At 42.1% G+C, this 72,089-nt stretch overlaps 3 protein-coding genes across 5 annotated transcripts in view; 1 reads left to right on the top strand and 2 right to left on the bottom strand.

Annotated features, from left to right (window-relative positions):
- Nucleotides 1-7,926, top strand: part of LOC115105317 (RCC1-like G exchanging factor-like protein) — a 68,245-nt gene extending 60,319 nt beyond the window's left edge. Inside the window, exons 3-6 of one of the 3 annotated variants that reach the window (XM_065007233.1) lie at nucleotides 399-486; nucleotides 851-1,023; nucleotides 1,327-1,434; nucleotides 1,636-7,926. In XM_065007233.1, the coding sequence (XP_064863305.1) occupies nucleotides 399-444 (46 nt within the window). In that variant the 3' untranslated portion in view covers nucleotides 445-486; nucleotides 851-1,023; nucleotides 1,327-1,434; nucleotides 1,636-7,926. Of the gene's footprint in view, nucleotides 1-398; nucleotides 1,024-1,326; nucleotides 1,435-1,635 lie in introns of all 3 variants that reach the window. The other 2 variants (XM_065007234.1, XM_065007232.1) reach the window with 2 other exon arrangements.
- A 4,714-nt stretch (nucleotides 7,927-12,640) lies between these two features.
- Nucleotides 12,641-35,830, bottom strand: LOC115105316 (cytosolic arginine sensor for mTORC1 subunit 2). Its single transcript, XM_029627238.2, has 9 exons — nucleotides 35,391-35,830; nucleotides 31,812-31,882; nucleotides 29,370-29,563; nucleotides 25,760-25,892; nucleotides 21,252-21,375; nucleotides 16,245-16,355; nucleotides 14,524-14,606; nucleotides 14,179-14,273; nucleotides 12,641-14,045 (listed from the first exon to the last, which is right to left on the bottom strand). Exons 1-9 carry the CDS (start codon nucleotides 35,501-35,503, stop codon nucleotides 13,980-13,982), a joined length of 990 nt encoding a protein of 329 aa, XP_029483098.1. The 5' UTR covers nucleotides 35,504-35,830; the 3' UTR covers nucleotides 12,641-13,979.
- A 24,359-nt stretch (nucleotides 35,831-60,189) lies between these two features.
- The window catches only part of LOC115105315 (double C2-like domain-containing protein beta), a 314,653-nt gene continuing 302,753 nt past the window's right edge, over nucleotides 60,190-72,089 (bottom strand). The window contains 2 exon segments of the mRNA XM_029627235.2: nucleotides 60,190-61,406; nucleotides 70,561-70,657. Coding sequence (XP_029483095.2) covers nucleotides 61,270-61,406; nucleotides 70,561-70,657 — 234 coding nt within the window. The 3' untranslated portion in view covers nucleotides 60,190-61,269.

Below are 72,089 nucleotides of genomic sequence, written 5' to 3'. Positions count from 1 at the left end.
GAACGGTTGACGGAAAAAAATAAGAAATCACTGAGAAAATATATTGACTGATATGTTGATTTATTTAGGGAGGCTAATGAATAGGCCTAGCGACATCCCTGTCACCCAATATGGATGAAATAACCTTCAAATTAAAGCTGACATTCTGGACTTTAACCTCATAGTCATTGTATCAGTACAGAGCCAAAACAACCAAAAATGTGTTGGGGTCCAAATACTCACTGTAGGCTCAAACAGTATCAATGAGGACGAATGCCAGACTGATATGTGAAGTGAGAAAATGCAGTGATCAGTCTGGTTCCACCAGGCTATACTATATGTACCATTAGGTGTTCTAATCATTTTTCTATGGGTGGTCTTTTGTCCATGTTCTTACTTCATGTTCCCTCTCTCCTCAGATTAACTCCCCTTGACTACTTCCTTTTGAAGTGGTGGGCAAGGTGACCCAGAGGGCCTGTGGAGGCACACAGGTGGCCATTCGGAATGGTGAGTACCATGCCCCGTTATATTTTGGCCCATAGCCACTTCCCTTTGCTCCTATCCCTTCCATATTTACCAATCTGAGAAGACTGGGTATGTGAAAGCAATATGGTGGAATCTCTAATTAGTCTATAGGAAGGCATGTTTGGCGTCACCATATTGCTAAAACTGATCGAGTCCTTTCAGATCTGTGAACATAAGGGGGGTATCAGCCAAAATGAAACTTGTCAGTGAAATAATAGATCACTTGCATCACCACCATCCAAGCACAAGTAATATTGCTGGGCTTTATAGCATAGCATCCCATTCAGTAGACTTTTTTTTCATATCCTTTGAATAAATAATATGTAGTGTCAGTTTGTCTCTGCAGAGAGAGGTGAGGTGTTTGTATGGGGCTACAGCGTTCTTGGAAAGGGCCCTATCTCTCTGAATCCCAAACCCCTGAGTTTGTCCCTCCAACACTGTTTGGTTGCGCCGAGTTTAACCCTGCGGTGACAATGAACCGCATCCACTGTGGACTGAACCCTTTCGCTGCTGTCACAGGTGGGTTACCTCATGATTTTCAGTATGTGAAATTGGTTATGTTGGACAAAAAACTACAATCCCTCTTTAGAGTCACAAGAACTCACAATAATGTTACAATTCAAGCTGAATATGTTGACATATGGGAAGTATGACTTCTCACCCAGGAACTAGTCGTGTGGTGCTGTACTGTTCAGTGGATGATGCAAGATATGAAACCTTTCATGTTCTTGTATGTTTTCATATTGTTTACAATTTATTTAGTTCAAGCCATTTGATGATATAATAAAATATGTTGAATGTCTGCCTATTGTAATGGTGCAGGCAGGCGGTGTTGATGGAGCTTGTGTTGATCCAGATCGGGGTGAGCTCTTCATTTGGGGAGGATGTCTTGGTATTGCAAAGAAGTTGGACCAGTTCTTCTCATGGCGGGTGAGACCAGATAAATATAGTTTACTTATCAACTTCTTTGTTGTTATTGATAATTGACATTGGTGTTTTATGCAAACAACTTAGTCCAACTTCTTTGTTGTTATTAATAGACACTACAACAGACCTCCTTGTATGTGTAATGCTACATAGGTGTGTCATACGGCAATATTTTTATGGCATACTGTATTCAATGTATTTTAGGTGACGTTGCCAAGTCGTGTGATAGATGCAGCATGCGGGGTGGACCACATGGTGGCGCTGGTCAAGTCTGTCATCTGAGTGTCCCCAGCTGGCATGGACAGAGCCAGTACGCTCTGCTCTTCCCCATGACCCTCCCACCTCCCCGTAACAAAGAAGGGGATCTATCCCTGTTTATTCACCCTGTTCACCTCATGTCCCCAGGCCGCCAATGAAGGCCTGAACCCCAGAGCCAGCTGTCCTCCATGGGTGGTAGAGAACCTCTGGATCAGGCGACTGTGTCCGCCATCAAAAGCTTCAGGCTGCTCCCCGTGTTTCTAGCTAGCACAGCTGGGATAACATGGAGGCTGAGTCTGAAGTATTTCACAAATCTCTATACAGTATTTATCTGACGTCAGTGTTGGATGATGTGGAGATCAGTGGAGCAGCACTAGCTGGCTCAAGTGTTGGATGATGTGGAGATCAGTGGAGCAGCACTAGCTGGCTCAAGTGTTGGATGATGTGGAGATCAGTGGAGCAGCACTAGCTGGCTCAAGGCTGACACGATTCTGCCTAAAATGGACTCCTTGGAGCCATGGATTTTTTTTTTCCTGCAAAGAAGTGCTGAAACGAGACTGGGTTGTCAGACCTCCCTCCAGAACCATGTGTAACAGTATAACTTTAGACCATCCCCTCGCCCATACCCGGGACCCTCTGTACACATCAACAAGTCACCCACGAAGCATTGTTACCCATCGCTCCACAAAAGCCGCGGCCCTTGCAGAGCAAGGGGAACCACTACTTCAAGGTCTGAGCAAGTGACGTCACCGATTGAAACTCTATTTTGCGCGCACCACCGCTAACTAGCTAGCCGTTTCACATCCGTTACACATGGACATTTGGCATTTTACCGTCACTGTTGATATTTTATACACACACACACACGTATGCTCGTCGAACACCTCATTCCATATTCATGGGCATTAACATGGAGTTGGTCCCTCCTTTGCCGCTATAAACAGCCTCCACTCTCCTGGGAAGGCTTTCCACTAGATGTTGAAACATTGCTGCGAAGACTTGCTTCCATTCACCCACAAGAGCATTAGTGATGTTGGGCGATTAGGCCTGGGACGCAGTCGGTGTTCCAATTGAGTTGGAACTTGAGGGGTTGAGGTCAGGGAAACAGGAAAAGGCCTTCCCCAAACTGTTGCCAAAGTTGGAAGCACAGAATCGTCTAGAATATAATTTTATGCTGTAGCGTTAAGATTTCCCTTCACTGGTACTAAAGGGCCTAGCCCGAACCATGAAAAACAGCCCCAGACCATTATTTCTCATCCACCAAACTTTACAGTTGGCACTATGCATTAATCCGAAAGGTCATTCAGCTGCCAATGTTTTCCTATGGAGATTGCCTGGCGGTGTGCTCTATTTTATACATTTTATGTCAGCAACGGGTGTGGCTGAAATAGCCGAATACACTAATTTGAAGGGGTGTCTACATCATTTTGTGTGTGTGTGTATATTTCAGGGTGTTGTATAGCCCTGGAAATAATCTCAATTCACGTAAACATAAATTCTGAAAAAATAGCTTGTCCAAAAAAATGGTGTCTTTGCACAATTTACAAATTGTGCCAATTCATAGGCAATTTCTCTGCATTTGAGGCTATTAAGCCCATGAAACTGGTCCGCGAAATTCTTGATATGTTTAGCAAGCTCCTTTGGCTATAATTTTGTCTGGCTTTAACCCAGCGCAATTGTCAAACACGCTCGTTTGTCATTTCGATCTGATAAAGCCGGCACTGTTCTATTTTCAAACCCGTCAGGATTGGTAATTTACCTGTTTCATTTGCTGGAGGTGGGAGGGGTGGTATTATGAGGCCCTTAAAATGTGCCCAAGTGCCAATTTCAGTATGCGCTGGTGAGGATATTTAAGACCAATCGAAAGCTGGTTTTACCGGTAACACATTTGTTTACGGCATAGAAGCGCAGCCTATCCAGCCATGACACACACTGCCAATATGCACATGGAATAAGATGTGTTTTTTGTGCCCTTAACACCCTTGTATTTAGAAACATTTTGTTTGATTTTTTTTTTTAAACCAGCATAGCCTCCTCAATGAAGGCTGTTTTTTTTTGTCATGCCCAATGCAATTCGCAAAGTAGTCAAGACTATCGATAACGAGTTTGGCTGAGACCCGTTTGAAATAAATCTTAAATCACCAAAGCTTTATGAAAAGATCAAGTTTGGCAGCAGCAAAAACAGTGAGCAGACATCCCCTTTTTTATACACTGCTCAAAAAAAATTAAGGGAACACCTAAACAACAATGTAACTCCAAGTCAATCACACTTCTGTGAAATCAAACTGTCCACTTTGGAAGCAACACTGATTGACAATAAATTTCACATGCTGTTGTGCAAATGGAATAGACAACAGGTGGAAATTATAGCAAGACACCCCCAATAAAGGAGTGGTTCTGCAGGTGGGGACCACAGACCACTTCTCAGTTCCTATGCTTCCTGGCCGATGTTTTGGTCACTTTTGAATGCTGGCGGTGCTTTCACTCTAGTGGTAGCATGAGACGGAGTCTACAACCCACACAAGTGGCTCAGGTAGTGCAGCTCATCCAGGATGGTACATCAATGCGAGCTGTGGCAAGAAGGTTTGCTGTGTCTGTCAGCGTAGTGTCCAGAGCATGGAGGCGCTACAAGGAGACAGGACAGTACATTAGGAGACGTGGAGGAGGCCGTAGGAGGGCAACAACCCAGCAGCAGGACCGCTACCTCCACCTTTGTGCAAGGAGGAGCATTGCCAGAGCCCTGCAAAATGACCTCCAGCAGGCCACAAATGTGCATGTGTCTGCTCAAACGGTCAGAAACAGACTTCATGAGGGTGGTATGAGGGCCCGACGTCCACAGGTGGGGGTTGTGCTTAAAGCCCAACACCGTGCAGGACGTTTGGCATTTGCCAGAGAACACCAAGATTGGAAAATTCGCCACTGGTACCCTGTGCTCTTCACAGATGAAAGCAGGTTCACACTGAGCACATGTGACAGACGTGACAGTCTGGAGACGCCGTGGAGAACGTTCTGCTGCCTGCAACATCCTCCAGCATGACCGGTTTGGCGGGTGGTTAGTCATGGTGTGCCGCACAGCCCTCCATGTGCTCGCCAGAGGTAGCCTGACACCTTGTGAGACCATATGCTGGTGCGGTTGGCCCTGGGTTCCTCCTAATGCAAGACAATTCTAGACCTCATGTGGCTGGAGTGTGTCAGCAGTTCCTGCAAGAGGAAGGCACAGACTGGCCCGCCCGTTCCCCAGACCTGAATCCAATTGAGCACATCTGGGACATCATGTCTCGCTCCATCCACCAACGCCACGTTGCACCACAGACTGTCCAGGATTTGGCGGATGCTTTAGTCCAGGTCTGGGAGGAGATCCCTCAGGAGACCATGCCCCACCTCATCAGGAGCATGCCCAGGCGTTGTAGGGAGGTCATACAGGCATGTGGAGGCCACACACACTACTGAGCCTCATTTTGACTTGTTTTAAGGACATTACATCAAAGTTGGATCAGCCTGTAGTGTGGTTTTCCACTTTAATTTTGAGTGTGACTCCAAATCCAGACCTCCATGGGTTGATAAGTTTGATTTCCATTGATAATTTGTGTGATTTTGTTATCAGCACATTAAACTATGTAAAGAAAAAAGTATTTAATAAGAATATTTCATTCAGATCTAGGATGTGTTATTTTAGTGTTCCCTTTATTTTTTGAAGGTCTTACATTATTTTAGCCAGCTATGTTGAAAGTCCATGAGATCTTCAGGCCATTTTACTGCCAATGTTCGTCTATGGAGATCGCATGGCAGTGTCCTCAATTTTATACATCTGTCAGTAACAGGTGTGGCTGAAATGGCCAAATCTACTCATTTGAAGGCGTGTCCACATACTTTTGGCCGTGTTGTCTACGTGTTCAGATAATACAGAGAGACCTGATACCATGCTTCTCATTGTTTTCATTAGGATGTTTTCTTAGCTGTCCTATTTGAAACAAACAATTAGGACTGGGCAAGGTCTACCCTACCGGTTTGACAACCCGTGAGGACAGCTATCAATTGTTGGCACAAGATGTCAATAATTGGATTAACTGACTTGGTCAAACAAAGGCATGGTTAAAACTGGGGTTAAAAGTGACAAACAAGAAAAGGTGCAACTGATAATATTTAGTAGCAACTTCAAGTATAGAATTACAAACTTTATTTTTAATTCCAATTTCAGAACACATGTTATTGCACTGGAGGATGCCTTCTCAACAAACATCAAATTAAAAGTGTTTGACCAGGATTCAAACAAACCACAGTCATCACACTTCACATGACTTCAAGGAAGGGACATTTCCATTAACCTCTATGGGACAATTGTTGCTCAATATGCAATAACGTGACTTGAATTCTGTAAACAGCAGCCAACTTTTCGGGACATAGACATGTCTTATATTGGCTTAAATTCTTGTTAATCCAACTGCAGTGCCCAATTTACAATGAGCTATTACAGCAACAAAAAAAACACCATGCTTTTGAGGATAGTGCACAACAACAAAAGACTTATCACGGCAACTGGTTTGATACATTCAGTAATCTTGCTCTTTGTCATCCTGAGGGTCCCAGAGATCAAATGCAGCATAGTTATGCTTGATTTAAAAAAATATATATATATTCAAATGTAGGAACTGGGTTCTACAGTTTGACCCTGCTGCTGTCTCTGGCTCCACACCCACCCCACCATCTAGTTGTGAAGGTGTACATTTTAATTTATCATTATCATCATCATAGCATTTTTGTATGCACTCTATAGTTATGTACTTGAAAATGTATAAATTGACCAATTCGGCACATTTGTGCAAACTCCTGGCAGATTTATTACAAAATTTTGTACAGTGATGTAATTCTTCACTGGATCAATCTGAAACTTTGCACACACACTGCTGCCATATTGTGGACAACATCTAATTACACCTAGAATCCTATCTCAATGTATGGCCTTTTTCCATTTCAAAGATGCAACAAAAATATAGAAAACGCATGTTCTTTTTGTTTGTATTATCTTTTATCAGATTAAATATTATATCCTTTTTTCATCTCACATTTCCACAATTTTTGTTTCCTTTCAAATGGTATCAGGAATATGCATATCCTTGCTCTAGGTCCTGAGCAGTTAGATTTGGATATGTCATTTTAAGGAGGAAATTGAAAGAAAAAAAAGCATTGGAACCTTTTAAAAGACAAGTGCCATGGGGGGCACGGTTGACTACCAAGTATACACTCCTGCAAAATACTATTCTCCCCCACCTTTTGCAAATTAGTATGATTGGCAAGAACATTTTAAAATGGCAGACAAATGTGATTGCTTCTGAGCTAACATCGATAGTTTTCTAAAAGGCTATGACCAGAGCTAAAGCTAACACGTGCATCAGCATGGAACGGCTAGACAAAGCCCTCACCAACTTCCAAAAGTCAAGAGCAGAGCGATGTCGGCACATTGTGGTTTGTTTGATTCCCGTCGGCTACTTTTATTTATTTAACTAGGCAAGTCAGTTAAGAACCGGCCAAATCCGACGATGCTGGGCCAATTGTGCGCCGCCGTATGGGACTCCCAAACACATCCGGTTGTGATACAGCCTGGATTTGAACCAGGGTGTCTGTAGTGACGCCTCAAACACTGAGATGCAGTGCCTTAGACTGCTGCACCACTCGGGACAAAGTAAAAATCCTGATGCATTTATCCTCCAGTGTTCTAAAGAATCACATTCGCCTTAGGCAATTTCTTTCTTAAATAGGATTGATACGGCCTCCCGGGTGTTGCAGCGAACTAAGGCACTGCATCGCAGTGCTAGCGGCGTTACTACAGACCCAGGTTCATTCTCGGGCCGTGGCCGGGAAGCCCATAAAACAGCATCGCAGTGCTAGCGGCGTTACTACAGACCCAGGTTCCTTCCCGGGCCGCGGCCGGGAGGCCCATAGGACAGCACACAATTGGCCCAGCGTCATCCGGGTTAGGGGAGGGTTTGGCCGGTGGGGCTTTACTTGGCTCATAGCGCTCTAGCGACTCTGTGGCGGGCCGGGTGCCTGACGCCGGTCTCTAGTTGAACGGTGCTTCCTCCGACACATTGGTGCGGCTGGCTTCTGGGTTAAGCTGGCAGGTGTTAAGGAGCACAGTTAGTCGGGCAATTTTTCGGAGGACGCATGACTCCACCTTCGCTCTCCCGAGCCAGTTGAGGAGTAGCAGCGATGAGACAAGATCGATAAAATAAAATGGATCGATACTTGAAAAAGAAAATACTGAACAGAAATATAAACGCAACATGTAAAGTCTTGGTTTAATGAGCTGAAATAAGACACGATTTTCCAGACAAAAAGCTTCTCTCAAATTGTGTGGACAAATTAGTTTACATCCCTGTTAGTGAGCATTTCTCCTTTGCCAAGACAATCTATCCACCTGACAGGTGTGGCATATCAAGAAGCTGTTAAATAGCATGTTCATTACACAGGTGCACCTTGTGCTGGGGACAATAAAAGGCCACTAAAATGTGCAGTTTGTCACAACACAATGCCACAGATGTCTCAAGTTGAGAGGGAGTGTGCACGTGGCATGCTAACTGCAGGAATGTCCACCAGAGCTGTTGGCAGAGAATTAAATTTTTCATTTCTTTACCAAGCTGCCTCCAACATTGTTCTAGGGAATTTGGCAGTGCGTCCAACCGGCCTCACAACCGCAGACTGCGTGTAACCACTCAAGTCCAGGACCTCCACATCCGGCTTCTTCACCTGAGCCCAGCCACCCGGACAGCTGATGAAACTGAATAGTATAGGTCTATAATAAATCCCATTTATGGGTATAAACTCAATGATTGGGTGAGCCTATGCCTTCCCATGGCTGTGCCCCTGCCCAGTCGTGAAATCCAAAGAATTAACAAATGTTATTTCAATTGACTGAAATCCCAATTTGAACTGTAACTAAGTAAAATAGTTAATTGTTGCAATTATATTTTTGTTCAGTGCATTTGGAAAGTATTCAGACCCCTCAACTTCTTCCCACATTGTTAGGTTGCAGCCTTATTCTAAAAAGGATTAAATTGTTTATTCCCCTCATCCACACAACACCACCACATAATGACAAACAAGACCCTTCACCATGAGACGACTCAAATTGTGCTCAGGTGCATTCGGTTTCCATTGATCATCCTTGAGATGTTTCTACAACTTGGGAGTCCATCGGTGGTAAATTCAATTGATTGGACAAGATTTGGAAAGGCACACACCTGTCTATATAAGGTCCCACAGTAGACTGTGCATGTTAGAGCAAAAACCAAGCCACTAGGTCGAAGGAATTGTCCGTAGAGCTCCCAGAGAGGATCGTGTCGAGGCACAGATCTGGGGAAGGGTACCAAAAAATGTCTGCAGCATTGAGGGTCTCTCAAAAAAACAGTGGCCTCCATTCTTAAATGGATGAAGTTTGGAACCACCAAGACTCTTCCTAGAGCTGGCCGCCCAGCAAAACTGAGCAATCAGGGGAGAAGACTGCAGCACTAAACCAATCAGGCCTCTACCATGAAGGTAGCCATCTCCACAGAGGAACTCTAGAGCTCTGTCAGAGTGACCATCGGACAGACAGAAGCCATTCCTCAGTAAAAAGGCACAAGACAGCCCGCTTGGAGTTTGCCAAAAGGCACCTGTCTAGTTTGAGAAAGACACCTCAAGTCCTCAACTGCCAGCTTCATTAAATAGTACCCGCAAACACCAGTCTCAACATCAACAGTGAAGAGGTGACTCCGGGATGCTGGCCTTCTAGGCAGAGTTCCTCTGTCCAGTGTCTGCATTCTTTCGCCCATCTTAAAAGAGTATTTTTATTGGCCAGTCTGAGATATTGCTTTTTCTTTGCAACTCTGCCTAGGACAGCATCCCAGAGTCACCTCTTCACTGTTGAGACTGGTGTTTTGCGGGTACTATTTAATAAAGCTGGCAGTTGAGGACTTGTGGGGCGTCTGTTTCTCAAAACTAGACACTACCGTACTTGTCCTCTTGCTCAGTTGTGCACCGGGGCTGCCCAATCCTCTTTAATTTCTGGTTAGGGCCAGTTTGCACTGTTCTGTGAAAGGAGTAGTACACAGCGTGGTACGAGACCTTCAGTTTCTTGGCAATTTCTGGCATGGAATAGCCTTCCTTTCTCAGAACAAGAAGGAAGGAAATTATTTGTTTCTGGCCATTTTGAGCCTGTAATCAAACCCACAAATGCTGATGCTCCAGATACTCAACTAGTCTCAGGTCAGTTTTATTGCTTCTTTAAATCAGAACAATAGCTGGCTAACAATTGCAAAAGGGTTTTCTAATGATCAATTAGCCTTTTAAAATGACAAACTTGGATTAGCTAACACAATGTGCCATTGGAACACAGGAGTGATGGTTGCTGATAATGGGTCTCTGTACACCTATGTAGATATTCCATAAAAAAATATATACAATAGGTATTTACAACATTAATGTCTAAACTGTATTTCTGTTCAATTTGATTATTTAAAATGGACAAAATAATGCTTTTCTTTTTTTTAAAGGAAATGTCTAAGTAACCCAAACTTTTGAACGGTAGTGTATGTAAATGGGATATTTAATTACAGTTGAAGTTAGGTTACATACACTTAGGTTGGAGTCATTAAAACTAGTTTTTCAACCACTCCACAAATTTAATGTTAACAAATAAATAATAAATAAATAATAAAGGTTTGGCAAGTCGGTTAGGACATCTACTTTGTGCATGACAAGTAATTTTTCCAACAATTGTTTACAGACAGATTATTTCACTTAATCACAATTCCAGTGGGTCAGACATTTACATACACTATGTTGACTGTCCCTTTAAACAACTTGAAAAGTTACAGAAAATGATGTCATGGCTTTAGAAGCTTCTGAAAGGCTAATTGACATCATTTGAATCAATTGGAGATGTACCTGTGGATGTATTTCAAGGCATACCTTCAAACTCAGTGCCTCTTTGCTTGACATCATGGGAAAAATCCAAAGAAATCAGCCAATACTTTTTTTTGTAGGCTGTTTCATCCTTGGGAGCAATTTCCAAACACCTGAAGGTACCGCGTTCATCTGTACAAACAATAGTACGCAAATAAACACCATGGCACCACGCAGCCGTCATACCGCTCAGGAAGGAGACACGTTCTGCCTCCTAGAGATGAACGTACTTTGGTGCGAAAAGTGCAAATCAATCCCGGACAGCAGCAAAGGACCTTGTGAAGATGCTGGAGGAAACAGGAACAAAATCATCTATATCCACAGTAAATCGAGAACCTGAAAGGCTGCTCAGCAAGGAAAAAGCCACTGCTCCAAAACCGGCATAAAAAAGCTAGACTACGGTTTGCAACTGCACATGGTGACAAAGATGATACGTTTTGGACAAATGTCCTCTGGTCTGATGAAACAAAAACATAACTTTTTGGCCATAATGACCATCGTTATGTTTGGAGGAAAAAGGGGGACGCTTGCAAGCTGAAGAACACCATCCCAACCGTGAAGCACGGGGGTGGCAGCATCATGTTGTGGGGGTGCTTTGCTGCAGGAGGGACTGGTACAATTCAAAATAGATGGCATCATGAGGAAGCAAAATTATGTGGATATATTGAAGCAAGATCTCAAGACATCAGTCAGGAAGTTAAAGCTTGGTTGCAAATGGGTCTTCCAAATGGACAATGACCCCAAGCATACTTCCAAAGTTGTGGAAAAATGGCTTAAGGACAAGAAAGTCAAGGAATTGAAGTGGCCATCACAAAGCCCTGACCTCAATCCCATAGAAAATTTGTCTGCAGAACTGAAAAAGCGTGTGCGAGCAAGGAGGCCTACAAACCTGACTCCGTTAATCCAGCTCTGTCAGGAGGAATGGGCCAAAATTCCCCCAACTTATTGTGGGAAGCTTGTGTAAGGCTACCCAAAACGTTTGACCCAAGTTAAACAATTTAAAAGCAATGCTACCAAATACTAATCGAGTGCATGTAAACTTCTGGCCCACTGAGAATGTGATGAAAGAAATAAAAGCTGAAATGAAATCACTACTATTATTCTGACATTTCATTCTTAAAATAAAGTGGTGATCCTAACTGACCTAAGACAGGGAAGTTTTACTTGGATTAAATGTCAGGAATTGTGAAAAACAGTTCAAATGTATTTGGCTAAGGTGTATGTAAATTTCCTACTTCAACTGAATTTTCAATGCATTTGCAAACATTTCTAAAAAAACGTTTTGCTTAAGTAGATTGAGAACATCTTTTTTTAAAGAATTTAAAATAAGGCTAACGTAAGAAAATGTGGAAAAAGTCAAGGGGTTTGAATAATTTCTGAATGCACATTGTAAGTAATAAGAACGATTCGATCTCAGTTTTTGACCACTTCAATCTATCGCTTTCGATTGTTATAAGCGGGGTGTATTGTAGTGGGGAAACCTAGCCCTGCCAAATAAAAGATTCTGGAGTAATAAGCCAATAGTAGTACAGCATTTAGCTCAATACAATGACTCCCAACAGCAGCTCCCAATGCATACAAGTTTACATTCCATCCCATCACATTAAATCAGAAGCCCCGTTTATACCTGTTGCTAAAATGGGTCCTTTGTGCTGATCTTGTCTACATTCTGATTGTGCCCACATTTCCAGAAATGCATCTACACATGCTATTAAAGTGTATGCAGACAAGATCAGGATAAAGGACCCATGTTAGCACCAGGTATAAGCGTAGGTGTTAACTCAACCAATGATGTAAATATGAAATTACATAATTGCTGAAAGCTGCACGTTCCTGTCAGAATCTATTCGTCTAAATTAGGATAACGGTCTTATAATTTCTGATATGGTTTGAATCAAAAGTGGTTTTGAATAGGTTACGGGTCTGGTGGACTAATGTTAGAAATGGAGACAAAACAAAAAACGGTACAGATTCAAGTTGAGGGACTTGCGAAACCAAACACACTACAAGCTGAAAACAAATAACTTTCTTTATCAGAAGAAATGTCACCCTTTATGTTAACACTGATAAATACATGGTTTCTGTATAACCGAAGAAAGCTTTTGCTTGACAGAGAATATAATACCCACCAATGGTTTAAGACCAACAAAAGTCTACATATCAAGAAATCCTTCAAGGATAAAATAAGCCTTCCTCTGTTTTCACATCAGTATAGCAGGTCAGAATGAGGGACCTGTATTAAAGTGCAGACTGGGGTGGGGGATGATTGCCTAAACTGACAACAGGGTTGCAGGGCTGGTTCAATGAGCCACGACCACAAAAAAACATTCACAACAGAATAAATGACAAGGCCCCTACCACTTCACCACGCTGGCTTTACTAGCGTTGAAGTTATTATTCTAGTTTGTGGTAAAGGACCGGTTTGGAGTCAGGCATGGTGTGGCACTCAACGCAAAAAGATAACCTAGTTCTCCCGAAACTACATGAAAATTGGCATATATATAGACTAGACTATTTATATGATATGTTCTATAGATCAGTGGCTCTGCGATTCATCAGTAAATGTCATTTCACGCTCATCACCAGAACAGAGCAACATTCACCAGTCTCATTTCCCCATCTGACAAAATCTGATCTGAAATTGCACACACGCTGAGCATTAGACAAGGCATCGGTCAAGGCCTTCAAAACCTCTTGGCACTGAGAAAAATAAATACAAAGAATAATGGAAATATTGATAATTGTTTGTAAAGTACATTCTCTTTCTTTCCATAAGAGGACTGGTAACTAATACAGTATGATGGTTATGGAAAGAGCAGCTTGCGAAAAACAATGTAAAGTTAGGAAGGAAAGTCTGGTATACTAAAGCAACACCTATCACTATAGGCAGTCATGGACCGCGTGGGTGACACATGAAGAGTAAAAGGAGGTGAGGGCCGCTTTGCAGTATCTCAGGGGCTGGTGTCGAAGAAATAGGCCCAAATTCGGTAGGTCATATTGCCATGGTGAAATGGTCTGAGGGGAAGGAAGAGGAGAAAGAAATAGAGCGAGAGAAAAGAAAAAACACTGCAGTCACTCTTGCTTTGGGTCCCCAAAGAGGTGGATGTTGTTTGGGGTAAGAGTGGATGCTCAAGGGAGTGGCGGGTGTGGTTTGGAGTGTAGTTGGAACCGTCCCAGAATAGGAGGGACACATTGCTGGTCGTTGTACAAAGCATGTCTACACACGCACGCACGCACACACAGTCGTCCGTCTACACGACTCAAGCTTTGCATTACCCTCTTGGCACTTTTTTTTTGTAAGAGTTTGACATGATAAATTGCTCGTTCCACGGTCTCTTTCCACCTCGCCTTCACTGTCCTGCGCTCTCATTGGTCCTCAAAGCTCCAATCACACTCTGGATGTTTTCTTCTGGGACCTATGAGACATAGGAGGGCGGGGTTAAATCATTATTCCAAAAGCTCCAGTTTAAACTGACCTCTACAATTTACCATACAAACGGAGAGAGAAAGAGATACAGAGAGGGTGGAGAGTTGTAAACCATCGCTCACCAGGGCATGGTCGAACTTGAAGGTACTGATGTAATAAGCTGGAATGTCAGCAGTCGCCAGGGGTTCCGATATTTGTGCCACGATACCACACTCGTCTGACAAGGCAATAAGAATAAAGAACACATCCATGAATATCAGATATTTCTTTCAGAAATGAGGGGTATCTGGGCATTTAATGCATTCCTCACATTGCCAAGTAATATTCTGATTGGCATCACAGTTAGAGGTTTTTCAGAATCTTCGCCAAATGACACACGCATCAAACAGTGTCTACTGGTGATGTGTACTCTGCACAGTGTTAGACCTGTGGAAACCAACCTGAGAAAAAAAAACTGTCCTACTTACCAAATCCTAAAGGCTGTCCTCCAATGCGAACCATTTTCCAAAGCTCCCCTGAAGCACTAGTGAAGAGGACATTGTTGGGAAACCTAGGAGGGAGAAAATGAATGCACATACTCATTCAATCTATAGCAATAACATAAAAAATAATGATTTGGTCAAATTCAGATTGTAGGTCAGTGGTTGCCCTACGTGCTATGGTGAAAAATACATCACTTCAGAAGTGCTAAAAGCCTGATCCACTTATCGTCCCTCTTCATAGCTTCGAGACACCACTGACCTATATAAGGGATACCTTGTCAATGTAGGACAAGCCCATGATAAAGTACATATGATCAAAAGTATGTGGACACCTGCTTGTCGAACATCTCATTCCAAAAACATGGGCATTAATTGAGTTGGTCCCCCTTTGCTGCTATAACAGCCTCCACTCTTCAGAAAGCTTTCCACTAGATGTTGGAACATTGCTGCAGGGACTTGCTTCCTTTCAGCCACAAGAGTATTACTGAGGTCGGGCACTGATGTTAGGCGATTAGGCCTGGCTCTCAGCCGGCGTTCCAATTCATCCCTAAGGTGTTCAATGGGGTTGAGGTCAGGGCTCTGTGCAGGCCAGTCAAGTTCTTCCACACCGATCTCAAAAAATCATTTCTGTATGGACATTGTTTTGTGCACGGGTGCATTGTCATGCTGAAACAGGAGAGGGCCTTCCCCAAACTGTTTCCACAAAGGTGGAAGAATAGAATCGTCTAGAATGTCATTGTATGCTATAGCATTTAGATTTCCCTTCACTGGAACCATGAATAAACAGCAGCAGACCCTTATTCCTCCTCGCCAAACTTTACAGTTGCCACTATTCATTGGGGCAGGCAGCGTTCTCCTTGCATTTGCCAAACCCAGATTTGTCCGTTGGACTGCCTTCACTCCAAAGAATGCGTTTCGACTGCTCCGGAGTAGGGGGCGAGCTTGGCGGAAGGCTTTACACCACTCCAGCCGACGCTTGGCATTGCGCATGGTGATCTTAGGCTTGTGTGTGACTGCTCGGCCACGGAAACCCATTTCACGAAGCTCCTGACGAACACTTACTCTGCTGAAGTTGCTTTTTTTTTTAAAAACACGCTTCAGCACTCCGCAGTCCCGTTCTGTGAGCTTGTGTGGCCTAGCACTTCACGGCTGAGCCGTTGTTGCTCCTATACATTTCCACTTCAAAATAACAGCAGGCACAGTTGACCAGGGCCCGCTCTAGCAGGGCATAAATTTGTTGGAAAGGTGGCATCCTATGACGGTGCCAAGTTGAAAGTCACGGCGCTCGTGAGTAAGGCCATTCTACTGCCAATGTTTGCCTATGGAAATAGCATGGCTGTGTGCTCGATTTTTTACACCTGTCAGCAAAGTGTGTGGCTGAAATAGCCAAATCCACTAATTAAAAGGGATGTCCACATAATTTTGTAAATATATTGTAGCTACTAATGTAGTGGTACTGTAATCCTTTCGTTCAATCCACATGTGATTAGTAATGCAGCTGTTCGGGTTACCTCTACATGACCTTCTTTATTTGTAAACCCTTTATGATTATCTATGTTTGTTTCCCAATAACCCAGCAGCAAACCCAGCAAATAAAAGTTGTCCACAGATGACTCTAAACTCCAAATTGACAGCAGTTGCCTTTGACGGTAAGACACCATAACCAGTTGAAAAAAAGAATGGCAGGACCAGAGGAAAGCACCCACCGCTGTGTCGTCTGCTCGTCCATGACGAGAGAGATGTAGCCCTCAATCAGAGAGAAAGAGAAGAAGCGGATGTGTCCAGTGTCCTCACTAGATGCTCCAGGCTCCTTTATCCTGTAATAGAAAGAGATACAAGTCAAATCGAACCATCTTTCAACTACATTCGGTCCTGACCAAAACCCCGTTCCAACATCATCATCATCATGTCAAGTGGTCTGCTTGTCAAACTTTTCACCACTTTTACAGTCTAATCCTAACAATAGGGACTAGGGTTGTACGCCTGGAACCCAATTACCGAGATTTACCACCCAAAATCCCTCCCTTTCCCGGGATAAATAACTGAGAAACTGGTAAATTATAATACATTTATATGAACAGCACGGCACAAAATTGTACTTTTAAAATGACATACGAGGTCTAAATCAGTCTTCTCTACGGCCACTGCAAGATGAATCATCAAAGCTCAGGGTGGGAACAAATAACCCATCTCAGTATGGAGCGCATTTCACAATGCATGTAGACCCATCATGGTAACCTTGTTTCTTGTGACAGGTAGACCTACATTGCTGCAGCATAGCCTGTGACATTAATGTAAAGATCAAATGCGAGTCTAATTTACTCATCTCACCTAATTTTTTTAATTGTAAAGATCTTTTTTTTATTATAAAAATAAATAATTAAAAGCCCATCACTCTAATATTGTTGCATTAAATCAGTGCACGTGCGAGCACTGTCAGTCTCTCTCCATCAACTCCATTATATACAGTGTCTTGCGAAAGTATTCGGCCCCCTTGAACTTTGCGACCTTTTGCCACATTTCAGGCTTCAAACAAAGATATACAACTGTATTTTTTTGTGAAGAATCAACAACAAGTGGGACACAATCATGAAGTGGAACGACATTTATTGGATATTTCAAACTTTTTTAACAAATCAAAAACTGAAAAATTGGGCGTGCAAAATTATTCAGCCCCCTTAAGTTAATACTTTGTAGCGCCACCTTTTGCTGCGATTACAGCTGTAAGTCGCTTGGGGTATGTCTATCAGTTTTGCACATCGAGAGACTGACATTTTTTCCCATTCCTCCTTGCAAAACAGCTCGAGCTCAGTGAGGTTGGATGGAGAGCATTTGTGAACAGCAGTTTTCAGTTCTTTCCACAGATTCTCGATTGGATTCAGGTCTGGACTTTGACTTGGCCATTCTAACACCTGGTTATGTTTATTTTTGAACCATTCCATTGTAGATTTTGCTTTATGTTTTGGATCATTGTCTTGTTGGAAGACAAATCTCCGTCCCAGTCTCAGGTCTTTTGCAGACTCCATCAGGTTTTCTTCCAGAATGGTCCTGTATTTGGCTCCATCAATCTTCCCATCAATTTTAACCATCTTCCCTGTCCCTGCTGAAGAAAAGCAGGCCCAAACCATGATGCTGCCACCACCATGTTTGACAGTGGGGATGGTGTGTTCAGGGTGATGAGCTGTGTTGCTTTTACGCCAAACATAACGTTTTGCATTGTTGCCAAAAAGTTCCATTTTGGTTTCATCTGACCAGAGCACCTTCTTCCACATGTTTGGTGTGTCTCCCAGGTGGCTTGTGGCAAACTTTAAACAACACTTTTTATGGATATCTTTAAGAAATGGCTTTCTTCTTGCCACTCTTCCATAAAGGCCAGATTTGTGCAATATACGACTGATTGTTGTCCTATGGACAGAGTCTCCCACCTCAGCTGTAGATCTCTGCAGTTCATCCAGAGTGATCATGGGCCTCTTGGCTGGATCTCTGATCAGTCTTCTCCTTGTATGAGCTGAAAGTTTAGAGGGACGGCCAGGTCTTGGTAGATTTGCAGTGGTCTGATACTCCTTCCATTTCAATATTATCGCTTGCACAGTGCTCTTTGGGATGTTTAAAGCTTGGGAAATATTTTTGTATCCAAATCCGGCTTTAAACTTCTTCACAACAGTATCTCGGACCTGCCTGGTGTGTTCCTTGTTCTTCATGATGCTCTCTGCGCTTTTAACGGACCTCTGAGACTATCACAGTGCAGGTGCATTTATACGGAGACTTGATTACACACAGGTGGATTGTATTTATCATCATTAGTCATTTAGGTCAACATTGGATCATTCAGAGATCCTCACTGAACTTCTGGAGAGAGTTTGCTGCACTGAAAGTAAAGGGGCTGAATAATTTTGCACGCCCAATTTTTCAGTTTTTGATTTGTTAAAAAAGTTTGAAATATCCAATAAATATCGTTCCACTTCATGATTGTGTCCCACTTGTTGATTCTTCACAAAAAAACAGTTTTATATCTTTATGTTTGAAGCCTGAAATGTGGCAAAAGGTCGCAAAGTTCAAGGGGGCCGAATACTTTCGCAAGGCACTGTATATATATTTAAACACTGTCACAGTCTCTCTCCATCAACTCCATTATATATATATATATATAAACACTCCTTCGCTCCGAGTCCCATGCAAGAAAAGCTAGACTAGAATAGCTTGTTGGGAAGAAAATGTTTTTTTGCATTTCTAACACCAATAGACAATTCGAAAAGGGACTATTTTAAGCTGGATGTTAAATACAGCAGCCAATAGAACTCATGGGTTGTTTGAAAGAAGAGCGAACATGCGATGGTGGTGCGGTAGGCTATTGCAGTTATTTATTCAGACCCATAACCATTCGATCTTTGCGAGAAGAAGTATAAGCCTTCTGCATCTAATTCTAGTCCTATATTATTCAAGGATGTCATTAGAATGATGAAGACAAGGACAACAAAACCTATATAAAATGTAACTTTTGAAAGCAAGGCAGGAAAGAAGCAACAATAAAATAAGAGTTAGGCTAATAACATTAGGGGAAATATTATTAAAAGGTAGGGAATACACACACACGTCAGCCTTCTAATTATACAAATATTGAAAATAAAATAAATATTGAAATAAAATTTGCGCCCAGTTCAATTGTGTTAAGGAGCATTTTAAAACTCTCCATGATTTAAGTAATAAGAAATAGCTGTAATTCTTGTAAAAAAAAGTGCTTCATTACCATCATCCTAAATCTAAACATAAAATGATTGACAGATAAGGAAATTAGCTTAATACAACCTCTTTGGGCTGAGATCCCGCTAACGGGATCGATATGACAGCCAGTGAAAATGCAGGGCGCCAAAATCAAAACAGAAATCCCATAATTAAAATTCCTCAAAACATACAAGTATTTTACAACATTTTAATGATACACTTCTTGTTAATCCCACCACAGTGTCCAATTTCAAAAAGGCTTTACAACGAAAGCAAACCAAATGATTGTTAAGTCAGAGCCAAGTCACAAAAAAACACAGCCTTTTTTCCAGCCAAAGAGAAGAATCACAAAAAGCACTAACCTTTGATGATCTTCATTAGATGACACTCATAGGACTTCATGTATATTATGTTCGATAAAGTTCATATTTATATCAAAAAATCTCAGTATACATTGGAGTGTTACGTTCAGTAGTTCCAAAACATCCGGTGATTTTGCAGAGAGCCACATCAATTTACAGAAATACTCATTACCATTGATAAAAGATACAACTATTATGCTTGGAATTACAGATGCACTTCTCCTTAATGCAACCGCTGTGTCAGATTTCAAAAAAGCTTTACCGAAAAAGCACACCATGCTATAATCGGAGTACAGCGCTCAGAGACCAAAACAGATATACGCCATATTGTGTAGTCAGAAGTCAGAAATGGCATTATATTCACTTACCTTGATGATCTTCATCATAATGCACTCCCAGGAATCCCAGTTCCACAAATGTTTGTTTTGTTCGATAATGTCCGTCATTTATGTCCAAATAACTCATATGGCAGGTTTTTACCCCACAGACATCATTCAAACAGTTTTAGGAACTTCAGAGTGTTTTCTATCCAAATCTAATAATATGCATATATTAGAAACTGGGCCTGAGTAGCAGACAGTTTACTCTGGGTACCTTATTCATCCAAGCTACATTAATACTGCCCCACAGAATGTGTTACTACATAAAACAGGCTAATCTTTTCAGCACACTTGTTACAGGAAATACATCCTTTCCCCCAACGATTGGTGATGATACTATGAAAGTTTATAGTCATCACAATTTCACAAAAATCGATTAATAAAAACAGATTAATATCTTTGGTTTAGTACTAGTATTTTCGTAAAATGCGCCTGTCAGTAGCAGCAGTCATTTAACAAAGGACGGTGGTGAGAGGATTTGAGTGTTCCTCCTACAAACGAAAGAGAAGTTGACAAATGGCTTTCATATATGCTTCTCATCTCAAGTTCTTTGAGGTTTGTCTGTTAGAAAAGCAAGCACTACATGTCGCCGCGGTTATTTTCCCAGTTAAAATGATTTCCATACAATATGGATGTGAGTGATCAATTTGCGCACACTATTGATTACAGTAGAACAAACTAATCAATTTCAGTCAAGAGTGACCGCTTGGAAAATATTGGTGCGTGAGCAGTTAAGGTACTATTTTAGCAAAACAAGTGAGACACGTGTGTTGGGAGTCATTTTTATGTCTCTTCAACATATCACACCTTATTTCAGCATATTGATTATGATTTTGAACATTTAAAACTGGTTTTGAGACACTTGGCTATTAATTTTAAAAATCCATGACAACAGGAAGCAGCAACAGTATCATTTTCAACAGGATTCTACTTAAATCAGGTAAAACCTACTGAATAAGCCCAAAAACATGCTATGGTGTTTTGATTTTAGTGAAATCATGAAAATTTGTTTGTCTTGCCTACTAACAGCAGCATAACCATCTTACGACAGCCCCTGCTCAAGTCTAACCATCTTCCTAGGTTTTAGACTTCCTTTTTTTTAAACAAATGGTCTGAACTTGAACAGCTAAGTGCTCCCGTGGCTGTGTGTGTGTGTGTGTGTATGATAGTCTCTTAAAAAGAGCCGGCAGATGGCCTCTGGTGACAGCCATATGTGAAACAGGAGGAGTGCTTAGGAGAGGGTCCTTACCCGCCTGAGTAGAACATGACGTCCATGAGCAGGGTGGCCACCGAGGGCAATGTGTCCGGGTCCAGGCTGGTCACACAGAACATGTTACTGGGGCTGGACAGAGGGTGGATGATGGGACGGGGCACTGTGAGCGAGTGAGAAAACATGTGCTTTTATTAATATGATACTGGGAGTTGTGAATATATATGCATTCAACTATTTTATGTCTCACTCAGTTTTGAAAGAGGACATTTCCAATGCTTTTACAAAAATGGCTGATCCCTACTACCCATCAAATGTCACCTAAGGAGAAATCTAGGCAACAAAATCCCTCAACCAGCAAGAGGTTGACTTGATGGATAAGGAACAGATGTTCTGCCTGCCATATCGGACTGTGTTCTCAGGGCCTCTGTTCTGAGGCAGAACCTTGACAGCAGGTGCTGGATTGACTTACTCTTAACAAACATGTCAGTCAGCCTTGAAACATGTCAAGATGAGAACGCATTATAACAGCCATGCTACATTCAGTTTGACAGGCTGCATCATAACAGCAAAATCCTATCAGGGAGTCTCAGCAATATTCTTATTCAGGGGATGAAATACAATTCAATTTGTATCAGAGAAATCCCAAAGCATAACCTGAAACCAAGTAGGCATTACTGTATCAGAGTCTAGTGGTGCTTTTCCACTGCAACTTACCCCCACATCAGTCACCAGTGGTTAATGTAAGCTCTAGTGATATTGGGTTTAATCTAACATCAGGAAAACATTTCAAAAACTTTCAAAAAACTTTTTTTTCACCTTCAGAATAAAATAAAAAATGAAATATCCTTGGAATGTTCTAACGATCACCAAAATGTTGTGCACACCATCGAACCACCACCACAACATTCCCGAAACTTTCTCATTAGGTTTTCAGGTAATGTACACAGAACAAACATTAAGTTAAAGTGTGGGACCAATGTTTCATGAGCTGAAATTTTAAAAAATCCCAGAAATGTTTAATACACACAAAAATCTTACTTCTCTCAAATGTTTTTGCACAATTCTGTTTACATCCCTGTTAGTCAGCATTTTCTCCTTTGCCAAGATAATCCATCCACCTGACAGATGTGGCATATCAAGAAGTTGATTAAACAGCATGATCATGACACTGGTGCACCTTGTGCTGGGGACAAAAGGCCACTAAAATGCCAGAGATGTCTCAAGTTGAGGGAGCCTGCAATTGGCATACTGACTGCAGGGATGTCCACCAGAGCTTTTGCCAGAGAAATACATGTTAATTTCTCTACCATAAGCCACCTTCAATGTCGTTTTAGAGAATTTGGCAGTACGTGCAACCGGCCTCACAACGGCAGACCATGTGTAACCATGCCAGCCAAGGACCTCCACATCAGGCCTCTTCACCTGCGGGAACATCCCAGACCAGCCACCTCGACAGCTGATGAAACTGGGTTTGCGCAACCGAAGAATTTCTGCACAAACTGTCAGAAACAGTCTCAGGGAAGCTCATCTGCATGCTCGTTGTCCTCACCAGGGTCTTGACCTGACTGCAGTTCGGCGTCGTAACCAACTTTAGTGGGCAAATGCTCAACTTCGACGGCCGCTGGCACGTAGTAGAAGTGTGTTGTTCACTGATGAATCCCGATTTCAACTGTACAGTGCAGATGGTGTTGTGAGGGTGGGCGGTTTGCTGATGTCGATGTTGTGAAAAGAGTGCCTCATGGTGGAGGAAGGGGTATGGGCAGGAATAAGCTAGACAACAAACACAAATGCATTTTATCAACGGAAATTTGAATGCACAGCGATACCGTGACGAGATCCTGAGGCCCATTGTCGTGCCATTCATCCACCGCCATAACTTCATGTTTCAGCATGATAATGCACGCCCCCATGTCTCAAATAACTGTACACAATTCCTGAAAGCTGAAAATGTCCCGGCTTGCATACTCACCAGACATGTCACCCATTGAGCATGTTCGGGATGCTCTGGATCGACGAGTATAACAGTTTTTCAGTTCCCACCAATATCCAGCAACTTCACACAGCCATTGAAGGTAAGTGGGACAACATTCCACAGGCCATAATCAATGGATTTATTTAAATTGACTGATTCTCTTATACGAACTGTAACTCAGTAGAATCTTTGAAATTGTTGCATGATGTTTATATTTTTTGTTCAGTGTAATAATGTACAAATATTTTTAGAACACACAAAAAGGTCAAATAAGGGGTTCTTATATATATTTGTCTTGTTTCACTGCATGTACAAATGGGTAAGCTGTATGAGTGTGAGGTGTGAAATGGAAATGTGTTTTTTGCATATCCCAACTATCATTGAGACAACCTCGGCCGTGCACAGACCTTTCAGGGGACAAGTGCTAAAAAGGAGAAAAAAAAAAGGGCACCCCAACGAGGAAAGCAAACTACTTTCCACTCATTAACGACTCTTGGAAGAGGAGTCCAAATTAGGACTAAAATCACAAATGGTAAGCAAGCCTCCTAAATACATAATTGACATCAGGAAAAGGTAGGCCATCTAATAGTTAGCTAGCTAAATAATTTTATTTTCAATGCTCTTAAATAATAACTTCATAATATTTCATAATCTACGGCTAGCTGGCTTGTGTGGATATTTTAGTATGTGATGGTTAACTAGTCTAGACTACTACCTGTGTTCAGTGCTTAGTTTGTTAAATCGTGAGTGACCCCAAACATATTATAATTATTTTTAAACAGTGCCAAGATGGAGGTTCAGTGTCGTCAAAACAGCGCCCTCTGTCAGTCAGCTGGTGTATAGATCATTGCTTCTGAACCATGACGCTGTAGTCTATTTCTGGACAGCTGAAACAAAAACCCAGTGGCGATTTGAACAAACATTCCAGGCCATTAAGGCTACAACCTTCTGTCTGTTGTAAGCCAATGTTTTCAATGATGATGAAAAAAACATTACATTAGACTGTGGGTCTGTGTCTTGCGTTTGTTTGATATGCTGCCTAGCTAGCTACATGCAACTCCTCACTTGAGTTTTGCATTGCGGCAAAAAAAACTATCTGCGAGTTTGTATGAACATGTTGATCAATTACTTTGTGTACAACATGTAAATAGCTGCATGTAGCATCCCCTCCTGAAAAAAAATAACATGAAATCGCACTTGTGCTTAATATGGCCTTCAGAGGCATGGAATGCAATAGTTCTAACATGTTGTTTATGCCAATTGCAAGCTCCCTCAAAACTTGAGACATCTGTGGTAGTGTGTTTTGTGACAAAACTGCACATTTTAGAGTGGCCTTTTATTGTCCCCGGCACAAGGTGCGCCTGTGTAATGATTGTGTTGTTTAATCAGCTTCTTGATATGCCACACCTGTCAGGTGGATGGATAATCTTGGCAACGGAGAAATGCTCACTAACAGAGATGTAAACAGATTTATGAACAACATTTGAGAGAAATAAGCCTTTTGTGCGTAGGGATATTTTATGTCAGCTCATGAAACATTGGACCAACACTTTACATGTTGCGTTTATATATTTTTGTTCATTATAATACATTTTTTCACATGCAAATAGCATTTTTCGGTTGGCCTTGTGCTCAAAGCATGCCATTCCATAGAGAAGCATTTATTTTTCAACTCAAAGCAATGAGTCCAATCAGTCCTCCATGACAACAAGATAAACAGAGAAAGCTAATAAGTCCTTCGTTTTTGGGTTATGCTCAGGTAAAACAAGTTGGCTACTCTATATTTCCGAGTCCTATTCTTGAAGATCAAGGGATATTATAGCCTTGTATTATTATTTGTACTAGAAAGTGATGGGTTAGAAGAAACCTACACAACCAACCCATAAAGTAAAATGCAACATCCATTTATGGTCAGCTATGTAAACTAACATTGATTTAACCTGCAATAAATGAATTGATTCAATTGGTAATATACATTGTCATCTAATGCCTCTTAAGGGGAAAGTAATCCAAAAGTAACGGAAAGTAATTAAATTATGTTACTTAGTTTGGGTAATTAAATTATGTTACTTAGTTTGGGTAATCCAAAAGTTACGCTACGGATTACAATTTTGGACAGGTAAGTAGTAAACGTTACAGATTACATTTAGAAAGTAACCTACCCAACGGGACAGAACAAATGTTCTGGGAACTTTCACAGAACCAATTTTGGTTCGCTGGGTAAAGACTTGTGGCGAGCAGAAAGACTGTTGCTTTGTGAGAAGGTGTTTAAAGTTCACAGGCATTATGTAAATGGGAGCTGAAAAGTACCCAGGGCCTTGTTTTGGCTGAAAGTCAGAGCAGGTCCGCCGGAAACAGAAAAGTTGGAGACTTTTGGCTAAACACTGGGCTAAATCCTCAGACTATTGAGCCAAGCCGTACTGTGCTGGCCTGGTTACTACGTCCCATAGTTGCTGGAACTGTACTGTAAAGGACAATGTCAAAAGTAAACATCTGAGCAAGCACAGTACAGTTTGTGTCACACGATAATGTGAAAAAGGGCTAAAATGTAAGTCTTGTATATTGTGCCTACCAAGTTTAGGCTTGACAAAGCCGTTGGTGACTCCTAGGCTGTTGGCGGCTACGGTCTCTCCGTTGACCACCCTCATCAAGGTGAACTCAGAAGACAGGGTGTGCATGACCATGGGCAGGTCCCGCTCTCGAACCTGACAAACACAACACCATCAACAAGTAGGCCTCAACCAAAACACAACACTTGTTACAACCGGCAAATCTAAAAGGTTAAGAGTTTTATAAAAACTCGGAATAGTATTTGAACGGTTGATTTAATTACATCAGAAAGTAACACATTTTCACTTCAAAAACCGCACTCATCAGGGAAAAGAAACCATGGAGTCCCAATAACAAACAATTCACTGAAATTTCCAAAGAACTCTGCATATTGCTTAGCTGAACACCTCAAGTGTAACTAAAAGAAAAGGGGCCCGTGGCTACAGCAAACATTAATAAAGCATTTTAGGTAGGCACTGCATGTCTGACTAGCAAAAGGTTTGGGCCATCAACCTCCCAAAGGAATGCAATGCTTAAAAAGGGTGGAGACTGTCTTCTGCTTCAAAATCTCATTTCAAAGTGAAATGAAATGCCCCAAATAGCTGTCCATTATATGGGCCTAATGCAAAGTTACTGTGTCAGTTCCATTTACATTTTTCATTTAGCAGACGCTGTTATCCAGAGCGGCTTACAGTGCTTCATTTGTAAAATCGGGAGGCACCGGAACAAGAACAAAAAATGAGCGCAAGAGGGGGAGGCCTGGGGTGTTCTGAGGTACCAGAATGGGATTAAAAATGTTTTTACATAAAATTTTTAAATAAAACCTTTATAATAAAGCATGGCGTGCATATCGTCGCATTTGAGTAGTGGAATAGAGCAGTAGAGGCACCTACAGAAGTCTCCACATGGGGAACATTTTTAGTAGCCTAAGGTCTGGAAATATGTGGCCTTTTATTAATGCATTTCATGCAATTCTATGTTGGTTATTTGAATCAGCAGTGTAGTGGTGGTGGTGGTGGGGGTCCTGCTCTAAATGACTGCATTCGGGTTGGGTCCTACCGTTTATGTAACGCAAATACTCATTCAAAATGGGTTTTTTTCTTTAAATAAAAAAAAGATGCCTCGGCCTGGCCGGTCTTCCTCGGAGCCTCAAATAAAATCAGACAGTGGGAGAGAGATACACAGAGACTGAGAAAGAAAGCATGCAAGATAGAAACAGAGAAAGAGTGAGTAAGACATCAAGACAAGTAGACAGATTGATGCAGAGGGCGCAAGCGAGAGAAATGGAGAGAAACGGATGAGACGCAGGTTGTTTCTTCCTTTTCTTTAGAGCCAGTGATTAGGCCGTGGCTGGGAGCAGCTGGCGGAGGGAAAACAGTGGCCATGAATGTTACCGGGAATTCCAGCAAGAGCCTGAGCCGGAGACTGATCCTCTTTAAATAACTACTGCCAGATTATCAACTATTTTTTATTTCCTTACAAAGGCTACAGTTATTCAGCAGACCTTGTGTTGTTTTCTTCTCTCCCCCTCTTAGCAGGTAATAAAAAGACTCCCTATGGCCAAAAAGGCCTGGCATGAGGAAGGACTGGTGTAATTAAGCAGCTCGTCAAAGAAAAAGTGCCGCCCAGGGAGGTACTGTAGATAAGCTGCTATTGTCTTTTCATATCGAGCAAAATGGAAAAACAGTTACAGGCCACAAAGTACAAGTAGGGGAATACTACACTAAAATGGCATGTTTCGTAGGCCATTTTCCATTATCTATGTATAACAGCAGACTACCTTCAATCCTCTCCACTGGTAACATAACAGGTAATGCAAATTACCATGTTCAGTAATACTTGCAGTAATAAGCAGCTAAATTGACAAATACAGCAAGTTATTTTGGTTCTGTACTCCAGCATTGGATTTGAAATTATACAATGAGGTTAAAGTAACGATTGTCAGCTTAAATTCCATTCATATCAGGTGAACACTTTTTGTACATAGTCCCCCACATTTTAGTGGGCCAAATTCACGGTATTAAAGTTTAGTTTTTGGTCCCATATTCTTAGCACACAATGATAGTCCTGAATTAATCATGAATAATGATGAGTGAGAAAGTTGATGAGTGAGAAAACACAAAAACACACAAATATTCGCACTCATCATTATTCACAATTTATTCAGGATTATCTGTAATCATTATATTCTTATTCACAATAAAAGTAACTTCAAATGTGCACAATACATTATTTACCATTCATTTCTATGGGGCAAAAAATAATCTGAAACAACCAAAACAACCCACAAATGCATCCAAAAAGATTGTAGAGTCACAAGCTTGATGTAATCATTGCGTACTAGGAATACCAAACTTAAGTGAATTTGGCCCAATACTTTTGGCCCCCTAAAATAGGGGGACCATGTAGAAAGTGCTGTAATTTCTAAACAGTTCACCCGATACCGATGAAAAGACACTCAAAAGCTGACAGTCTACACTTTAACCTCAGTTATTATATAATTTCAAATCCAAAAGGTGCTGGAGTACAGAGCCCAAACAACAAAAAATGAGGCACTGCCCCAATACATTGAGCTCAACGTATGTCCTCAAACTGAATGGGACTGAGGATCAATAAATGAGGGGAGAATGACACTCATGACAATTGCCAATAACCATGTCTTTGCAATTTGCTGGCTGATATCATGTGTTCCTTGCAGAGTTGAGGAAGGCATAAAACAGCAGTTCTAAAGCATCATTTGCACAGTAGGTATGCAATGCAAGAACGCAACATGCCAATCCTGTGTACTTGCATCAAATTTGCAACTGCGAAGCTGCCCACATCTGCATAGTTTTAGTACGCAGGATCACCATTTTGTGCGCCCATTTGTCGGTTTTGCGTTGTCGACTACGAAGGGCACGGATAAATTTCCAAAAATTGTGCTTCGGGGGGGGGGGGGGCTGACAGACGGACTCAGTTGTCTCTCAACTTACTGATGAGAGTTAGAATAGTAGAATACACCAGGTGCCCCATTTCGAAATTTGGTCGTGCATCAGCAGTTCCTCTTGTTTTGTCAGCCAACTCAATTAGCCATGTCAGCTAACATTTTTTAAATTTATTGGTAAGTTAGTCTAGCCAGCTATCATGGCCGACACAGGGCACATGACCAGAGGCCCTGACCTCCAGGGAGCCCCTATTGATTGTGTTAATCACTCGCACTCAGGTGTCATATTAACATGGCATAAGTCATGTCCAAATGTGTAGAATTGCAGGAAATTAGCTTTAAAACTAATAAAATGTCTCTACCCCATGGCAAAATGGATAGAATTGCATAAAATTAGCCGTAAGACTGAAAATAAATCCTCTCTGCCCAATGGAAAAATGTGTAGAATAGCAGGAAATGTACTTTAAAACTAAAAAATGTTCACTCAGGGGGCAGTAAAAATGTTTTGCAAGCAAGGTGGTGGGGCCCCCAACATTTAGTTTAACTGTACAAATGGATTGATTGCACAAATCAGTTGACTGCATGTGTTTGTATGGTTATGGGAATGCAGACCCACTGCAGCCACTTACATTCTATGACCCCATCAAAGTTGCCCCTGAGGTAAGGTATAAATTAGGCTAAGAGAGGTCTGTAGTGGAACTGCACTCACCAGGATGAAGTCCGTCTGATAGGTGGACAGCATAAACACAGAGATGTTGTGGTCTGCCAAGGGGGCGATGACAGACTTGGCTATTTTGGTGACTCCGATTGGCTGAGAGTTGGTGGTGCTCCCACCCCCCGACACCACATTGAGAGCCAACCACGTGGCTTCGGCGACACTAAGGTGCTCTGACTCGGGCAGTTCTGAAATCAGACAAGAAAATGCTGTTAAAGGTGTGGCCCCAGATGTATGCGTGTCTGTCAGTGGCCCCCTTGGTGATAAATGAGGCCGCTAACATTGTCGCCGGACTCTAAAATGTCCCTTATTTTACGGATTATTGTTTGAATTTCTCCTCCGCTGATGAGCAGGAGAAGGCATCGTCAAGCCTGGGTCCTATTAATATGAGAGGGGTCTGATTTGGAAAAAGACCTGACTCCATTGTTCAGAACAATAAGACATCACACATGACTGACCATGCTTACTTATTCCATCATAAAATCAATCATGTGTGGAGAAAAACCTTGAAAGAAACCTTTGTTAATAAATAAACTGCATTCATGAGTGTCATTGGAATAATAATTCAGAGCAAAGCAAAAAAAAAGCTAAGATTTATTGTCAAATTGATTTATTGTGAAACAAGTGGAAAGGGAAAAAGTCTTAAGAGATTCTCCAGTACTTTTGTATAATTTTTTTGCCAGTAGTTCTGAAAGTAGCGCTCACGAGCCAAAGGTGTTCCCCGGAAATCTGATTTGTGCACCATGTTATTGCTCTCTCTGCTGTGGGTGCGTCATGTGCCTCTTCTAGGCGTCACACAGATGGCGAGGGGCTGAAGCTCATTGGTTGAAGTTATTGCTCGCTCTGTTTTTACACTGCTGCTACTCGCTGTTTATTATCTATGCATAGTCACTTTACAAATTACCTTGACTAATCTGTGAACCGCGCACATTGACTCGGTACCAGTACCACCTGCAAATAGCCTAGTTATTGTTATGTCATCTTCTTGTGTTACTTTTGGATTACATTTTTTTAAACTTTAGTTTATTTAGTAAATATGTTCTTAACTATTTCTTGAACTGTACTGTTGGTTAAGGGCTTGTAAGTAAGCATTTCACAGTAAGGTTGCATTCGGCACATGTGACAAATACAATTTGATTTGATTCTCTGCTCTGCTGTGGGTGCATCATGTGCATCTTGCTAGCGGTAACACATATGGTGGAAACTTGTATTGCTATGGGCCTGGCCATGTGGGAAGAACTTGTACAGCTCCCAGAAAAAAAAGAGAGTCCCATTTCAAACTAGGGATATTGTGGCCAATTGAGGTAACACAGTAACACATTGACACAATCAGCCCAAAGCGGGAGGTTAAAAAAATACTTAGTCACTAAAGTTCCAGAGATTCTCTTGAAAAATGTACTAGAAATACATTAAAAACATTATGTTAACATAAACACCCCTGCCAACTAATATCAACATTTATATATAGTGTAGAATAATTATAATGCCCCCCCCCCTCACCCCATTTGGCCCAAACAGAGCACACTAGAGTTGAGAAGACTAATGTACTGAACCCTACTCTACTGTTCTGTACTGTACTCTGTTGTCCAAACTTCTATGATTGGTTCAGATTTGGTCAAATCCACACCAACCAAATTTGGTCTTGTTTGGTGGTGGATCTCATTAAAATAATGAAGAGAAAGAAACTCATACTCATAATTGTTGTGATGTACAAATTAGGGACCCATCATGAAATTACGTTGCCGCAATTCTGTTATCAGGTGTATATTCACTTCACTTACTGTAATTCAATAACCAAAATAGATTTTTTTCAAAGTCAAGGTGTGAAAACATTGGTCAAACTGAGGGAGATTCTGTTGTCAAAATTCTGTTGTCATCTGCACAGTTCTTCCTGTAAACGTACACTGAAAATATAACAAAAACACAATGTGGTTGAGTGAGTTGAATCCATGTCATTAGAGGTAGTCCTTGTGAATAGAGTTGTATGGTTTACTACACTTTTAAATCAATGTTTGTTTGGCATACATTTTAAGTGAAAAATCTGAGTCTCAGCGCAATTCCATTCCCATTAATTGTTCACATACAGGTAAGCACAATAGAAACTTCCAGCCAATCTACAGTAGAATACCTGCACCTGTTTCGCCACGCAGAGCTTCTAGTATCCATGGTGACCAACAAGGGTCACCCTGGAAACCAGTCTAATGACATGGATTCAACTCACTCAACCACAAAGCCAAGTCAGTGACAGCTTGGCCTCTGTTAACCCATAATGGCAAAGGGGGGAGAACTGATGGCGCAATATGTGATCAAACATCAGCAGCCAGTCAAGATACGAGCCATTTGAGAAAATCACAAGGCTACAATTTTTTTCCTGTGGTCTGATCATGGTTTCCACAGTAACCTTAAAGATCCAGAGATAGAGACTACAAAACCCACCTTTGAAGCCTTCCTCGTCGACGATAAGGGTATAGTCCTCCGGAGTTTCTGTCAAACTGAAAAATTTGCATCTGGAAACGAAAGAGGATGTTTTACAGTGAATAACGTGGTTCATTATGCAACTTGTAAATCACCAGTTATTTTCAACAGAACATATTCATCATCTAAGTTAAATTATAAAAAATGGGAAGGAGTTATTGTTAACTGTTTGTAGGCAATAAGGAACCTTTACCCTTTGCCCAGAAATTACCTCATTGAACAATGCAGAGGAGCAAAAGCATTTTGTTAGCCTAAAGTATTGTGGCTCCATGAGAAGAAAAATAAGATATAATATTAATAATATTATATCATATGCCTATCGCCCATGAGTATACTAACCATTCAGTCAACTACTCAAGCCAACATTGATGATGACCAATTAGCAATTAAACTTCCGTACAACCTCCAAGGAAGCTGAGGAAAAACAGCTTGCCCTGGTCAGACAGAAATACTCAGTCTGAATCTAAGGTAATCAGCCTCCAAACAATCTCTGACCCCCACATGGCCCCCAAAGTTCCATCTTGAAAGAAAGCAACACACCCATACATTCAATGCAGACCATTTGTGTGATCACAAGACGGAATATCTTCTTTTTCACCATATTTAATGACATATGGGCTATATTTGAGGGCCATCGGGTCAGAGACAACACAGAAATATGCCGTGGTGTTTCTCAGCTCGAAATAAATCCAGCTATTTCTTACATTTCATTCCTCAGTTATGAGTGATACGAGCTCCATGCAGTTGTGTAAACCTTGTTGCCAGAGGAATTGCAAAACCAGAGAGATGTTTTTAAAATATTTTTGCTCCCTGCATCTGTCTATGCAAACAAACCCAATTATATGCATCTCGAGTTGAGACTGCCAGCAGCTGCTGCAGACATTTATGCTGATCATAAAACCTGAACCAGCTCACAATTCTGGGAGAGAGGCGACACTGGTTGATGAGCTATGCTTGTTCAATTCACCCAAACCTCTCTTAAATCGAGGGGCACCATTGATACTTGTCGATTGTGGAAAGCAGCGAGTCTGGTGCCATGCGTCATTTCTTGAATGATGATGTGCATCATCGCCTAAATGCTGAAGTGGCCTACTTGTCCCAAACATCTCCTGTTGTCGTGTCATCTTATCTCGAGTGTCCTTGGGTTGGCATGATGGAGAGCTTTTCTAATACTTATGCATAGAGAAATGGTGTCTCACCACCATTACAAAAGAGGAGACTCAAGATTACATTCACCTTCAGTACGACGTGGCTCTTTTCCACTATTGGATGTGTTAATTTAAGGTTTTAAATTGATGAAAGGATGCTAATCTAGAGATAGTTTTGAGAGCCATTCTCTAAATGCTGTTCCTGAGAGCTACCATCCTGTAGTTTCACTCCAACCCTAATCCGGCACATGAGGATTATTACAACTGGGGTTGGAGCAAAAACCTACAGGAGGGCAGCTCTCCAAAGAACAGGGTTGAAGAGCCCTACGTTAGAGTGATGTTTTGAAGTTGAGGTCTGCCTCATTAATCCTGGTGCATATGTATTTGGAAACTGCTGTCAGAACATACTTGTTTCATTTGATCTCTAATTTGTACTTTTCTTATCTTGAAAAAGGTTAGATGAATCTGAGGTATTATGCAACATGGCCATGTCCTCATTAAAGTATCGTAGTACTAAGAAGTACTTTGTTTCTTGCATTGCTCATGAACAACTTGAAAAATATGTTAGATAGGGTAAAGGCGTCCACACAACACAACGCCACAGGTGTCTCATGTTGAAGGAGCGTGCAATTGGCATGCTGACTGCAGGAATGTCCACCAGAGCTTTTGCCAGAGAATTGAAAGTTCATATCTCTAACATTAGCCACATCCAATGTCATTTTAGAGAATTTGGCAGTATGTCCAACTGGCCTCAAAACCACAGTATGGCATGGTGCGGGAAAGCAGTTTGATGTTGTGAACAGAGTGCCCCATTGTGGCGGTGGGGTTATGGTATAGGCAACCAGCCTCAACTTCGCACAGCCATTAAAGATTAGTGGGACAACATTCCACAGGCCCCAATCAACAGCCTGATCAATTATATGCGAAGGAGATGTGTCAGGCTGCATGAGGCAAATGTTGGACACACCAGATTCTGACTGGTTTTCTGATCCATGCCTCTACCTTTTTTTAGGCATCTGTGACCATCAACAACATTCTAGGTGGTAAGTAGCTTGCAAGCCATCCCCTTGTGTTTGTGTGGCTCCACATTTTGTCAGCATCACTCACATTCTATATGAATGCAAGGCACTTCACATGGAGCTTCTAGGAGGAGTTTGTTTCAGGCTGTTAAACACCCCTGAACAATTAACACACCCTTACTTGACTCGAAATGTTAAGCTATTACAAAAAGTACTGTCAAATCTAAAAGTACTTTATAAATAAATATATTAGTGACTCACAAATGGTATTAATGCCATGAATTTAAAGCTGCAACAAAGCCAATATGAGGACAGTTATCTTCTAAATAAAAACACTCCATGATGAAAATGTATATTACATTCTCTGGACATCTGTTTTTCAAGTCTTTTTTTAGGGGTCAGCGGAGAACACCAAAAAAGGTCACTGAAAAGTGGGAGAGGAAGTTGCCCCGAGGACAGGTTGGTCAACATAGGCTAGCCAATGGCCTGTCCAACCCCATGTGCCCTTAATGTATGGATCCTCACAACAACAAAAAAATACTTGCCTTCAACGTGTGTCCTGGTGCAGTCATAACGCAAAGATCTTTGTTGGAATGCAAAACGCCTATTGAGAATATTCTCAGTGGCATTCCAATAATCGTATAACCATCGCAATAGGTTGAACATGAGAAAATATCCTGGCTATAACCTACCCTGTCCTCATCATGCCAGGTTAAAATAATATAAGGATCTTAATATTGTTATTGTGATACCTTAATAGCCTATTCAAATTAAAAACATAAAGCCTCCAGTCAAGAACACAACCACCGGTCAAGCGCAATCACTTCTTCGGCAGCAGATATAATGGCTTGAGGTGCTAACATATCATGATTGCAACATCGCAAATGATGTATTCGGTATCTTCGCGGACTACATAAATGCCGGCTGTAGGCCTATATACGAATGCCTCACGCAGCCGGTTCGATTTTGATTTCAAAGCAACCACCTCCCTCGGATAATTTTACAGCTACACACACACACGAAAAACAACACCGCAGAGTTCAAAACTAAGCACGTACACACCCCCTTCACGTCGGACTACAAAAGCGTTTACATGTTAATACATAACTAAATAGCCTACTGAATTTAAATAATATGCTACTGAGAACACATTGACACATGCAAAAACAACAGAGCAGGCATTTTCATTGAAAGCTAAAAAAGATAACTGTACTGAAAACAACTAAAATTGCACCGTTTTGCTACACGGATCGGCTACATAATCCAGTCCCACACGTAGTTTTCAATAACGTTACTGCCCAATACCACATTTATGACTCGTTTGTTATATTTTTACGGATTTGGTAAATGTTCATATCTATATAGCTACTTACCTTGTTTTAGAGGGCAAGAAGGCGAGTTTGATTAATCCATGAGTGCAAATCTGAATGCCCTCTTTTGCTATACTCGCTACTTTCAAACTGTGTTCTAAAATATGCAACTCCATCTTTTGCGTCTTCTCATTTGACGAACATCTAAATAAATAAAAATAAAATTATATCCTTTCTAATAAAAATAAATAAATATACCTATGCTATATAGCTAGAGCGTATAAAAACCGTGAAACTGAGCAGAAAACAAAGGAGGGAGAAGAAAAAGTTATCCACTTAGGAAAAGAGTAAAAGAGAGCAAAAGACAGAAGCAGGGTGAAATAAAAGAAAGCACAATGAGGTAAACAGGGAGGAAGAAAATTGAGAAGGACTGTCGGTCCGCGTGTTTTCTCTCCGACAGGGATTGGAATCGTCCAGCAGCTGGTAACAGTGAAACAAACAACTTGCCAATCAAAAGAAGGGGAGGAGCATAGAGGTAGAAAGAGGACTCATCTTTGTATCTCTATTAATAGAGTCTCAGACAGTATGGGCAACACCATTGGAGGCACTCTCCATGTTGACGTGGTAAATGTTCTTCTTCACGATTGACTGATCCCTACAGATGACCCGGTTCCACATGACTCCAACAGGGTCACCGGGAGGGCTCAGCCAACGAAGTTGGAAGTCCCACACAGGTGACGACGTTAAAATGGTGGAAGCACTAAATGGTGCTGGCCATGTTAATACGGCCTTTTAGACAAAGGCCTCTATCATTCTCTATGGGGAGGACCTTGCTCTGGCACACTGGCATGTCGGGACATGTAGTTCCACATTTCCTATGGCGCTATGGGCAATCGAGGCGAAAATACAGGGACAATGCAAAATGTAGTTAAGAAAAATGTATTTTGTCTCACGGTCATATACCAGTTTTTTATGCAATAATGGTCTGAGCCCAAAACTCAGACATCTTACAAATGAACCATACAAGATAGGCCTAATCCATCAGTGTCCATCATGTCCAAAAACACAAACAGTCATCTCTAGGACATTATAGCCAGTCCACTGTCCAAAGACCGGTTGGTTTTTCATTATCAAAACCAATGCATATGCAACTATGGGGCAATACAGATTGGGTTGGACTAGAATGTTGATATGTAGGGTACTATGGGGCGAGACGCCCCCTGGGGTAAGACAACCCCCACGGCTGCTACTAGTCTTGAACAACTACAAATATAATACAACATTTTTTAAGTAATTCCATCAAAACAATTTTGAGGTAAATTTCTGTACTTTTTTTTTGTGATTTAGAAAAAGTCGTAGATATAATCCAATGAAGATAGATCCTTTTTTTAATACCGTACCAGTCAAACGTTTGGACTCACCTACTCATTCAAAGGTTTTTCTTTATTTTTAAATTTTTTTACATTGTAGAATAATAATGAAGACATCAAAACGATGAAATAACATACGGAATTATGTAGAAACCAAAAAGGTTTATACAAATATATATAAATAAATTATATTTTAGATTCTTCAAAGTAGTCACCCTTTCCCTTGATGACAGCTTTACACACTCTTGGCATTCTCTCAACCAGCTTCATGAGGTAGTCGCCTGGAATGTGTTTCCAATAGTCTTGAAGGATTTCCCACATATGCTGAGCACTTGTTGGCACTCCATCACTCATTCTTGGTCAAATAGCCCTTACACAACTTGGAGGTATGTTTGGGGTAATTTTCCTGTTCAAAAACAAATGATAGTCCCACTAAGCGCAAACCAGATGGGATGGCGTATCACTGCAGAATGCTGTGGTAGCCATGCTGGTTGTGTGTGCCTTGAATTCTAAATAAATCACTGACAGGGTCACCAGCAAAGCACACCCACACAATCACATCTCCTCCTCCATGCTTCACAGTGGGAACAACACATGCAGAGATCATCCGTTCATCTACTTTGCGTCTCAGAAAGACATGCCGATTGGAACCAAAAATCTAAAATTTGGACTCATCAGACCAAAGGACAGATTCCAATCGGTCTAATGTCCATTGCTCATGTTTCCTGGCCCAAGCAAGTCTCTTCTTATTTGTGTGCTTTAGTAGTGGTTTCTTTGAAACAATTCGATCATGAAAGACTGATTCATGCAGTCCCCTCTGAACAGTTGATGTTGAGATGTGTCTGTTACTTGAAGTCTGTGAAGCATTTATCTGGACTGCAATTTCTGAGGCTGATAACTCTAATGAACTTATCCTCTGCAGCCGAGGTAACTCTGGGTCTTCCTTTCCTGTGGCGGTCCTCATGAGAGCCAGTTTCATCATAGCGCTTGATGTTTTTTTGCGACTGCACTCACTTGAAGAAACTTTCAAAGTTCTTGACATTTTCTGGATTGACTGATCTTTTTCTCTTAAATTAATGATGGACTGTCGTTTCTTATTGCTTATTTGAAATGTTCTTGCCACAATATGGACTTGGTCTTTAACGAAATAGGGCTATCTTCTGTATAAAAACCCTACCTTGTCACAACTGATTGGCTCAAACGCATTAAGAAGAAATTCCACAAATTAACTTTTAACAAGGCACCTGTTAATTGAAAAGTTATTTAATAGTCTTGATGCCTTCACTATTATTATACAATGTAGATAATAGTAAAAAATAAAGAAAAACCCTGGAATGAGTAGGTACTGTACATGCAGGGAAGCCTTAAGATAAATCATCTACTTGTTTAGAGAGAACAATGTTGATTGTTTTTGAGTAAAGTAGTAATATGTTAGGTTAGGATGTATGGTTAGTATGTGGTTAGTATGTTGGGGATGCCCCCCCCTACATGTCCCTATACGGTTGATCATTTGTTTCTAGCTGTAATTTAAGCTCTGGCTAGCCAAGTTAGCAAACTAGCAACCTAGCTAGAAGAGGTGAAATAAATGCTAGTCAGGAAAATATGTCCGCTAGCATAGCTAGCTAACCCCCAGTTAGCAAGGTTGGGATTGGGGTTAGGGGTCAGAGTTAGAATAAGGGCCATGGTTAGGATTAGAATAGAGTTTAGGGTCAAAATAGGAGTTAAGGTTAGATTAGGGGTCAATTCTCCACTGTTCCTAAGATACTTACATTTTTAGATGAGAGTTTACAAGAAAATATATGATTGTGGTGACTATGGCGAAGATGCTCTTCGTTGTGCCATGAATGCTATGGAAAATGGGAAGGGCATAAAGGAAGATGCCCATGCTTTTAATGTACCACCCAAAACCCTGAGGCACCACCGAGACAAGCAGTCATATTCAAAAAGTCATATGAGTCATATGCAAAAAATGGAAAGAGCCCTTTTCAGACTTACATCATGGGATGTCTGAAAACTTGCCTTTGACCTGGAGGAGAGGACAGGAATCCAAAACACATTCAATAAAGAAAGGCGGATAGCAGGCATGGTTTTAATGTCTTGTGAAGCGGCACCCAGGATTATCCATCAGTATCCCATCAGCAGCAGTCTGGCTCGAGCTGTTGGCTTCACCCCAGCCATGACCTCTACCCCTGCCACAACCTTCACCACAAACACCCTAAAAGAAGGGGATACAGAATGCTTATTCTGTAACGAGCTCTTCTCTGTTACCGGTGTGGACTGGATATGGTGTGATCAGTGTCAGAGGTGGGATCACAAGCTATGCTCAAATTTAACTGGGGTGGGATTAATTTGCAACCTCTGTGTCAATAAAAAAATTGTATCCCGGTAGCTGGGAAAAATGACCCTTTCCTAAAAAATACATTTGTTTAAATACTACAAATCTGTTAACTGTAGCCATTTATTTTCCTTTATAGTTTGTTACCCTAAGCATGGCCATCATCCACCTACAATCTTTATTTGCTATTTTTGTGTCAGCAATAAGGGAGGGGGGCATCTTACCCCATGTTACCCTAAACAATATTTTGTCTTCAATGTTTATTGAAAACATAAATACATTTGCACAATGAGCACTTGTTCTGTCAAGTACATCATTACAGTTGTTGGTTAGCTAGCTAGCATATTTGAGCCATATTAGCATTGACATGAAATCATTCAAAAATAAAACCTCATCGCAGTGCTAAAGGCTCTACTACAGATCCGGGTTCATTCCCGGGCGTTTTCCCTCCAGTGTTCGAAAGAATCACATCCGCCGTAGGCAATTTCATTCTTAAATAGGATTGATACGGCCTCCCGAGTGCTGCAGCGGACTAAGGCACTGGTTCATTCCCGGGCTGTGCCACAACCGGCCGTGGCCGTGAGTCCCATAGGACGATGCACAATTGGCCCAGCTTCGTCCGGGTTAGGGGAGAGGTTGGCCGGGCGGGCTTTACTTGGCTCATCGCGCCCTAGCGACTCCTTGTGGTGGGCCGGGTGCCTGCATGCTGACATCGGTTGCCAGTAGGCTGACACCTGTTGCCAGTTGAACAGTGTTTCCTTAGATACATTGGTGCGGCTGGCTTCCGTGTTAAGCTGGCAGGTGTTAAGGAGTGCGGTTAATCGGGTCATGTTTCGGAGGATGCATGACTCCACCTTCGCCTCTCCCGAGCCTGTTGGGGTGTTGCAGCAATGAGACAAGATCGAAAAAGGGGGGTAAAATAAAAAAATTATAAAAACAAGACATGGTATCAAGAACAAGATTCAACTAGCTCAATTGAACCACTTATGATTTCCCACATGGCAGTTTGTCATTGTTGCAAGCCATTTGGCCATCCAGAAGCACAACTCATGGAATTCTGCCCCACTGAAACATGCGCATTGTTTTCGTGATGTTGTCAGCTAACCCATCTCTATACACACACAGGTTTTGTTCCTATACAAATAGGCCAACTTATAAAGTTTGAAGGGGGTTGTGTTGAAAGAATGAAGACTAATTTCCAGAAAATATACAATTAAGATGGGCATTAATTTGGGACCATGTCTTTGTTCACTTAGCCCCATATTCCCTCAGTTCAATCTTCTAAACCAGGGATCGGCAACCCAAATGAGTGGAAGAGACACTTTTCTAATTCTCTCAATATCTAGTATTTTCTGGGCTGCAAAAATATTTGATAACAACTATTTCACAGTGTATATTTTTCACAACCTTGTTGTATGCAGGTCTTTTGGAGAGTTGATTCACTGTTGCATGATTTAATAAATAAGGGCCATCAATAACATATCAGATGCATGTTTATTGTAACATAATTTTTCAATAAACGTGGTGGTCAGGCCATATATAATAAATCTATGTCATTACCTCAAATACACATTTACAGTCACTGTGACCTTGACCTTCTGCAAAGTACATATTCTTTAGACATTTTTAGTCAGTTCAATGGCTTTGCTTATTTGTGCCAAATATGATCGAAATAGCTTCTGTAAATGGCGAGATAAATAACCACTTATTCAACTCAGAAATTTGTCACGGTCATAGTAATTTAACATATTCAGTAGATCCCATATACAGTACACCCTTACACACTGTACTGTATGTAGATAAAAAAAAATAAGCGGCATTTTCTACCTTGTAACAATAAGCATTTGTGCCATTCAGCGAGTACTGAGGAGCCATAGGGTTGAGGGAACATAGGGCTGAGGAACATAGACAAAGAAAAGGACTCAGGCTAGGATGTAAGTTAGGTTCAGGACTGTTGCTGCCACCATGGCGCACCTTCCAGAATGCAAATTAAGAGATGGAGCAGGAATCCAGGTTTAGGGGGTATTACACAAACACTTGAATAAACAGAGGGACATTGTGGGAAGGGTTTGGGATGGAGGTTTTGTAGGGCCTTTAAGGCCGGTGGGAAGGTTATAATGGATGTGTTAGGAGTTGTGGCTTGTAAGGCCTTGGAGATAGGATTGGATGTGGGTGACATGGATGTAGTGGTTTGGAAGGGAGATACAAAAGGCAAACATTAGGAGCACATAACGTAAAGATACAGACATGACAATAGTGCCAGGTGACTATGGGGAATAGTCATCCAACTGAGGAGACTGCCAGGATAAACATAACAAAGTAGCAAATAGCATGATCAAACTGAGGACATGGAGGTAAAGGGATGTAATGTACACTGAACAAAAATATAAATGCAACATGTAAAGTTTTGGTCCCATGTTTCATGAGTTTAAATAAAAGAACTGAGAAATGTGTTTACGTCCCTGTTAGTGAGGATTTCTCCTTTGCCAAGATAATCCATCCGCTTGACAGGTGTGGCATTATGTCCAACTGGCCTCACAACCGCAGACCATGTGTATGGCGTCATGTGGGCGAGCGGTTTGCTGATGTCAACATTGTCAAGAGATTCCCATGGTGGTGGTGTGGTTATGGTATGGGCAAGCATAAGCTGTGGACAATGAACACAATTGCATTTTACTGAAGGGAATCTGAATGCACAGAAATACTATGACGAGATCCTGAGGACAATTGTGAGGCCCATTTGTTTTTAAAGGTACTTGTGACCAACAGGTACATCTGTTATCAGTCTCGAAATCCATAGTTTAGGGCCTAATGAATTTCAATTTACTGATTTTCTCATACGAACTGTAATTCAGTAAAATCGTTCAATTTTTTCTGTTCAGTATATTTAGGACTTACATTTCTACAAACAATAGACTAAAACAGGGCACTTCATCATATCATGCACAATGAAAGGATAGGGCCTCCCCATGGCCTCACCAAGCATCAACTGAATTGGTAGGTAGGAACTAGGAAGGAGAATGCAGCTTAGGGGGACTTTTCACAAAAATACCCTCGGCTGCAATGTAAACTTGTGAACTAGTCACGTCTTGACCCCCTCTAAGCATAGTAGTGTAAATATAATTGCCTCATTGTGCCAACACTAACAGCAAAAATTTAGACTTGTTGTTATTAAGTCTTTACCTGACATTGTAGAAACAGTCTGTTAAATAACGTTTTTGTTGTTGTTGCTTTACTGCACTGAGCCACCAAGGTCCAGGCAAGAATAAACTCCCCAGGGAATTAGCAACGTTTTCAGTCGCAATTAAATAACTTTAATACAGCTAGCGTAAGCCTATAGGAGCTCCTAGCTATGGTTAGGATAAATGTCAGCATTCAGCTACAACCAGCACATTTATGTGAGAATGCAGAAATTATTTTATTTAGCTAGCTTGTTAGCGTTACCTAGCTGTGTAGCCTATATTAAATGAATGACACTGTGCGATAACATTACTGTACTTTTATATTCGTATGGGCGGGGTAAACGTTAATTATTAATATGCTAATGCTACTTGATCATGAATCACGTTGTTAGCTCTAGCAGAAGTTATCTGTGTATTGTCAGCTAATTTAATGTGTATGACAAGAAAATAAACCCTTTGTCTGCCCATGCTTGTGGATTGTTGCATTATTCAAGAGTGAATATGGTTTGGTTGCATTATTCAATACTGTTGTTTTAGAAGAAGAATTGCTTGGATTGTTAAATAGTTACTTACTGGCTAGTGGTTATCAAATTTCATTGGTCACTTACACATGGTTAGCAGATGTTGTTGTGAGTGTAGTGAAATGCTTATGCTTCTAGATCCGACAGTGCAGCAGTATCTGACAGGTTATATCTAAAAATTCCACAACAAAACCTAATATAACAAATTCCACAACAAAATCTAATACACACAATCTAGTAAAGGAATGGGATAAGAATATAAAAATATAAAATATATGAGCAGTGACAGATCGGCTAAGATGCAATATATAGTATAGAATAGATAGTGTAGGATACAGTATATCAGAGGTGTAGACTCGAGTCACAAATATGATGACTTGAACTTGAGCCTCATGACTCGACCTGACTTGATTCCCTCCCCAAGCCCAAATATAAAAAATGATGCTATTAAAAAAAAGTGTGCAGCGCATATAAACTCTTAATTTAACGGATTACAGTTTGAATCGGACAGCAGCCAATCAAATTGAGCCAGCTGAGAAACAGTTGTGCGTGGCAGTGCAGAGGAACGTCGGCGGGTGAATTCAGATGGAGCTCTTGGAAAGATGATACCCCAAATGATTATTTTCGGATATAAAGACAATGTCGTATCAACAAAAAACGGATTGTAACTTGCAAAACATGCGGGAAGAAAATTACAGACGAAGGGGCAACAATTTCCAACTTTGTTCGACATTTGAAGCTGCACAAAGAATGGTAAGTTGTGGCTAATATAGCCGACAGCTATATATTTTTATTACTTTACTAATGTATCATGTAGGCTAGCGTAACATTAAATCAATGAGCCTCCACACAGTCAGTCAGTGCAGGAACGTGATCATTGCACCCAAGATTGAGCTACAACTGGCTAGGCAGTTGGTAGCCTAAATCTTGCCTGATGATCCTAAAACAAGGTTGGGCGATTCTGTACAAGCCTATATCGCCCGATTGTGCCCCATAGCGATCCTCGATAGTCGATCACTATTGGGGGTGTTTCTCATGGCTACCCATGTATTTCCATGGAAATATAACATATATGAGTCCTCTATACATCTCGATGATTTGACCTTACTACCTACTAGACAGTGGTTTAACTGGGATTTTTTTAAAGTGGTGGCTCTGTGCCCCTAAACTAGATTTTCTATCATTTCTTTTTGACAGAAATCTGAAAGACAAAATAGAAGGTACAAATGTAAGTTATTCATGGTATTTTATGTGCAAAAGGAATCTCAATCATAATAACCATTGATGTGTGGAATTCCTCAGGACAGGTTCCATTGTGCTTTGTGAAGAGCAACATTCAGAAGCCTTTGTAAAGTATCTTGATGAAGGCAATTACAGGTGCGCTTAAATGGCTTTCCTTCTGATGTTTTCTCCCGTCATTCTTTGAACCGGCAGGTGGGAGGACAGACTTTTACAGGTGAATGGAGTAATTTCATGCAGTGCAAGTTACATCTAAATCACCATTGACCCACTGCTATTTATGAAGCAATCGAAGGTAGTAGGTAGTAAAGGACATACTCTCAGTAACTCCATCACTCCTCCTAAACTCCAGACCAGACGAGACCTTGCTTCAGTATAAAACCTACACAACAATTTCATTTTTTCCAGCATATGACTGGTGGTAACTAAGGCCCTAGCTGACCGGAGCCATAAAACAACAAGCGCCCTTTTGTCTGTGGCAGTGATAAGATCCTACAGCCACTCTGATCTCGCAAAGCTAGGGCCTAGTTGAGGGGGAGGAAAATATGGCATTGTTCAGTTCAAAGGACATTTCTGTTCAGAGGTTTTTTTATCATTGCTGCAGTGCGTGTGTTACAGTGTTTCTCTTGTGCCATTTCCACCACCTCCCCTTTCCTTGGATTGACATGGACTAGCGAAATGAGATGTTTAAATGGGTCTTAAGGAGTTGCTGCGTTAGCTCATTTAAGCTTGAACTGAACCTTGTTAGAACAATTCTTTGGGCCGTCTGATGCATAAGATTTACCACATTGAAATGTTGTACGGATTAATACATGCAATGTTATAGAAATGTAAACTTGTGAGAGCATGTATTGCCATATTGGGGGGAAATATCTAGGCCTACTCTTCCCTGTGATCGGATATAACACAAGATTTGAGCGCCTTGAGAATAAAATTGCATTTACTATTCTCCTTTACAAAAAAAGCAATGCCCCTTCATACTCCAATTGGTATACAGTTCAAAACAATACCGTGCATGACATATTTATGCTAGATGAAAGGCTCATCAATGATCATTGAATGAGCAGGTTCAAATGCATTGACGAAGGACTGCATGGACACAACCTGTAAATTAGAGGGCTAAAGGAGTGGACAGCAGGCAGTTCCCAGCAGGATCTGTACAGACAGTGCTCTTGGCACAGAAACACAGAGCCCCAGTGTTTGATCCTCAACTTAATGAGCATAAACCCTTACAATGACATTCCTCTCATCGTACTTCGGCAAGCCCTGGGAGAAAAAGTATAAGGAACAAGACAAGAAGCTCAGAAGTTTCAGCCACAGAGCTGAGAACAAGTTGGATAGAGCTCATGAAAATGTTTGAACAACTTAATGCAGTATAGTAGAATTTAATGCAGAATTATGTAGTGCAACATCAGGGCAAATAAATGTGACACAGTCGGAATTAGATTAATGCCTGTGTCCAAATACTGTTTGGTTGATCGATTCTAAAAAGCAGCAACACTAAACATATTCTCATCTGTACCCTGCACATTACACTTACGCCTACGCCCAGCCTAGACTGCGAGACAGGGCGAGGTGCAGTGTGCTGGACATCGAGTTCCATGTTCTTCGATTACACGTCAGCACAGATTTGTGCAATGATTAATTTGTCTAGCAGGTTTCTCTATAGACTTCTAATTGGCTGACAAGCTGCTTTCCAGCGCATGTCATGACTTTCAAGCCTATTGACAAAGCCTGTGCAAAGGGAGTACAGTCACACCAACTTTGGAAACCAACTATGGTAGAGGATGCATGTGCCGAGTGGTGTGAACAAAAGGCATGTAGATGGAGGAATAGTGGAGTGGAGGCTATGCTCACTGAAGGGAAGCCTTTAATCTCCTCACCCGTAACCCACATGAAATCCTGAGAACCACTCCAGAGTTGTCATAGTACCAACAGTACAGCTGACAGCCCCCCCCCCCCCCAATAACCACTAGTGACTCATGGGCAAATATGGGCAAATATGGGCAAATATGCAGTAACAGAATGACTGAACTGGACACGATTGAACAAGGAAGTAGACAGGACTACCGCCATAACTCACACAAGACCCATTCCTATTGACCCAGCATGTATACAACTCCTACCTCACAACACAACTGATTGGCTCAAACGCATTAAGGAGGAAAGGAATTCCACAAATGAACTTTTAAAAGGCAAACCTTGAAATGTGCCTTGCTAATTGAAATGCATTCCAGCTGACTACCTCATGAAGCTGGTTGAAAGAATGCCAAGAGTGTGCAAAGCTGTCATCAAGGCAAAGGGTGGCTACTTTGAAGAATCTCAAATATAAAATATTTATGATTTGTTTAACACTTTTTTGGTTACTACATGATTCCATGTGTTATTTCATAGTGTTGATCTACAATGTAGAAAATAGTCAAAATAAAGAAAGATCCTTGAATGAGTAGGTGTCACCAAACTTTTGACTGGTACTGTATATACTCAGTGTACAAAAAAACCATGCTCTTTCCCTGACAAACTGCCTAGATATCTTATTGATATCACTTGATACCACTTTAAATCAGTGTAGATGCATGAAGGGTAGGATTGTGTGTGTGTGCCATTCAGAGGGTGAATGGACAAGACAGAAGATTTAAGTGCCTTTGAGAACAGGGTATGGCAGTAGGTGCCAGGCGCACCGGTTTGCATGTGTCAAGAACTGCAAAGCATTGGAGTCAACATGGGCAGGAATCCCTGTGGAATGCTTTCGACACCGTTTCCATGCCGACAAATTGAGGCTGTTCTAAGAGCAAAAGGAGGTGAAACTCAATATTAGGATGGTGTTCCTAATGTTTTGTATACTCAGTGAATACCAGGGTTTCCATTAGCTGGTAATTTTGGCCGATAAATACAATTGCCACCGGGCCAATTGTTCGGGACAAGAACTATTTTTTTTAGTCTATTCATTGAGGGAAATACCAGTCGATGTAAATACATTTGACTGGTCATACTTATCGGTGTTATCAGGGTTTTCCGCTAATTGCATTACGGAACGAACATTGCTGCACTTACGTGATGAAATAGTTAACATTATGCTAAAGGTTCTGATCTGTTGCACCAGATTCATTGCGTTCACATTTTATTTTTATGTAGCCTATGCCTAATAGTATGAAACTGGGATCTATAGTCCCACAACTGTCCCAGAGTGTTTGAAATGTTTGAAAATGGCCTCTCCATGACCTGAAAGAGAGGCTCCTTTTGTAGGGCTAATTTCCTCGTCAAACCTACATTTTCCATTAACTAAACATACTAAAGTATATACATTTCAACATGTTTATGAAACAATATCACAACATAAGAGTTACAAAATGACATCACTACCGACAGTATCTTTCAATATGCACATTTACATTAATGAGCCATTTGGGACAGGCACTACAAAGTCAGCCCAATTCCCTTTGCTCAGGTCCTTATCCAGCATACCCAGAAGCTACAGGGATGGAGAGGAACAGAACAAACATACAAACAAACAAAGCGCTCATCCACAACATAGATAAGTATAATACATATTGCTTATTTTAAATATGAATATTGACATAAGTGTGAAATGTATGTACTAAGACAGAGAAGTTAACTTGTGTGTCGACCCACATTGTTACCTTATCTGATAATGGAGCAGGGAGGAGTGATGAATGTATGCGTGCGTTAAAGAACCAAATGCTGCCCGCGGCCAGTGACGGACTTCTACGTCACATTACCTTCCTCGTCTCCTGAAGAGACCAGGTTTGGGAGCCTTGATAGGTAGTCCGCCATGACGTTCTCTTTTCCTGCCTTGTGACGGACACAGAACCTGAAGGGCTGGAGCTCCAGATACCACCTGGTCACACGAGAATTCCGGTCCTTCATGGTCTGGATCCAGGTCAGTGCTACCTCCCAAGAAGGTAGTAACGGAGACTATCTAGGGCCCACTTTATAGCCAGGCACTACTTCTCGATTGTAGAATACCTGGTTTCCCTGGGCAACAGCTTCCGTCTCAGGTACAGCACAGGAAGCTCTTCTCCTGGCTCCCCTTGGGCCAGTACAGCTCCAATTCCCACGAGAAACCTCAGGGAGGTTTGAGTACAGTTGTTTTTTCAGTATCATGAAGGCTTCCTCACACTCCTCAGTCCACTTCACAGGGGTGCTGGCCACCTTTGAAGTGAGGTTGGTCAGAGGGACAGCGATGGTCGAAAACTGCGGAATTAATCTCCGGTACCACACTGCCAGACCTAGGAAGGACTTCACCTGTGTCGAGGGCTGTTCCTGATGGACTCCACTTTGTCCACCTGAGGCCGAACTTCACCCTTACTCAGCTGGTAACCGAACTTCACCCTTACCCAGCTGCCTATTTATTGCCTTACTTCCCTACTCTTCTACATTTGCACATATTGTACATATATTTTTCTATTGTGTTATTGACTATGTTTGTTTATGTGTAACTCTATTGTTTTCGTCACACTACTTTGCTTTATATTGGCCAGGTCGCAGCTGTAAATGAGAATTTGTTCTCAACATTTACATACATTTACATTTAAGTCATTTAGCAGACGCTCTTATCCAGAGCGACTTACAAATTGGTGCGTTCACCTTAAGACATCCAGTGGAACAGCCACTTTACAATAGTGCATCTAAATCTTTTAAGGGGGGTGAGAAGGATTACTTTATCCTATCCTAGGTATTCCTGAAAGAGGTGGGGTTTCAGGTGTCTCCGGAAGGTGGTGATTGACTCCGCTGTCCTGGCGTCGTGAGGGAGTTTGTTCCACCATTGGGGGGCCAGAGCAGCGAACAGTTTTGACTGGGCTGCGCGGGAACTGTACTTCCTCAGTAGTAGGGAGGCGAGCAGGCCAGAGGTGGATGAACGCAGTGCCCTTGTTTGGGTGTAGGGCCTGATCAGAGCCTGGAGGTACTGAGGTGCCGTTCCCCTCACAGCTCCGTAGGCAAGCACCATGGTCTTGTAGCGGATGCGAGCTTCAACTGGAAGCCAGTGGAGAGAGCGGAGGAGCGGGGTGACGTGAGAGAACTTGGGAAGGTTGAACACCAGACGGGCTGCGGCGTTCTGGATGAGTTGTAGGGGTTTAATGGCACAGGCAGGGAGCCCAGCCAACAGCGAGTTGCAGTAATCCAGACGGGAGATGACAAGTGCCTGGATTAGGACCTGCGCTGCTTCCTGTGTGAGGCAGGGTCGTACTCTGCGGATGTTGTAGAGCATGAACCTACAAGAACGGGCCACCGCCTTGATGTTAGTTGAGAACGACAGGGTGTTGTCCAGGATCACGCCAAGGTTCTTAGCGCTCTGGGAGGAGGACACAATGGAGTTGTCAACCGTGATGGCGAGATCATGGAATGGGCAGTCCTTCCCGGGAGGAAGAGCAGCTCCGTCTTGCCGAGGTTCAGCTTGAGGTGGTGATCCGTCATCCACACTGATATGTCTGCCAGACATGCAGAGATGCGATTCGCCACCTGGTCATCAGAAGGGGGAAAGGAGAAGATTAATTGTGTGTCGTCTGCATAGCAATGATAGGAGAGACCATGTGAGGTTATGACAGAGCCAAGTGACTTGGTGTATAGTGAGAATAGGAGAGGGCCTAGAACAGAGCCCTGGGGGACGCCAGTGGTGAGAGCGCGTGGTGAGGAGACAGATTCTCGCCACGCCACCTGGTAGGAGCGACCTGTCAGGTAGGACGCAATCCAAGCGTGGGCCGCGCCGGAGATGCCCAACTCGGAGAGGGTGGAGAGGAGGATCTGATGGTTCACAGTATCGAAGGCAGCCGATAGGTCTAGAAGGATGAGAACTGACTCAACTGGCCTACCTGGTTAAATAAAGGTGAAATAAAAAATAAATAAAAATGAAACTGAGTATTTGTGTAATAAAGCCCTTTTGTTGGGGAAAAACTCATTCGGATTGGCTGGGCCTGGCTCCCCAGTGGGTGGGCCTATATCCTCCCAGGCCCACCCATGGGTGTGCCCCTGCCCAGTCATGTGAAATCCATAGATTAGAGACTCATTTATTTATTTCAATTAACCGATTTCCTTATGAACTGTTACTCATTGAAATTGTGTTTATTTTTATTCAGTATATATGACAGAATGACAACTTATGAATCATTGAGGATAGCACAGCTTCAAGCACAAACTTTGTACATCAGTACACCTCCTTGGTTTAAGGTCTGCTCCAAATCCTGTTAGATATGCGGCAAACATCACCACAGTGTTATATGCAGTGTCAACTATCCCTAAAAACGGAAAGCCATGTATCTAAAATAAGCTAATTGAGTAAAGTAGTATTAGTTCCGATGTAATTAAATTGTCATTAGAAAGCCTCATCTGGTTAGATTTGGAGCTACATGTTCAAATATTTAGTCTTGATCAGTTTGAAGAAATTAACATCTTGACTTGATGGGTGCACGCAGGGCTTAAACCTAAAGATCACTTGTTGATTGGAAATACTGTAACCCCCATAACACATCAATTAACAGCTTGTGCAGTTTGTCATGTACACATATTAAACAGGCATAGATCTAGAGGTGCTGATGTGTAAAGGTTGCCACTTTCACCACTGATGTAATATCAGAGGAAAGGATTCATGGAGACTGCAGACCACCTATGGCAAACATGATCTGCAGTGTCACGAGGGGCCCTGCTGTAGGATCACTGCGTGAAGGACCAGCAGTGGGAAAACCTGACAGGCCTCCTTTGAAAATGATCCAGCACACATTGCAGAGTAGTTTCTCACCTTACTTTGGTCGTCTCATTACACCAGGCACGCCCCCGACATGAAAGAGAGAATTCAGAAAGTTATTTATGAAAATTCCTTAGGATAAATTTCCAGTTAACAAAACTGATGTTCCCAATAGATCAACCCAGTATGGTGCTGGAGACCCACTGGAACAAGGTTTACTTTATGGTCAATTCCATGGCAAGTCAGGAACCGAATATCCAAAAAGCCCTGGTATATGACCAAGCCCTGGTATGCCTGAAGTGAGAAGGTCAGCAGCTATTAATTACTCAATAGATTGAAAACACTCTGCATTATCACATACATCAGTGGTCACCAATCGGTCAATCACCAAACATTTATGTAGAAAAGCCAACGCTAAAGGCTTGCACTGTTTTATTCATTCGTCTTGCGCTGTTGGTGCACTTGATTCAGAAGCCCTGCTTCTATATCCAGTGTGCCCACTCTGGTATTGGCTCATGCGCTCTAGCCAACAGCACACTGATAGTGTGCACAGGTATCGCTGTTGGCTAGAGCGCACGTACAGCCTACATGAGATTATGGACAAAAAGCCAAGCATCAATGAACATGTCATGAAAACAAGACACGATATTGTTGGAAAGGCGCATCAAGCTCCATCACCTTGCACTTTAACCATCCTGTGAAGTTCATTACTTCAAATTTTAATGTCACATGCACAACTACAGTGAAATGCCTTTCTTTCAAGTACTAATCCCAACAATGCAGTACTCCTCATTTAATCTGTAGCCGAATAAAATGCATGCTTTCCCGACGAGTCGTAGTGGGAGGGCAACATATCATTGTCCTACTTAGATTATTATATCTATATTTGGCATTAATTTCCACCTAAAATATTCCGCATTGTCTAGTGTGTTTTGTTGACATTTGAACATTTTACCAAATGAGACATCTGACATTGTAACATAACTGCACATTTGAGAGTGGTATTTTAGGTGCACCTTGTGCTGGGGACAATGTGTAATGCTCACAGTGTTTAATCAGCTTCTTGATATGCCACACCTGTCAAGTAGATGGATTATCTTGGCTAAGGAGAAAATACTTATTAACAAGGATGTAAACAAATGTGCACAAAATTTGAGAGAAATAAACTGTGTGTGTATATAGAAAATGTCAGGGATTATTTATTTCAGCTCATGAAACCAACATTACATTTTTCAGTATAAATTCCCCAAGGCATTACTTGGATACATTGACTGTCTTGGATTTAATTGGGGAATCAGAATGTCAGCAGCCCATCACATATCTGACTAGCAAAACATTTGGATCCAACTAAAAGGAGACAAATGTCAGAGGGCTTGAGATTTTGTAATTGGGCCTGGTCGCAGTGCTGAGATGTTCTTGCCCTGTGGCAGCCCATGGCATACCGCTCAGGCCTGGTGTTGGGTATGCTGGGGAATTCTGACACTGCACCACCAGAGGCCTCGCATTCCATGGATGCCAGCCAGCCCACAGAGTGTGCTCGTAGAGAGAGTGGGTTTGTATCAGCACAAATACCAGGGCTCCAGGCACAGACCAGCCAGGAGCCTAACGATACCAGATGCAGAGTCACTCTCGCACTTTGTTATGAACAGAACAGCCTGTGGTGAGGGCTGGCTGCAGATACCATACAGCGCAACTCAATGGGCCCTCGGCGAGCTTTGCAAGAGATTCAACACAAGTACTCACTTTCAATCATAACCTTCAGACCCCTTGGCAAGTTTGCCATGACGGTCCTGTCAAGAGAACACAAGACTGAATTTGCATACAGGAAGTTCAATGATATAAACTTGCTGGGAAGTGAAATGTGTCTCGACAGATATACCAGGACTCCACACAAGAGGCATGGAGAACAACAATGTCGTATGCCCAGGTTGCTCTTGCACTGACTAATGAACACACTAACCAGAGTCACATCTGGCTGCAGATACCATGCAGTGCTGTGACCATAGTCAATTCCTCCCCATATACCCACAAACAGAAGATGATTTCACGCAACGTAATCAACACTGATCAGGGTTCATACTCACCGAAAGGGCATCTGGGGTTGAGAGCCATCTCGTGGCCAATTGGTAGACCTACACCAGACAGATAAGAAAAGCCATTAGAAACATGTGACTTTAGTTCATAGTAGAGCTGCAATTATGAGTATTTGTACTGCAGTAATATCCCACAGGGCTAATGGCAGTAGCCATGAGGGTAAAGTGAAACCCCACTTGTTCTGTGAGGCATTTCCAATGACTAGGTCCCACGGTGAGGAGCCTGTTGGGAAGGCCTCAGTATGGCATAGAAAGGTTTAAAATATGGAGCACTCATGTAGAGTTTGATTAGAACAATAAAAAGTTAACTAGGCATTTCAAATGGCAAAATACTCACCATGAACATCAAGGTTATGTTGTGTTAAATGCATTAAAGACGAGATCCGCATACGGTGAATTAGGCTCACTGGTCATAACCAGGCGTATTTGTAATTGTTTTGAGAAGGGGCATCACAGTAAAAAAAGTGTTTTTAAGTGTTTTGCACATTCTGCTGTTCTATCATTGGTACAATGATGTCTATGAAAAAAAGTGTTTGTTTGAAGTGACGTCTATTGTAATACTATATACCGTTGAAGTCGGACGTTTACATAAACAAGTTTTAATGACAAGTTTTAATGACAGCAGTGTTTCAACCACTCCACAAATTTCTTGTTACAAACTAGAGTTTTGGCTTTAGAAGCTTCTGATAGGCTAATTGACATAATTCAAGTCAATTGGAGGTATACCTGTGGATGTATTTCAATGCCTACCTTCAAACTCAATGCCTCTAACATTATGGGAAAATAAAAATAAATCAGCCAAGATGCCAGAAAAACAATTGTAGACCTCCACAAGTCTGGTTCATCCTTGGGAGCAATTTCCAAACGCCTGAAGGTACCACGTTCATCTGTACAAACAATAGTACGCAAGTATAAACACCATGGGACCACACAGCAGTCATACCGCTCAGGAAGGAGACGCGTTCTGTTTCCTAGAGATGAATGTACTTTGGTGAGAAAAAGTGCAAATCAATCCCAGAACAACAGCAAAGCTGGAGGAAACAGGTACAAAAGTATCTATATCCACAGTAAAACAAGTCCTATATAGACAAGTCCTATATAGACGCTCAGCAAGGAAGAAGCAACTGCTCCAAAACCGCCATAAAAAAAGCCAAACTACGTTTTGCAACTGCACATGGGGACAAAGATAATACTTTTTGGACAAATGTCCTCTGGTCAGATGAAACAAAAATATAAATTTTTGGCCATAATGACCATCATTATGTTTGGAAGAAAAAGGGGGAGGCTTGCAAGCACCATACCAACCGTGAAGCACGGGGGTGGCAGCATCAAATTGTGGGGGTGCTTTGCTGCAGGAGGGACTGGTGCACTTCACAAAATAGATGGCATCATGAGGGAGGAAAATTATGTGGCTGTATTGAAGCAAAATTTCAAGACATCAGTCAGGAAGTTAAAGCTTGGTTGCAAATGGGTCTTCCAAATGAACATGAGCCCTGACCTCAATCCTATAGAAAATTTGTGGCCAGAATTGAAAGGCGTGTGCGAGCAAGGAGGCCTACAAATCTGGCTCAGTTACACCAGCTCTGTCAGGAGGAATGGGCCAGAATTCACCCAACGTATTGTGGGAAGCTTGTCGAAGGCTACCTGAAATGTTTGACCCAAGTTAAACAATTTAAAGGCAATGCTACCAAATACTAATTCAATGTATGTAAACTTCTGACCCACTTGGAATGTGATAAAAGAAATATAAGCTGAAATAAATCAGTCTCTACTATTATTCTGATATTTCACATTCTTAAAATAAACTGGTGATCCAGCTGACCGAAAAAAGGGATTTTTTACTAGGATTAAATGTCAGGAATTGTGAAAAACTGAGTATAAATGTACTTGGCTAAAGTGTATGTAAACTACCGACTTCAACTGTAGATCTTGAGGTGCAATCGGTTAAAATAGATCCTCAAGGAAGATGGATTGCCTTGAATATACTACTTGATGATAAACAGATGTGGTTCGTAATATTGATGATATAAACTTCTTTGAAAATATTTACAATAATCAAATTAGTCTCCAAGATACTATTATGGTAGGGTACTACAACACAGTATTAAGTACATCAAGTACATCAATAGACTGTAAACTACCAATTATCACCCTCTGGTACTCCGAGATGGGTTTGCAAGTGGGGGCTGTGCTTTGGCAAAGTGGGTGGGGTTATATCCTTCCTGTTTGGGCCTGTCCGGGGGTGTCCTCGGATGGTGCCACAGCGTCTCCTGACCCCTCCTGTCTCAGCCTCCAGTATTTATGCTGCAGTAGTTCGTGTCGGGGGGCTAGGGTCAGTTTGTTATATCTGGAGTACTTCTCCTGTCTTATTCGGTGTCCTGTGTGAATTTAAGTGTGCTCTCTCTAATTCTCTCTTTCTCTCTCTCGGAGGACCTGAGCCCTAGGACCATGCCTCAGGACTACCTGACATGATGACTCCTTGCTGTCCCCAGTCCACCTGGCCGTGCTGCTGCTCCAGTTTCAACTGTTCTGCCTTATTATTATTATTATTGGACCATGCTGGTCATTTATGAACATTTGAACATCTTGGCCATGTTCTGTTATAAGCTCCACCCGGCACAGCCAGAAGAGGACTGGCCACCCCACATAGCCTGGTTCCTCTCTAGGTTTCTTCCTAGGTTTTGGCCTCTCTAGGGAGTTTTTCCTAGCCACCGTGCTTTTACACCTGCATTGCTTGCTGTTTGGGGTTTTAGGCTGGGTTTCTGTACAGCACTTTGAGATATCAGCTGATGTACGAAGGGCTATATAAATAAATTTGATTTGATTAAAAATATTATGGACACGCTGGAATTGATTGATATTTGAAGGCTTAAAAACCCGGACCTTGCAAAATATACTTGGAATTCGTAACAGATTTATTTTCCTGCACAATACAGGTTCAGCGGTCCAACATATCATATGGGATGCCTAAAATGTGAGTGGAGTCTAAAATGGAGTCAATTTGACTTACTACAGAAATAGAACAATTAAAATGATGTTGAAAAATATACTACTGAAGCACTGAACATTCTAGATGCAAGTTTTTCACAAGCATATAAACACAACCAAAAATAACGTACAGAAAATAGGTTTTGAATTAATAAATATTTGTATGCAAAATGTTCTAGTCAAGTTCTTCCAACCTCCCTTTATGATACGTTTTTATGGCCTCGATGGCATTCCCATAGAGATATATCAAACTTCTTATGAACTACCGTTTCATCCACTGATATCATGTTTTAATTACTTGTACTGTATATAAATGGCAAACTATCGGACACACCAAAAGAGGGACTGATCTCTCTCTTACTGGAGCAGGAGCCAGGGGGGCAGTACAAAGACCCAGTATCTCCCAAAAAATGTAGGCCCCTAAACCTTCAATGTTGTGACACAAAAATATTGGCAAAATGTATTGCTCATAGAATTAAAAAGGTCCTACCGGATATTACTCATCAGAATCAGACAGGATTCTCAAAAGGAAGATATATTGGAGACTACATTAGACAATTACTAGAAATAATTGAAAACTATGAAAATACATGGAAACCAGGTAAAATCTTTCAATATAGTATGTCTAGAATCAGTTTTTACAGTGCCTTCGGAAAGTATTCAGACCCCTTGACTTTTTCCACATTTTGTTACGTTACATCCGTATTCTAAAATTGATTAAAGAAAACAATTTCTTCAGCAATCTGCACACAATACCCCATAATGACAAAGCGAAAACACAGGTTTTTAGAAAGATTTGCAAATGTATTAAAAATAATGACAGAGCTCTAGAGGTCCTCCATGGAGATGGGAGAGCCTTCCAGAAGGACAACCATCTCTGCAACACTCTACCATAAAGGCCTATTGGTGGAGTGGCCAGACCGAAGCCACTCCTCCAGTGACAGCCCGCTTGGAGTTTGGCAAAAGGCACCTAAACACTCAGACCACGAGAAACAATTCTCTGTTCTGAAACGATTCTCTGTTCTGATAAAACAAGATTGAAATCTTTGGCCTGAATGCCAAGGGCCACATCTGAAGAAAACCTGGCACCATCCCTACAATAAAGCATGGCGGTGGCTCTGGCTGGGTCACTCAAGGACATTCAGAGACTTGTACCAAAGCCACTCCTGCGCTGTCTTGGCTGTGTGCTTAGGGTCGTTGTCCTGTTGGAAGGTGATCCTTCACCCAGTCTAAGTTCCTGAGCGCTCTGGAGCAGGTTTTCATCAAGGATCTCTCCGTACTTTGCTCCGTTCATCTTTCCCTCGATCCCGACTAGTCACCCAGTTCCTTCCACTGAAAAGAATCCCCACAGCATGATGCTGTGATTAATGGGCAAATGTTGCACAATCCAGATGTGGAAAGTGCTTAAAGACTTACCCAGAAAGACTCAGCCATAACCGCTGTGCTTCTACAATGTATTGATTTTTCAATAAATTTGCAAAGATTTCAAAAAAATATGTTTTCACTTTGTCATTATGGGGTATTGTGTGTAGATGTGTGCGAGAAACAAATACATTTAGAATTCAGGCCATAAAACAACAATGTGGAATAAGTCAAGTGGTATGAATTCTTTCTGAAGGCAGTTTTCCAGCAGGCTACTTAAAGAGAGCCACATCCAATGTTAAAAAGGTCTCTTTGCTGTTATGCAGATTAAAACCAACCCTTTCCGGGGGATTGACAATGGAACCATGTTTAAAGTCTCCTCCTTTCTAAATGAAGCCATACAGCGTTGGTTACCATTCCAATTTCATCCTCCAGAAGAGGCTGGCCAAATATCGAATCTCCAATGTACTGATAGAGGATAGACACATTTTCTTGGAAAAAATGTACAAGGTTATAAGGGATCATGTTTATGAATGACATTTGTAAATAAGGATGGTAAAATGTTGTTCGATAAGCAATTAACAAAGGTATATATATATATATAAGCAACTCATTACAGCTCTGCCACAAAAATGGAAGATGAAATTACTCAAAAGAGAAAAGAATAAATGTGTTTGTCTGCCGCCAATCAAAAACCATGCATGGCTTAAAATTATTAGTATAAATCATAATATATATATATCAGTTTTAGTTAAGGTCGAGAGGTTTGACAACTATACCGCATAGAGTTCAAGATAGTTGAACAGATTGTTTTATGTCCCAATACGATGGCGTCGGGTTTATGAACTGATATACAAAACATTTGATTCATCAATCTATTCTTTCCTATTTAAACTATTATATAACATTTTCACCACAAAAATAATGCTATATGGGGCATTAAACAGTCGGCCCTGTGCAGACTGCAACAAAGAAACAGAACCAATAGATCATCAGTAGGGTGCCGATTTAGGATCAGGTCCCCCCCTGTCCATATAACTGTATTAATTATGATTTAAAGGGCAAAACCGATCCTAGATCAGCACTCCTACTTTGAGACGTTTTGTGAATACAGGCCCTGTTGCCTGTCATTGTGACCTCTTCCACTCACAGACATATATTGTACATACATGGTCTATGCTTCCAACTCAATCTTGCACCCCTGCCTTCACTGTCACCACCATGAAACAGGAGAACGACACTCTGGGCTCGTGTCATTTGGGTGGGAAATTTCGAAAGAGTGAAACAGTGTTCGGAACCCCAACACACATACAGTAATATAAATGTGCCATGTATTATTGACATATTAAGAGCTAATATCAATCTAATCTTTGTAAAGTGAGCATAGCAAAAATACACTTTTACAAAAGAAAAGGCACAATCATTCGGCCATTCGGTGCAAAAGTAAGATGAAATAGGAGAAAATATTTATCTTTTTTTTTTTTTTTTTACCATAGAACCAACAGAATTATGCAAACAACCACCTGAGTGTTAACAAAATGAACAAACAGAGAGGGAGAGATTTTTCTTCACATGCGGTCACATTCCCAGACAATCAATACAGCAGCCTCGCAGGCAATGCGATAGTGTTCAAAGGTACAAAACGTTGTCCAGAAGAAAGATTGACATTCTTGTAGCATCCACAGAAAAACAGCAGTATCATTAAGCAGTCATTTCCTGACTCACCAATCACATTTGCATGCATTTTTGTTATAATATCCTTTTGTTTTGTACAAAGGCAAACAGATAAAAAAAAATGTCACAAGTTAACTGTTGCGACTGTATATGCATTCAAGAAAGAGACCACCTTGATTGCCTGCCTGACGCCCTGTAGAATTGAGGAAGAGATTGGGTTGGACCTTGGTGTCCAAAACAACTTCTAGTTGGTACTGTAGAGGGGGTGAATATTGGACTGCCAGTACTGCCACATAGCCAATGAGAGTTAGCATTTCACAAATCACTGTCCACACATAGCCTCTGCCGAGTCCCCAACAACCAAATGTCCTGGTTTTCAGGGGAAATGGAAAGAGAGACTTCCACTTTAGGATGTTAACAAGGAACCACTCAATCTTAACTCCTCCACATTTACTGGATTGGTTGAACAGTGCAGATGGAACCTCACCCAAAAGTTTTCTTCTCGGCAAGGCCCGTATGTAGGGGATCGAGATTCAGGTGTTTATTTTACTCCTGCAACGTGAGGTTAGTCCACACCAGGCCAGAGAGACCGTAACGCTCAGATTGACAAGTGCAATATTTTACCGCGTCTTGACTAAACTTTGAACATGAAGTAGTAACAAGAAGTCTACCTGGGTTTGTCAATGAAGATGGAAAATATACCCCTTGGGAGCTTTTTCTTGAAATTAAGCTCACAGCATTTTAAAGAATGAAATGGGACATGTCTTTACATTTTTCAAGTAAGACATAAGCTTTGACAAAACAACACTATGGGTAAAATAAATTATAACACAAAATTAAACAAATTATAATCATGTAATGTCATAGTTGTTATCAGTGGTGTAAAGTACTTAATAAGTAAAAATACTTTAAAGTACTACTTAAGTAGTTTTTGGGGGGTATCTGTACTTTATTTTACTATTTATATTTTTGACAACTTTTACTCCACTACTTTCCAAAATAAAATCAATGTATTTTTCCCCTGACACCTGGTCATCCCTACTGCATCTGATCTGGCGAACTCACTAAACACAAATGCTTTGTTTGTAAATTATGTCTGAGTGTTGGAGTGTACACCTGGCTATCTGTAAATTTCAAAAACAAGAAAATCGTGCTGTGTGGTTTGCTTAATATAAGGAATTTGAAATGATTTCTACTTTTACTTTTGATACTTAAGTATATTTATAAAACCAAATACTTTTAGACTTTTACTCAAGTAGGATTTTATTGGATGACTTCCATTTTACTTGAGTCATTTTCTATTAAGGTATCTTTACTTTTACTCAAGTATGACAATTGGGTACTTTTTCCACCACTGGTTGTTAGCTGCTATGCAGTGGAAAACACTAGCAATACATGTACAGTTATTACCTATTGTGTAGGAATTGGCCAGTTTAATATTTCACAATTAAAAGGACAATTCTCGGTCGCGTTCACAGACACACATACAGCACAAATATGCGCGCGCACACAAACATACATTTTAGGGCAACAATAAAAAGGTGAACATAAAATGATTAATTCATATCAAAACCGACTTTGATTTCAAAATATAAGCATGAAGTGAGTTGAGCCATATTGCCTTCTCATCATTAATAATTAAACAGCCAATGAGGAAATGTAAAAATATAGATTTATGGTAATATTCCGCCTCAGGCAACGCCATAAAAACAGTTTGCCATTAGGCTGCAGAAGTTCAATTCTCTTCCTCCCATGCTATCCAACGCAACTCTGATATTTATCAGACCTTGAGTTTTATGTATGAACTAGTTCAATAACACACAGCACCCTACATTCATCTGATATACTGACTGGGGTGGCGTACATTTTACACTACTTAAAAAAACAACTGAAACACATAAGCAACGAGATACAGTACTTAGAGCTAGCATATTAAAATGCCTTGCCCCCTCCCCTTCCACATTTCCCTCCCTTAGCCCAAACCCTTCATCACAGGATTAGACATTTGCAATGACCTGAAAGTAGGCTCTCTATAAAACACATTACTTGGGTCTTTAGCCCCCTTTCTCTGGCAAACATGAACTTCAGAGGAACAGCAGAGGTGTGTGGAGCTGCATCCTAGACTTTAAACAATACATATACTTTTGTGTCTGAAGTAAATAATCCACCCTTTTCAACAAAGTGCACACTCCCCACAATCTGTCAATAAACTGCTGCCGGCAAACCTAGTGAATATGCATCGCCGGACAGCAAACCACAGAAATAGATTCTCATCTCATTCTAGTTCTGTGCAGCAAAGCCCTAAAGACACAGCACATTATCAGAAAGGGATAGGAGATAACGGATGAGACCAAAACCTTAGGATAGAAATACAGAAAAGAAGAGCTTTGATTTGTTAAACGTCTCTGGAAACGGGAAAGCTGGAGTGTGTCGATCAAGGCTGAACTCCTGTCCACAGTAGGTAGTGGGGAGGGGCCATTAGTCATTGAATGTTGTACCAGGAAGTTCGTTGGTCAGTGTGTGCCATCGCTCAATTTTCTTGTCCTTGTTTTTGAGACAGTCGAACCAGTGTTTGAGCCTCTCCCCGTTTGCGCTGATGCCCAGGGACACACCACCTGAGACCGGGGATGGCAGAACAGTAGAAAAGGGTTAGAACGCAACACATTGATGGACGATAGAAACTAAATAGTTTGAACTAACACAATACCCAAAAGACAATCACAACTGTTCTCTGAATACTCTGTGATGTTGCACCCTCCTGAACAGGCTGTCCATAGTAGAATAGGCCTATTTGAAGTGAGACTGGTGACCAATGTTTAAACCTGAGAATGCAAGCGTTTTATGTGTTCAACCTTGTTCTTATCAATTGCTGGACATGAACAATATAAAACTCTGAGCACATTATCATTTTCCAGCATGAGAGCTACTTTTTTTATATAGCTTTCACATAGATACATTACTCTCTTCTCGCGATTTAAACCGTCATTAGGCAATCTTGTCCAAAAATGATGTTGATATATGTTAGCCCAGCTAATAAAATGTCCATGACAATGAACTTAGCGCCATTGTAGATCTGAGTGTCTATATAGGCTAGGCCAGTCAGTCAATAGCATGTGTTACAGAATTGACAGGAAAGCACGATCAGATGTAGTGTCTTTTACGGCATCGGCTTCATAAGTTATGAAGCAAGCAGGAGGCTTCACCTCAGTGGATTCCTGGAGTAGCTCCGCCCTCTACTGGACACTTGGTGAACTTAGACAGACCGGTCAATTTACACTTATGTACACTTGTGACAAGGTAAGCTAGATAGCAATTATAAAAAGACATGTAAAACATTGTAGGTGTAACCTACATGTAGGAAAGTGTACACCTCCATGCAGCCTCATATGCTAAGGTATTATTAGGCCCCAGCAGTGTGTTTGTGAAGAAAGTTTAAAGAAAGTCGTAGGCCTAACTCCTAAAGAAATGTATTCTTCATTTTTATGGTGATGACTGCACTTTTCTTCTCAACGCACTACCACAATGAATGTTAGTCCACATGTGAAAGGGAAAATGATGATCCCACTCTGGGATTAAAATTATGTCACAAGTGGTAAAAAGCATCAGGAACTACAGTGGGGAGAACAAGTATTTGATACACTGCCGATTTTGCAGGTTTTCCTACTTACAAAGCATGTAGAGGTCTGTAATTTTTATCATAGGTACACTTCAACTGTGAGAGACGGAATCTAAAGTAATTAAAAATCATACAATGTGATTTTCAGGATTTTTGTTTTAGATTCCGTCTCTCACAGTTGAAGTGTACCTATGATAAAAATTACAGACCTCTACATGCTTTGTAAGTAGGAAAACCATTTGCATTTTATTGCATGACATAAGTATTTGATACATCAAAAAAGCAGAATTTTATTATTTGGTACAGAAAACTTTGTTTGCAATTACAGAGATCATACGTTTCCTGTAGTTCTTGACCAGGTTTGCACACACTGCAGCAAGGATTTTGGCCCACTCCTCCACACAGACCTTCTCCAGATCTTTCAGGTTTCGGGGCTGTCGCTGGGCAATACGGACTTTCAGCTCCCTCCAAAGATTTTCTATTGGGTTCAGGTCTGGAGACTGGCTAGGCCACTCCAGGACCTTGAGATGCTTCTTACGGAGCCACTCCTTAGTTGCCCTGGCTGTGTGTTTCGGGTCTTCAATGCTCTTATTGAGGGAAGGAGGTTGTTGGCCAAGATCTCGCGATACATAGCCCCATCCATCCACCCCTCAATACGGTGCAGTCGTCCTGTGCCCTTTGCAGAAAAGCATCCCAAAGAATGATGTTTCCACCATGCTTCACGGTTGGGATGGTGTTCTTGGGGTTGCACTCATCCTTCTTCTTCCTCCAAACACGGCGAGTGGAGATTAGACCAAAAAGCTCTATTTTTGTCCACATGACCTTCTCCCATTCCTCCTCTGGATCATCCAGATGGTCATTGGCAAACTTCAGATGGGCCTGGACATGCGCTGGCTTGAGCAGGGGGACCTTGCGTGCGCTGCAGGATTTTAATCCATGACGGCGTAGTGTGTTACTAATGGTTTTCTTTGAGACTGTGGTCCAAGCTCTCTTCAGGTCATTGACCAGGTCCTGCCGTGTAGTTCTGGGCTGATCCCTCACCTTCCTCATGATCATTGATGCCCCACGAGGTAAGATCTTGCATGGGGCCCCGGCCTGAGGGTGATTGACCGTCATCTTGAGCTTCTTCCATTTTCTAATAATTGTGCCAACAGTTGATGCCTTCTCACCAAGCTTCTTGCCTAGGTCTACAATTTTATTATTGACGTCCTTACACAGCTCTCTGGTCTTGGCCATTGTGGAGAGGTTGGATTCTGTTTGTTTGAGTGTGTGGACAGGTGTATTTTATACCGGTAACGAGTTCAAACAGTTGCAGTTAATACAGGTAATGAGTGGAGAACAGGAGGGCTTCTTAAAGAAAAACTAACAGATCTGTGAGAGATGGAATTCTTACTGGTTGGTAGGTGATCAAATACTTATGTCATGCAATAAAATGCAAATCAATTACTTAAAAATCATACAATGTGATTTCCTGGATTTTTGTTTTAGATTCCGTCTCTCAGAGTTGAAGTGTACCTATGATAAAAATGACAGACCTCTACATGCTTTGTAAGTAGGAAAACCTGCAAAATCAGCAGTGTACATCTTAAGGCATCCCTTTAAATACGGTGCACCTTTAATTTGATGGCAGGCGCCATCATGCCCCGTGTATACAAACATGAAACAAGCAGGGGTCTAAACCCCCCTTGAGGTTCTTGGGAGCAGCCAAGAAAGTGAGGGAAGAAGTCCATTCGGCAGCAGCAAGGGATGAAAAAATAGACTGAATGACACTGAAAAGGTAAATTGACAAAAAAAAACATGTACCTGTCCGAATGAGGCAATGACAGAGTGAGTAGCAGAGAAACACAAGGTCTTATCTGATGACATGGAGTCTGAGCTTCATAAACACATCAAGAATCTCGCGGACCAGTTTCATGGCCTTAGTAGCATCACATTTAAAGAACGAAACAACATACGAGACAACTGAAGTGTAAGTGATATTGAACCAAGAGATATACAGTGCCTTCGGAAAGTCCTCAGACCCCTTGAATTTTCCCACACTTTGTTAAGTTACAGCCCTATTCTAAAATTGATTAAACATTCTACACACAATAGCCCATAATGTGAAAAAAGACCATTGGGTTCTTGGCACCTCCCTGACCAAGGCCCTTCTCCCCCGATTGCTCAGTTTGGACGGGCAGCCAGCTCTAGGAAGAGTCTTGGTGGTTCCAAGCTTCTTCCATTTAATAATGATGGAGTCTACTGTGTTCTTAGCGACCTTCAATGCTGAATACATTTCTTCGTACCCTTCCCAAGATCTGTGCCTCGACACAATCCTGTCTCGGAACTCTACAGACAATTCCTTCGACCTCATGGCTTGGTGTTTTCTCTGACATGCACTGTCAACTGCGGGACATTTACATTTACATTTAAGTCATTTAGCAGACGCTCTTATCCAGAGCGACTTACAAATTGGTGCGTTCACCTTAAGACATCCAGTGGAACAGCCACTTTACAATAGTGCATCTAAATCTTTTAAGGGGGGTGAGAAGGATTACTTTATCCTATCCTAGGTATTCCTGAAAGAGGTGGGGTTTCAGGTGTCTCCGGAAGGTGGTGATTGACTCCGCTGTCCTGGCGTCGTGAGGGAGTTTGTTCCACCATTGGGGGGCCAGAGCAGCGAACAGTTTTGACTGGGCTGCGCGGGAACTGTACTTCCTCAGTGGTAGGAGGGCGAGCAGGCCAGAGGTGGATGAACGCAGTGCCCTTGTTTGGGTGTAGGGCCTGATCAGAGCCTGGAGGTACTGAGGTGCCGTTCCCCTCACAGCGCCGTAGGCAAGCACCATGGTCTTGTAGCGGATGCGAGCTTCAACTGGAAGCCAGTGGAGAGAGCGGAGGAGCGGGGTGACGTGAGAGAACTTGGGAAGGTTGAACACCAGACAGGCTGCGGCGTTCTGGATGAGTTGTAGGGGTTTAATGGCACAGGCAGGGAGCCCAGCCAACAGCGAGTTGCAGTAATCCAGACGGGAGATGACAAGTGCCTGGATTAGGACCTGCGCTGCTTCCTGTGTGAGGCAGGGTCGTACTCTGCGGATGTTGTAGAGCATGAACCTACAAGAACGGGCCACCGCCTTGATGTTAGTTGAGAACGACAGGGTGTTGTCCAGGATCACGCCAAGGTTCTTAGCGCTCTGGGAGGAGGACACAATGGAGTTGTCAACCGTGATGGCGAGATCATGGAACGGGCAGTCCTTCCCGGGAGGAAGAGCAGCTCCGTCTTGCCGAGGTTCAGCTTGAGGTGGTGATCCGTCATCCACACTGATATGTCTGCCAGACATGCAGAGATGCGATTCGCCACCTGGTCATCAGAAGGGGGAAAGGAGAAGATTAATTGTGTGTCGTCTGCATAGCAATGATAGGAGAGACCATGTGAGGTTATGACAGAGCCAAGTGACTTGGTGTATAGCGAGAATAGGAGAGGGCCTAGAACAGAGCCCTGGGGGACGCCAGTGGTGAGAGCGCGTGGTGAGGAGACAGATTCTCGCCACGCCACCTGGTAGGAGCGACCTGTCAGGTAGGACGCAATCCAAGCGTGGGCCGCGCCGGAGATGCCCAACTCGGAGAGGGTGGAGAGGAGGATCTGATGGTTCACTGTATCGAAGGCAGCCGATAGGTCTAGAAGGATGAGAGCAGAGGAGAGAGAGTTAGCTTTAGCAGTGCGGAGGGCCTCCGTGATACAGAGAAGAGCAGTCTCAGTTGAATGACTAGTCTTGAAACCTGACTGATTTGGATCAAGAAGGTCATTCTGAGAGAGATAGCGGGAGAGCTGGCCAAGGACGGCACGTTCAAGAGTTTTGGAGAGAAAAGAAAGAAGGGATACTGGTCTGTAGTTGTTGACATCGGAGGGATCGAGTGTAGGTTTTTTCAGAAGGGGTGCAACTCTCGCTCTCTTGAAGACAGAAGGGACGTAGCCAGCGGTCAGGGATGAGTTGATGAGCGAGGTGAGGTAAGGGAGAAGGTCTCCGGAAATGGTCTGGAGAAGAGAGGAGGGAATAGGGTCAAGCGGGCAGGTTGTTGGGCGGCCGGCCGTCACAAGACGCGAGATTTCATCTGGAGAGAGAGGGGAGAAAGAGGTCAGAGCACAGGGTAGGGCACTGTGAGCAGAACCAGCGGTGTCGTTTAACTTAGCAAACGAGGATCGGATGTCGTCGACCTTCTTTTCAAAATGGTTGACGAAGTCATCTGCAGAGAGGGAGGAGGGGGGGGAGGGGGAGGAGGATTCAGGAGGGAGGAGAAGGTGGCAAAGAGCTTCCTAGGGTTAGAGGGACCTTATATAGACAGGTGTGTGTCTTTTCAAATCATGTCCAATCAATTGAATTTACCACAGGTGGACTCCAATCAGGTTTTAGAATCGTATGGGCGCTAGAGATTCTGGGTTCAAGTCCAGGCTCTGTCACAGCCAGCCGCGACCGGGAGACGGTTGGAGCGGCACACAATTGGCCCAGAGTCGTCCGGGTTAGGGGTTTGGCTGACAGGGATGTCCTTGTCCCATCGCACACTAGCAACTCCTGTTGCGGGCCGAGCGCAGTGCACGCTGACATGGTTGCCAGGTGTTCGGTGTTTCCTCTGACACATTGGTGTGGCTGGCTTCCGGGTTAATCTGCCATTGTGTCAAGAAGCAGTGCGGCTTGGTTGGGTTGCGTTTCAGAGGATGCATGGCTCTCGACCTTTGCCTCTCCCAAGCCAGTATGGGAGTTGCAGCGATGAGACAAGACTAACTACCAATTGGATACCACAAATTTGGGGAGAAAACGTTTTAAAATCATCTCAAGACTGATCAATGGAAACAGGATGCACCTGAGCTCAACTTCGAGTCTCACTGCAAAGGGTCTCAATACTTACACTATCGTTCAAAAGTTTGGGGTCATTTAGAAATGTCCTTGTTTTCCATGAAAACATACATGAAATTAGCTGCAAAATGAATAGGAAATATAGTCAAGACAAGGTTATAAACAATGATTTTTTTTTTTTTTTTTTTTAATTGTGTCCTTCAAACTTTGCTTTTGTCAAGGAATCTACCATTTGCAGCAATTAAAGCCTTGCAGACCTTTGGCATTCTAGTTGTCAGTTTGTTGAGGTATTCTGAAGAGATTTCACCCCATGCTTCCTGAAGCACCTCCCACAAGTTGGATTGGCTTGATGTGCACTTCTTACGTACAATACGGTCAAGCGAATGTTCTTCTTTGTGATCCGAACATCTCAAACTTAGATTTGTCTTTCCATAACACTTTTGTTCAATCTTCCTCTGTCCAGTGTCTATGTTCTTTTGCCCATCTTAATCTTTTCTTTTTATTGGCCAGTCTGAGATATGGCTTTTTCTTTCCAACTCTGCCTAGAAGGCCAGCAGCCCAGAGTCGCTTCTTCACTGTTGACGTTGAGACTGGTGTTTTGCGGGTACTATTTAATGAAGCTGCCAGTTGAGGACTAGTGAGGCGTTTCTTTCTCAAACTAGACACTAATGTACTTGTCCTCTTTCTCAGTTGTGCAACGGGGCTTCCCACTCCTCTTTCTATTCTGGTTAGGGCCAGTTTGCGCTGTTCTGTGAAGGGAGTAGTACACAGCGTTTACAACATTAACAATGTCTACACTGTATTTCTGATTAATTTGATATTATTTTAACGGACAAAAACAAGGATTTCAAAAACAAGGATATTTCTAAGTGACCCCAAACTTTTGAACGATAGTGTATGTAAATAAGGTATGTTTTTATTTTTAAAACATATGATAAAATTTCAAACAACCTGTTATCGCTTTGTCATTATTGGTTATTGTGTGTAGATTGTGGAGGATTTAATGTATATATATTTTTTTTAGAATAAGGCTGTAACATAAGAAAATGTGGAAAAAGTCAAGGGGTCTGAATACCTTCCGAAGGCACTGTATTTCTGAATGTAGGCATTCATTCAAAAAACGAAATGTCCTCTCACTGCAATTGCGTTTATTTTCAGCAAACTTAACATGTGTATATATTTGTATGAACAACTGAGACATAAACTGAACAAGTTCCACAGACATGTGACTAACAGAAATTGAATAACTGTGTCCCTGAACAAAGGGGGGATCAAAATGAAAAGTAACAGTCAGCATCTGGTGTGGCCACCAGCTGCATTAAGTACTGCAGTGCATCTCCTCCTTATGGACTGCACCAGATGTGCCAGTTCTTGCTGTGAGATGTTACCCCACTCTTCCAGCAAGGCAAGTTTTTGTACATTTCTGGGGGGAATAGCCCTCACCCTCCGATCCAACAGGTCCTAGACGTGCTCAATGGGATTGAGATCCGGGCTCTTCGCTGGCCATGGGAGAACACTGACATTCCTGCAGGAAATCATGCACAGAACGAGCAGTATGGCTGGTGGCATTGTCATGCTGGAGGGTCATGTCAGGATGAGCATACAGGAAGGGTACCACATGAGGGAGGATGTCTTCCCTGTAACTCACAGCATTGAGATTGCCTGCAGTGACAACAAGCTCAGTCCGATGATGCTGTGACACACTGCCCCAGGCCATGATGGACCCTCCACCTCCAAATCGATCCCGCTCCAGAGCACAGGCCTCAGTGTAACACTAATTCCTTCGACAATAAACGCAAATTCGACCATCACCACTGGTGAGACAAAACTGCGACTCATCAGTAAAGAGCACTTTTTGCCAGTCCTGTCTGGTCCAGTGACGGTGGGTTTGTGCCCATAGGCGACGTTGTTGCCGGTGATGTCTGGTGAGGACCTGTCTTACAACAGGCCTACAAGCCTCAGTCCAGCCTCTCTCAGACTATTGCGCACAGTCTGAACACTGATGGAGGGATTGTGCGGGCCTTGGTGTATCTTGGACAGTTGATGTTGTCATCCTATACCTGTCCCGCAGGTGTGATGTTCGGATGTACCGATCCTGTGCAGGTGTTGTTACACGTGGTCTTCCACTGCGAGGACGATCAGCTGTGTGTCCTGTCTCCCTGTAGCGCTGTCTTAGGCGTCTCAAGGTACGGACATTGCAATTTATTGCCCTGCCCACATCTGCAGTACTCATGCCTCCTTGCAGCATGCCTAAGGCATGTTCACACAGATGAACAGGAACCCTGGGCATCTTTCTTTTGGTGTTTTTCAAAGTCAGTAGAAAGGCCTCTTTAGTGTCCTAAGTTTTCATAACTGTGACCTTCATTGCCTACCGTCTGTAAGATGTTAGTGTCTTAACGACCGTTCCACAAGTGCATGTTCATTAATTGTTTATGGTTCATTGAACAAGCATGGGAAACAGTGTGTAAACATTTTACAATGAAGATCTGTGAAGTTATTTGTATGTTTACGAATGCTCTTTGAAAGACAGGGTCCTGGAAAAAGGGAGGTTTCTTTTTTTGCTGAGTTTACAATATACCACACACCATTCCATGAATTAAACTTTGACCTAATAGGACATTCACCGTCACAGGACACCATAACCCACTTACCCCAAGGCGGCTTCACTTACCCTGTCTCTATGCTCAACTTACCCCATACCCGGGGTAAGTTGCTCCAAGAGACCACTTTTGTTGGAAAAGCTATGTTTTCAAAACTGTTATGTTTACATGGATTCTGATTATTTCCAGGCATATACAACATCCTGAAATATATGTCAATATCTTTATTAGAAAGAATACAAATCTATTCTTTGACGTAGTGATGCTGAATGTAAAAAATAGCTCAGCATACCCCACTCTCCCCTACACAATAGCTAAAGTGGATGAGTGAACAGCTCAAACTCCTGATGAGTGCTGAGGACTCTTGAGGAGTGCATCATCAAAAGAGAGGAATGGGGTTTTTGTTAGGGATTCAGAAAAAGTTGGATCCCTGTCACTTCAAGTTCATCTCCTCACCCACCAACCACATGTCGGCATGACAACTTGACAAGCTTATAGCCTGGCTGGCATGCATCAAGCGTCAGTGTTTCGTGCTTCTTCCTCACCACTCAGTTGTTTGTTGTTGTCATTTGGGTCCAAGTTTGTGGCCCTGGGCAGCTATCAGGACAAACGGAGGCTTCTGGTGGGTGAGCAGGTGTTGTAAACAGAAGACCCAGCCACCTACACATTTCTGAACTGTTCAGGTCACTACACTTGGTAACGTGGTCACCTGCTTAGTGCTTACCTATGAAATCGTTGGACTTGCCGATGTCGTAATCCCACACAGTTACCTCCAGGGTTTTCTTGCTGAGGTCGGCGTATTTGATTTCGTAGAAGAACTCCTACAAAAAATATGTAAAAATGTGACTGGCCATACAGCTTCATACAGGCAGCAAGGTTATCCCCAAAAAGCCAGTAAGATTCCACAAGAAACATAATCAAAGGAATTATATTTAAATAATATTTTAAACAATGTTATCAGTGACAATCAATTACCGATACGGCCTACAATTAATCATGCTGATAGAAGAGAATCAATATTATTATAATTTCTTTATTTAATTTGACCCCTTTTTAACCCCAATTTCATGATATCCAGTTGGTATTTACAGTACCGACTCGGGAGAGGCGAAGGTCGAGAGCCATGCGTCCTCTGAAACACGACGCTGCCAAGCCGCACTGCTTCTTGACACACTGCTCGCTTAACCCGGAAGCCAGCCTCATCAATGTGTCAGAGGAACCACCGTACAACTGGCGACCGTGTCAGCGTGCATGCGCCCGGCCAGCCACAGGAGTTGCTAGAGCGCGATGGGACAAGGACATCCCGGACGGCCAAACCCTCCCCTAACCCGGACAACGCTGGGTTGTGTTTTGCCTCATGGGTTTTCCGGTCGCAGCCAGCTGCGACACAGCCCGGGATCGAACTTGGATCTGTAGTGACGCCTCAAGCACTGCCGTGCCTTAGACTGCTGAACCACTCAGAAGGCCACAAAGAGAATACATTTTGGTATCAATCCATCAATACTCAAGGTTATATGTTCGACTTATTGAACCAAAATGTCTTCTGAATGCAATGGAAGCCCAGGTCATCTAATCTCGAGTCGAAAGGCCAACAGGCAACAGGATGGAAATGGGTACGAAAGGAAATGTCAGTGGAAATGTTAAGTCACAGGCCTCGCGTGTTCCGGGAGGACGCCACTCAATGCCGCAGTCTAACGCTAAATTAGGTCTTTGGTGGTGGTCTGAACGCGGTCTGAACGTGGGGTCTCTCTGGAGCATAGTAACAGATGAATGGGAGAATGTTTGTGAGGCATTCAGAGAAAAAGAGGCAGGCTCAGGAGAGGGGGGAAATAGACTTTTACTACAGTCAAGTTGGCCTCTCAATGAGAGTTAACAGAGGGCTGATCTGAAGGTTGCTCACCTCATCATCAATGCATTTGGTTAAAAAATGTACACTATTGTGTAATAAAGGCCAGCCAGGTAGATACAGGGGGACAGATAAAAGAGATATATGGGGAGAGGTGATATCTGCTGTCGGTAAGAAGAGTAAATGTACAATGAGTCAGCATTAAAAGTTTTGGCCTTCGATGGTAACATTAAGCGGTAAATGCTTTAATTGATCAATATGAAAGAGTTCCAAACCTCTCAGCCAATAACAGCTAATTTTCAGTTTTCCCCTCCTCACTTGAATACATTTTGTTCTTCTTTTTGACCATTTTAATAAAAAATAAAAAAATCACATTAAGGTACTTCATTGTTACCAATAAATTATTT

The sequence above is a fragment of the Oncorhynchus nerka genome, linkage group LG22 (genome assembly GCF_034236695.1).
Source record: "Oncorhynchus nerka isolate Pitt River linkage group LG22, Oner_Uvic_2.0, whole genome shotgun sequence".
Classification (NCBI taxonomy): domain Eukaryota; kingdom Metazoa; phylum Chordata; class Actinopteri; order Salmoniformes; family Salmonidae; genus Oncorhynchus; species Oncorhynchus nerka.
The sequence above is the reverse complement of the archived record's forward strand: the minus strand, read 5'-3'. Positions and strand labels throughout refer to the sequence as shown.

Coding starts and splice junctions, on each gene's coding strand:
- LOC115105316 (XM_029627238.2), bottom strand. CDS start 35,503: ATGGAGTTGCATATTTTAGAACACAGTTTGAAAGTAGCGAGTATAGCA. Junction 29,564..31,811: donor CGACGAGGAAGGCTTCAAAG/GTGGGTTTTGTA, acceptor GTCTGATTTCAG/AACTGCCCGAGTCAGAGCAC. Junction 25,893..29,369: donor ATCAGACGGACTTCATCCTG/GTGAGTGCAGTT, acceptor TGTGTTTGTCAG/GTTCGAGAGCGGGACCTGCC.